This window comes from Rhipicephalus microplus, chromosome 8, assembly GCF_043290135.1.
Source record: "Rhipicephalus microplus isolate Deutch F79 chromosome 8, USDA_Rmic, whole genome shotgun sequence".
Taxonomy (NCBI): Eukaryota; Metazoa; Arthropoda; class Arachnida; order Ixodida; family Ixodidae; genus Rhipicephalus; species Rhipicephalus microplus.
The window spans coordinates 59,862,234-59,934,322 of NC_134707.1; the positions used below are offsets into that span (position 1 = coordinate 59,862,234).

The 72,089-nt window shown below is 47.3% G+C and overlaps 3 protein-coding genes across 3 annotated transcripts; 1 reads left to right on the forward strand and 2 right to left on the reverse strand.

The window, feature by feature from the left end:
• Window positions 1-1,329: 1,329 nt before the first annotated feature.
• LOC142768545 (uncharacterized) lies at window positions 1,330-3,381 on the reverse strand. The gene is made up of 2 exons (XM_075870544.1): window positions 2,453-3,381; window positions 1,330-1,828 (listed from the first exon to the last, which is right to left on the reverse strand). Exon 1 carries the CDS (start codon window positions 3,114-3,116, stop codon window positions 2,679-2,681), a length of 438 nt encoding a protein of 145 aa, XP_075726659.1. The 5' UTR covers window positions 3,117-3,381; the 3' UTR covers window positions 1,330-1,828; window positions 2,453-2,678.
• Window positions 3,382-10,309: 6,928 nt separating this feature from the next.
• Window positions 10,310-30,198, reverse strand: LOC142768546 (uncharacterized). Its single transcript, XM_075870545.1, has 2 exons — window positions 29,251-30,198; window positions 10,310-10,794 (listed from the first exon to the last, which is right to left on the reverse strand). The coding sequence occupies exon 1, from the start codon at window positions 29,916-29,918 to the stop codon at window positions 29,424-29,426; it is 495 nt and encodes a 164-aa protein (XP_075726660.1). The 5' UTR covers window positions 29,919-30,198; the 3' UTR covers window positions 10,310-10,794; window positions 29,251-29,423.
• Window positions 30,199-45,107: 14,909 nt separating this feature from the next.
• LOC142768547 (uncharacterized) lies at window positions 45,108-47,275 on the forward strand. The gene is made up of 2 exons (XM_075870546.1): window positions 45,108-45,985; window positions 46,989-47,275. Exon 1 carries the CDS (start codon window positions 45,324-45,326, stop codon window positions 45,927-45,929), a length of 606 nt encoding a protein of 201 aa, XP_075726661.1. The 5' UTR covers window positions 45,108-45,323; the 3' UTR covers window positions 45,930-45,985; window positions 46,989-47,275.
• The last annotated feature ends 24,814 nt before the right edge of the window (window positions 47,276-72,089 follow it).

The following is a 72,089-nucleotide window of genomic DNA, read 5'->3' on the forward strand; positions in this document are numbered from 1 at the left end:
GACCGAGTCAAGGTAATGCCCTTGCCTCGGCCTTCCCATGACTTGGCGTAATTAGCTTGGTCATAACATGCACTGGCCTAACTAGCCAAGTATAACGTCCAGCCGAATACCTAATTAGCCGGCCGCACGTGTTCGGGTGCTAGCGGACAAAGAATACGCACACAAGCCGAGCAGCGCGTTAGAATGTTCTGGCTGACCGTGATAATTAACACGTGGCCTCGGGTTTAGCTGCAGTCGCGATGTTGTAAGACGCTCGGCCGGCGCTAATCTCGGAGGCCACCGTGCTGATTATGCTAAAACATGCTTAGCGCATTAAAAGCTTCAAAGTAAATATAAACGCCACGTACTTCAAAAAATATCATCACGAAAAGTTTCTGGCACTTTTATTGCATGGGTGCACTTCTTCACTCAGTGCAACGACGAACAAGCAAAAGAAGATGCATCTGGTTTGAAAACAACGCCGAACTTCGTCGACTGTCCTTGACCCGATGACTATTTCCATCGTAACCAATCAAACGCAGCGCGCTGATGGGTGGATTTGAATTTTGCCTACTGTTGGCCCGTTCAAAAGGGGTTGTCGCCAGAGCTCAAAAATCCCTAGTTTTGCGAAACTCGGCCCATCCTGCATAGCACCCCGGAGCACAGCATTATCATGTCGCGGTTTCGGGACGTTAAATCTAAATATTAGTGCATTTTTACCAGCAAAAATTATTTGTCGCGTCCTACTTTCTGGAAGACTCGCCGTTTCGGGCATGCGAGGTTTTGGCTGGTCTGCAAGAATATATGCAACGCCACTGATGAGGTGGCATCCCTGTATGGGACACCGCGCGAATTATCGCCCGAGCTGGGCTGTTGCAATGCATTGCACAAGCTATTGAACTATGCGCATGCCCGGGGGCGTCAAGCACGTATACTGAAGTCTGAAAGTGTGCCACCCTAGCAATAATAATATTTGAAGGAATTTGGCCCGAAGAAGTGCCCTGTTATGGTGGTATAGTGGCTAAGGTACTCGGCTGCTGACCCGCAGGTCACGGGATCGAATCCCGGCTGCGGCGGCTGCATTTTCGATGGAGGCGGAAATGTTGTAGGCCCGTGTGCTCAGATTTGGCTGCACGTTAAAGAACCCCAGGTGGTCGAAATTTCCGGAACCCCTCCACTACAGCGTCTCATAATCATATGGTGGTTTTGGGACGTTAAAAACCCACATATCAATCAAATCAATGGCCCGAAGAAGCACGGTTGCAAACGTACCACAAAACACGAGCGCATACATGCATACAAAGAACTTTATTAAAGCGCCAGAGCATCTAAGTTCTTGTAATCGGCTAAACGATGCCGTGATCTGTTGTCTTTTATTAGATACCGAGAGCAGCGGTCATATTGTGGCCGCTTGCGTCGGGTGATGATGAAAGGTACGTGGACGGCTTTCGGCCTCTCCGTCGAGGCATCGTCACAGTGCTAAGGAGTGAAAAGGATGTCTCGTGACGCAAGAACTACGCAGGGGACTACACATTGTGAAGAGTGAGCTTAGGGCCATGTCCTCCGTCTGGCTGGCACTAACCCTTAAAGGGGAGTCTCGAAAAAGCGGGCTATAGGATATTTGAGACGTATCAGGCTAAAAGTAACGTAAAAAAATTTAGATTAAAAATGAGACGTCGAATAAATGACTGTTCAATACACACAATTCGAATACGTCTTTCGCAGTATTTCGAACAGGCGTGGTACTCATCAGGAGCTTTCTTGGCTTCGACGATCGATGGTCTGGTGGTTTACTGGGTGGAGCGGTTTTAGCAAAAACGCTAGTTCGACGAAGGACAGTGTCTTGGTGCTGCAAAGAAGAGAACGAATGAAACATTTGTTCATTGTGATTAAAATGAATTGGCACAAGCCACCGACATTTACTAGTTAGCACTGTTAACTCTGGAACACTGAGCAAGACGTATTGGGTTTGCAAGCATCGTTATGGGTCACGCAATTAATGGCTCTGCTTCAAGGATTAATTTGTACAAGCACCGTCACCAGAGCTTTTTTCAACAAAGGACAGTTAGATTAGTTTTCTTTTAAGAGTTCGTGTTGACCTACATACGAGTTAATACGTCATCAAAACGAAACCGCATCACAAAACTTTCCGTGCCTAACATAGCTTCAAGTCAGGATTGCTTAACCAATGGCAAATGGATAACTGCTTGAATAAAAATTAACAGTCATGGTACGTAGTTCCCGCTAATGACACGGCGGGCATTTGTCAGTTTCTTTTTTGGTCATGTGCTTAAATGGGTCAGATGCTTAAATTATGTAGCTGTATATACGCGGTTCCTACAGAAGACAGGACGGATACTTGTTCATTTCAGTGTTGGTTGCAATTAAGGATCGTGGGCTTAAATTTACCGATGGCGAAGCAACTGTGCTATATTTAGAAAGGAAAGCTAAACAACTTAGAAAGTTGACGTACGGAATAAGATCGCAGGCCAAAATGAAGACAATCGTTTCCTCGTTCTTCATGGACAACATCCACGGGAGCTGGCAATGGCATCACGGCAACAACCGGGCGACCACAGCATGCGCCGACATCAGGTCTTGGTAAACGCCGCAATGGAAGGATTCCAGATGTGGGCCGAATACCTGTCGGAGGGCGCTTGCGAGCGACGGTGATTATGCCTCGGGCGATTCGTGAACCGCTATGAAAGGCTTTGTCCGCCAGGTGGCCAACAAGTGAGGCTTGTAGTCAAGCTTCCCCCGTCATCGACGACGAGCAGGCAACTGCAGTAGACGTTTTCCGTCGCCTTTGTGAACGCGCCGAAGACATTGTTGCGCCGCATTTTCTTCAGGATGTCGCCGATGACGTCACTGCGGTCCTTTATCTGGCCCACGAGATAGAACGCCCAGGGCCGTATGATGCCCATATTGGCCAGAATGCTGTACAAGTGGGCTGCGAAGTGCGGACGCGCGTACATATCTGTCATGGATTGTATAAGGACACGAACAGAGATGACGGCCTGTGGTACAGTTTTGTCGCCGAGCCTTGGAAGCCTAGGGAGATCCTGCTCTTCCAGGCGTCCCAGGTCGTGTTGCGGCACCCTCGAAAGGTGCAAGCACAGTGCATCCACGTACGTCATTGCTATCCGTAATGTTAACGGTTCCTACGGAAGCTTCGTGTCGAGTTTGGTGTCAGCCTATGGCAGAGATGAAGCCTTCCTCGTTGCTTCGGGGACGGAAAGTTCAGTCGTAACTATTTCGGCACGGCGTTGATGAGGCCTTGAAGGGCGTAATGATGCGGCTTTCGTCCACCTTGAGCTTGCCGAATGTCGAGAGTGAGGTTGGAAAGCGTCCCGATGGCCGACGCGCACGAAGACAGGTCTTCATCAGAGCAACAGACACTGTTTTTCCTGAACGCAGCCGATGCATTGCCACGCACTACTCTGCCACAAGTACTTAAACGCGTACGTGCTGAGTCAGGTGCTACTCACGTTCTTAATAATAGATCTAGCAGGAATGGGTGTCATTCTCATAAAATACATGAAAACAAGCAGTGAAATGTGGTGAAGGCCCGTGATGTAACGCGCACGAGGCGTTTAGAAATCGGCAACGGTTCATACTTTTACTTGGTGTTTTACGTATCTACTTTTTTGTGTGTAGCCAATGCCCACTCCATTCTATTATCAATCAAGTTATTAGCAGTTTGTGCATTCGTGCCCACGCAAGCGGCTAAAAGTTTTTGAGAAGCCTCCCCTTATTTGAAGAACCGCTTCATTTGTGCAGTCTTTTCAGTTGTATACACGCACTGAGCAAGGAAAACTCCACAGAGCTCGTATCTCAATGTCTAGCGAAACGTATGCACGGAAGTGACGTTAAATGTCCAGGTAGAAACAAACCGGCACTGGCGAATAGAACAGTATAGACGCCCCATGGCACGCCCTACGCAATAGTTCGCATCTGCGCAAATTTGTAGTCCCGGCGTTAGCTGAGCGAGTATTGTGAGATTTGCACGCTGTTGCAAGCTCGCGTAATACCAGGCTGTTTCAGCGTGGAGGCCCGAGCGCCTGTGTGCTGAAATCCGTCGAGGAGCGTTTTTGTGCCACATCGCAGAAAGTTTACCGGTGCATAGGTGGGAACTAAACTTTCTTAAAGTCCTTAAGAAGTCATTCCCCAGTTTTCAACTGAGGAAGGACCGGTGCGGGCTGTAATCAAAAACATTTAGCCCCAGCATCATCGTATCCGAACTCACCCAGCAAAGACTTACGCGTTCTGCTGTGCGTTAGGCCTTTCTTCTTTTTTTTTCTCTTAGCCCGTTTCCCCCATCTGCTGGGCGATTAGCCGTTCTTTACTTGTAAATATGAGCATGGCATCGCGTTATTTTAACAGGTAGCTTCATCGCTATGCGGCGCAATGCCGACCTGTATAAGGGTACTTACTGTGCTCTACCCGCCTGGTGGCGCCAGTTAGTGCGCCGCCCACCGTATAGCCGAGGTCCGTCAGTGATCCTGCAAATGACAGCGTGACATTAGGCGTCACTGCACCCAAATAACCCGTTTTCTTGGAAAAATATCAACTTAACACGTGCTGTCGAGGACTTTGATTGTGGTACAACGATGATGCTCGCGCGCGAGACCAGGATTATGGCGACTGCCGCTCTAGCGCCCCTTGCGGATGACGTCACGTGAGTACTTCGTATCATAGTCGACCTACTTTACGTCGAGGATACCGCTGTGTTTTATATGTAATCGCGCACTGTTCCTGAGCACAGACAACTATATTAGCACGCTGTGAGATAATTACGGCAATCGAGTACCAATTCGATAAGAAAAAAAGCTGTCTTAACCGTTACATTTTACTGTTTTTCTTAAATGTTGCATTGCGGTGCAACATATGGGATGCATATATGCAATGCAACATATGCAAGTCATTGCATACGTTCTTTGAAGTCTGCGGTTGAACTCAGACAACGCGTGTACTCTCATCGGGAAACGAAGAAAAGAGCAAGACGAATGAATTTTATATCTAGTGAATATACGATTTCTTATTCTAAAGAAAAGTGTCCCAATACTCATCTGAGTCGCAAAGTTTCGCGAGTGTTTGTGCGTTGTCTTGCAATAACTTTTTTTCTTTACGAATACGTATCACTCCTGTATCGTTTGCTGGATTGTCACCAATGCGATCGACAGCCGCTTGTGTCTCTGGAACGCTCTCGTGAGTTGCACGTGCGCGAATTCGTAGGTGGTACTACGAATAACCCAATAAACAATTGTATCGGGCCAGTTGGTAAGGATCCATCTTGCTAGGAAGCGCAGCCACTATTACACAGAACACACAACACAAGCGCTTGTGTTGTGTGTTCTTTGTAATAGTGGCTGCGCTTCCTAACAAGGTGGATATGAATAACCGAGCGGTTACCCTGAATTGGATGTACGAAGTTTGATTCAATGTATGTTGAATGAAGAGCCAGATTGTGGAACCACAAAGATGTGTATACAAGGCGCTTGATGGAGCCCGCAAATTATTACCACGAAGTCGCTGTCGACTCCTGCGATTGACGGCAATTGACAGCTTAGCCACTTTTGCCTTAATTTCGTGACAAAATATGCTCGTCAGCCATCTTGCAAGAGCCCTACGCTTGTTTCTTGATTTCAGCGTCGCAGTTGCACAAGAAGTAAATGTTTAGGTTTGTGCAAGGACTACGCGATCTTTCGTGAATATAACAAATTCTTATAAATGAGGTTATTGCGATAACAATCTTTTATTACAGAAATATTTATGTACTAGAAAAGGCGGCGAGCAGTGTTGAATTTGACGCAGCAATATGTTCCGCACCAACGGTCGTAAACATTTTCACTGCCCATCAAGTTATTATTCAGTTTGAAAATATGCACAAGCACAAAGCGATGTCTTTAGCACACCATTCCGTTTTCAGACGACTGTGCTCACGTGATGTATTTATTGAATTTGTCCCTGTGAGACACACTACGCTAGGTAATTAAGCACAATTACAAGCCTGGCACGTTGCCTATATGCGTATGACAATTTCGTTGCTGTTACCGGAGTTTTGAGAATTTGCAGAACTGCACGAGCATATAGTAACCGCTGACCGTGCATTCAGCGTATTTATCATCTGGCGCAATAGTCAAATGGTAGGCCCCGCCGCGGTGGTCTAGTGGCTAAGGTACTCGGCTGCTGACCCGCAGGTTGCCGATCGAGTCCCGGCTGCGGCGGCAGCATTTCGATGGAGGCGGAAATGCTGTATGCCCGTGTGCTCAGATTTGGGTGCAAGTTAAAGAACCCCAGGTGGTCAAAATTTACAGAGCCCTCCACTACGGCGTTTCTCATAATCATATGGTGGTTTTGGGACGTTAAACCCCACATATCAATCAATCGATCAATAGTCAAATGGTGAAATAGATTTCTTTCTATTAGTTCTTTTTGAACTAAAGGACGACCGCTCTTCACGGACCAAACGCCGTCTCATGAAGCATTTTGAGTATAGAATTCTGCGTCACGTCGTATTTTTGAATTAGTGATGCGTCTTTCAGTTGGCCGACGGTTTGAAAGCTGTTGATCTCACGTATTTGTATCATTTGTATTGCTGCACCCACTCTTATCTCTCATCTTTCATGTTACCACCTCATGGCAATGTAGCTGCTGCCTTGAGCAGCGAGTGTCCGAGGACTGATAACGATTTAGATAGTTTTATAAAACCTTCCGATGCGGTCACGGGCTCGACGCGTTGGAGTTATTTGTGCAACATACACGACCACTTTTTTTATTTGTTGAATCATACAATACAAAAAATCATCAGATTACTTGGACCTGTAGCCAATGGCTAGTCCTGGGTCTAAAAATAAAATGTGAATACTTCCACAGTGTTTTTTTCGAGTTTTGATGCTGCTACACTTCATAACCGTAGACCATACTTCCTTGCTACCGATATTGTATCAATGCCAGGTGTCGTTTCTATGCTACTCAACCTTAAAACTAAATCTTCCTCAGGTCCAGATGATATGCCTAATGTTTTTCTGAAAAGATATGCAGAAGCGTTAGCACCTTTCATAGCTCGTACGTTTCAAATGTTCCTGTCTTTAGCTACACTGCCTAATGATTGGCTTTTGGCACGTGTTGTACCCGTACTAAAAAAAGGTGACCCCACACTAGTAACAAATTATTGCCCTATATCACTAACCTCCACATGTTGCAAACTACTTGAACATATCATAGCTAAGGAAATTAATAATTATTTAGAGGATAACTGCATACTGTCGTCCTGTCAACATGGCTTTCGCAAAGGTTTCTCTACTATCACACAGTTAACAACAGCTGTTCATGATTTTGCTAGTGTTCTTGATGGGTCAGGCCAGGTTGATGTAATATTTCTAGATTTCAAGAAAGCGTTCGATCTTGTATTACATAGCAAGCTTATTACTAAACTAGAATCGATTAATCTTCCTGCTTATTTAGTTAATTGGGTGGCTGCCTATCTGACCAACCGGAGTCAGGTAGTTTCTATTAATGGCCACTCATCTGAGGAGCTACCAGTCTCATCTGGTATGCCTCAGGGCATTATCCTTGGCCCCTTATTATTCTTGATATCCATTAATGACATAACCAACAAAATTCATTCCCCTATTCAAATTAGATTATTTGCGGATGATTGTGCACTTTATAGTAAAATTAAAAGCCTTGAATATCAATTATCGCTCAACAATAATCTCCAAAGTATACTTTCTTGGAGTGATCGGTCGAGCATGCAGTTAAACTTCAATGAAACAGTGTATATGTCAATAACTAGACAGACATCTAAAAACTTTCTTTTGGGTACAAGCTGGCTTCCGAAATGCTTGCAGAAGTGAAGGAGTATAAAAACATGGAAATCACAATAACTAATAACCTTGATTGGAATACACACATTACCAACATATGCAACTCTTCGTTCAGAAAACTTCGTTTTCTCAGACATTAACTAATGGATACACCCTCTAGTACAAAGTTAACGGCTTATACATCAATAACGCGGCCTAAACTCGAATACGCCAGCATAGTCTGGGATACGTGCACAAAAATAATATCGATAGATTGGAAATGATTCAGCGTAAAGCTGTCAGGTTCATTTATTCTAAATGTCATAATAGTGACTCTCCCTCTAGTTTAATGATGCAGAATAGTATTCAAACACTACACCTGCGCAGAAAAATACAGACACTAAAATTCCTGTTTGCACTGAAAAATAAACTCTTTGCTATAAACCCAAGTCCTTACTTATTGCCGCTTACTGCTGGAACAACACGGCATCGTCATGCTGACTCTCTAACACTTATCTGACACGCACTAATATTTTCAAATATTCCTTCCCAAGAACTATCACCGACTGGAACAACCTACCATTCCCCCCTTACATAATGACGATTTCTTAGAACATGGTACTATTTAAACTTCTGACCATGATGTACCAATTTTTATAGCTTCATTATATGTTATCCTTTTGTTCCTCGATCCTTAGTTTAAAAAGCCAATGTCACTTGCCTTATCTCAAGCCTCTTTGTGTATATATGTCTGACGAGCCTTTATCACATGGTCTTATATATCAGTGTGTGAAAACTTTTTGTTTTATGTTTCTACTATTGTTGCTTCACCTTGACGTACCACTTTTAAAGAAATTATGTAGTTTTTGCCTTATTTTTTGCTGCAGTTTCTTTTGTACACATGCCAGTGTCATTTTTTTTTTTGCTGAGTATGCGATTTCTCTGCCTTGCTTTGTTTGCGTCCTTTTGCCCTTCCTGTTCGGGCCCCTGTTGGGACCTGCAGTATTTTATAAATAAAATAAATAAATAATGTATGCAGTGATGCAGGCTTACTGTTACATAAAAAGAAACTAACATTGCAAAATACAGTGTGTTGTACAGTACTACTACAAGCATTCTTTAGCATGCGATCTTCGTGCCAAACGGCAATAAAATCTATAATCGCGATAGTGCCAAAAGGTGCACCAACGCAGGCGAATCACTAAAGTGTACATAATAACATAAACAAGACAACTCAGAGACATGTCAAGTAGCCAACAATACCAGTATCCGTATTCCCAAATGCAATACGAATACAACATTCGTTGCTAGGCCACAACAAGATTCACTGCCAGCGACAGCGCTGGAATCTTCGATGATGCATGCGTAAAAGTCCTTGCTCTTGGCTGCTTCTCAGATTGTCGACGCCCAACGTTCTATTCGCCGATACTAAGGCCTACAGCGCTTGCAGTGGCGTAGCCAAGGGGGAGGGGGTCAACCCCCTCCCCGAAATTTTTTGTCCAACGCCCCCCTCCCCCAGCAAATTTTTTTGGGCGCTTATAGCGCTGACATGATTTAAAAACTAAGCGCTGCTACTATCACAACATCATTTCTGGGCGCTTCTATACAATGAATAATGTCTGCATACAGAAAAACCTGTCGCGGTGTTTCTCAAGGCTTTGGCACTCTGTGAGAGTTTGGGCAGGAATCTCTGCCGCGAGTGTTTTTAAGTTCGCTCTGCGGCGGAATTAGTGCTTCAGAGATGGTTATACTTGTACCCGCTGGAACAGATCTTTGCCGGAGTCGATCACTACGATAATTTTCAATAGGCAGATGCTCGTTTTAATGGAAAAAGCCAGACACAGTTCGAAGGTCTGGTTTAAAGCATACTACAGGCTGACCAATCGTGTGCTAAGATACACTCGCGCCAGAGAATAACATTTATATTAAACCTTCGCACGTTCCGATAACATCTAAACACACACACACACACACACACACACACACACACACACACACACACACACACACAGGCGTGGAATAGAATATTCGGCTCATCCAGCGAACTTCGCTTGTTATATTCTTACACATCTTTACTATGCCCAAACGGCTAAAGACACTGCTCAGGCCGACCTCTCTACCTTTCTGTAAATAAATTCTGTCTCTTCTTCTTTCTCACTCCGAAGTGTTGTCTAGTGACAAAAATGCAACACAGGCAAATGTGCAGGCTAATCACAGCCTTAGAAACGTCTACTGAAATACTCATCATGTAATTTAGTCTAATAAACAAAAGGATCGAGAGTGTAAGCCTGAAGCAGCGTAATGAGACATGCAGTGTGGGCAGCTGTAGTGAGCGCAAGCTTAATTATGTTCAGCAGTGTGGGAAAACAGCTCAAGAATAAGGAACATTCCCGGCGTATTGAATCTTACGGGAGCTATGCTGGGGCCGGCCGTAAGCGATTTAAATGACAAGAAAAACGCAGCACTCGAAAACCTAACCGTGCTGCTTCACGGTGCACAAAGAGAGGGAACCCCACAACGCATTACCGTATCGATAAAATTCCTTTTATTCGGCTCATTTTTAAAAACATTTCAGCCGCTTCAAAGTTTTTTTGGTGACAGTTTGTACTGATGGCGATCCGTTTAATGGTGGACGCTATGGGCTACAATGTAAGTGGAGAGCACACGTTCCGAAATTTAGGTCGCGTATCGCAAGTCACGTAACACACTTATGAAGCAACAGAGCACACAAAGTATAGCTTTCAGGTGCTTCTGAAGGTTACAGGCAGTCAAAACATACTGTACACGCGGTAAAAACAAAAAAAGTCATCGTAAGGTTTGTTGGTTAGTTTAAAAGTACCGCAAATATTTTTTAGGCAGTTGAGTCAAAGTTCTAAATAAGACATGCAGCAGGTGATGATTCAGCACAGCCCTTAAGCTACTAACAACGTTTTCCGGCCCGAGAGGAGGGAATCGTAGCTCTGGTCGATGCAGTTTCCCATTGGTTTCTCAAGAGACAGTCTTCGGCCTGGAAAGCATAACAAAGCAAGGAATGAATTCTAAAATTAGCAATGTTGCCAGTCGCGTGAAACGAACAGAATAAATCGTAAACTTTGAGGGCCTAGTTGGTGCATATTCACGAGAATTGATTGGCGCAAGAAAAATGTCCTTTGTGTGCTTTTCTCGTATGCTCCGTTTTTTTTTTTCGCCCTAGTCATTCTCGTCAAATAATTTTTTTTCGCGTGCTATCTGTGTTCAACACAAGGAAAGACAACACATAGCGCATTATTCAAAACACCGAAGGCGCCACCATTCCATTTGAAGACGTACACGCTAAGAAAAAGGAATCATTTGACGAGCCCTGTGTATTAGTCCCTTTAAGTAGTAACGGGAGCGTTTTTGGGGGGTCAATATACTTTCGTCGAAGAGTCGTTGGAGCAGCAATTGAGCAAACAACGCTAAAGGGTAACACAATATTTCTTGTTGTGGTGTTCATTGCGGTAACTGTGGTGTTCTTCGGGGAAATCAAATATATATATATATATATATATATATATATATATATATATATATATCGCTGTGTACTTAGCAAGCAACCTTTTAAGGGAAGCAACTGCTGCATTTTCATCGCAACACAGCCTGTTTACTTGAGTGACGCGAATGCAATTATTCACGATTTAGAACTTCAGCTGAGAGATGCGCACATTTCAGATGCACAAATCTGCTTCCGAATGTCTCTTACTGCGTTAAAAAAAGTATTGCACATGAAATGTGGCTTTCACAAACTTCAAAATGACTTGCTTATCGACAAAAGAGATTTTTGTTGCGAACACGCTTGTCATCACCTACACCTTGTGTGGTCTCGAATTGGCAAGTGCCACGCCACACCACGCTCTTGGAGTGAAAGGTCATAGCAGACATGGTCGGTACAAATCAAACAACAAACACACATTTATTTAGCTACTTTTCGAACAACGATATCGTCTGCCGTAATCGTAATTAACACGCTAGAACATCCGCACACAATATTACCATACACTCCATGCCAAACACAATAACACACACAAGGCAGCGTCGCCAACGCTCGACTTACCACAAGGGTCCCCCGGCGCGCAGCCCGCGGTGCCGAGCACCGGGGAACCACGGTAGAGACAACCGTTCGCGGCAACCGGCACGCGCAAAAGAGACTCAACTCTCGCCCGCCACCAAGGCTTGCTTCCGCCAGGGTAGGGTGGCTAGAATTCTAGCCACCCTAGACAGGAGTCACTGCCAGCGATACCCTATGATGACGATGACGATAGTGGTGCTCAACGCGAACACAACGCCATCTATCGCCCGGTTGTTGTAACTCGAAATGCGGTTTTGGGGCGAGACACGTGCGCCACGTGGCGCAAACCACAATACAGGGGGTGTCAGCATCCCCGCAACCTGGACGAATAGATCACACGTTTTCCAGATCTCACCAATGTTTTTGTTAAGGAGAAAGTATTACATGCCTCCTCAAATGCGAGAGCTGACTGTTAGCGGCATTGACACAAATGATATGGACATAATCGTAAGGCGATGACATCACCGATGGCCAGAACTTGTGACGTCACGGGATGACCTCACCACATGACATCGTCAGTTGGTCAAAAAGTGGTCCCACTACAAGGCCACCTTAGGGATAGAAAGCTTTCAATTCCTGTCAAACCTGAGGCATTGGACTCTAGGTATGGTGTTGAAAGGTTTCAGGAGAAACCAATGCAACGAAGCGAAAAGAGAATGGCTCACGCCGTTTCCGCCATCTTAGGCAAGTGCTCAAGAGACGGTACGATTTTTTTAAAAGACGGCAGTCTTTGTTAGGATACTTGAACGCAGAAATTTCGGTCTGCGTCTGTCTACCACTCAATTCAGCCCCAGTTTTGGCACTTCCGTATGACCCAGTCATCTTTATCTGGTGGCAGTGTTCATACTTGTGAACATTGACGATGAAAAAACAAAAGAAATGTAACGCTAGTAGTCTCAATACGCAAGTATTAGGTGGTGTGTTTCTTGACTTGGGAATACAAAAATACCTTATTCTGAAAAACCTAAGTAATTCTACACCTTACACGAATTACGTGTTTCTTACGGTGCGATGAAAAAGTGACGCTCTGCACGAAAACGCACCCTGTGGACTTCATGGTTCAGCCATTTGCGGGAAGCTCAAGGTTCTGTACGATCTCCTGTTTGTCGGCATTACTCCTACGTGTCCATATAGGGAGCCTACATGAACGGCCGTTTTTAGGGTGGAGACATCTTAATAAGTGCCTTCAAGAAACTCAGCCAAAACCAGCGGGCAACGGGGCACGCTGTTGCCAGCTTCCACCAAATTCAGCATAGTTTTCTGTGCGCCGCCATTTTGGAGCCAGCCGCCGCTCCCTCCAGCTACGTGAAGTACGGCGCAACAAAAAGGAGCCGACCGAGTGACAGCGGCGGTTCTCAGGGTCGTGTAAGCGACCCAGTTCTCAAAGTGAGCGCACGAAGAAATTCGAAGCCCACACACAAACACTTTCGACATAATACTGAGGTTACGTTGACACGAACGCAAGCGTGGCAACAGCTCAGACTAGCGAGCGCTTCTCTGTACGAACGCGCGGACGCGTCCCGTTTGTGGGCTTCCTACTCGCAATGCGTGGACGCAGCAACGACAACTTCGGTTATCTACTCATTCGCGAACACCGCAAAACACATATACGTGTGCCGCAGGAAAAAACAGTGAACGAAATACGCAGTACTCACAGAGCAAATACGAGACGCACTGGTGGGCTCCCAGCCGCCTCGCTTCACTTGAGCCAGCCATAGTTGTCGTCGGCCAGGGCTCGCTTGGAAGCGGAACATTCGCACCCACTTTCTGTTGTGGTTAGTGCAGAGCAGTACGCAGCATCCAGGCATTCTAAGGCTTCACCGGCAGCGTTTAACACGCTACCGCAACGTTAGACGCCGTATTATTGAGAACTAAACGCAACCGGGCGTAGACGCAGTGCGGGCACCAAGATGGGGCGACAGCGCGGCGTTGCTGTCTGGCAACATTGTGTTTTGGCGGGCGGTGGTGCGTTGGCGGCATGTAGTGGGTCAAAGGCTGACATCACCCTAAACACGGCCGTTCATGTAGGCTCCCTATGTCCATATCTCACACAGCGCCTCCACACAGAAGACTATCGTTTTCCGATTACATTTGCATCGAAACGCGCAGATACGTGGGTTTATTTTTTCTTACCGTGCAGTAAGTCGGTGTCGGCCGGTACAAAAGGTGTCTGTGGGAAACCAAGCAAATATCATCGTTCTCCAACGTCCTACGAAGCTCGGCTCGACGGAGCCAAGCTCATGGCCACGTTGTGCGCCACATCCTGGTCGAAGTATTCGCCTCGCTCGAAGTCCTTAGGATCACCGCCGAGAGTGTTGCCGAGAACGTTATGCACTTCGCTGGAATACCCCTCTCGTGGTTTGTAGAGTGCGACGCACGGAGACGAAGTCCAGAATGTGAAGCAGTACACGTCGTGGCCCGTAGTCGGGCTTTCGCTCTCCGGAACCAACGAGCACGCGTAAATACGTTCTTCCGTTATAGCCAGCGAGTCGGTGAGGACGTGCTTCGCATCCATCGTCAGCAAGAAGCGGTCCAAAAGGGCCTCCTGGACGTCGGGGGCGTGATAGAGAATCCAGGGACCGATCGCCCTGTTGGACATAAGACAGCTATAAATCGCGCAAATGCACTCCAGGCGCTCCTTCACGTCCGACATGAGAGCGATGCTCGAGCGGATTGTGGCGATGGCTTCGGGAACGGACATTCCGGTGATCTTCGGGATGGGAAGACAAATGTTACCGTCCAGGCAATACAGTTTGCCCGCTTGGACACTGGATAGCGTCGAGCACAACCTGTCCAAGTCTACGGCAGCCATCGGGAATAACAGAAAAGTACGCAGACGAAGGGTTTAACCTCTGAGGAGTCAGTGGTTGCTTGGGGCAATACTATCCTCGTCGGCCGCGGAGATTCACCGCCTAGACTGCCGGTTCGAAGAGCTGTGCCGTCCGTACACTGTTAGAGAATACTATTTACATGTCCAGCCGACAAAACAGCAGCCGTAGAGGTGCCGTGGCCGGCGCTTTCTGTTGCGCGCCAACCCGTCTCCAACCAGAGTTTTGTGAAGGGGCCTAATAAATAGTGCCGTTCACAGGATTGGCGCTTGCTCACGTTGGTGACATTCTACAATTTACAACAGTCCGTACCACAGCGATTTCGTTGTGGCAGCATTAAAATTATAAACGCACTACATACTTGTTCGGAAGTTGTGCGGCGGCGCTGCTCTACAGCCATGGCGCGCAAGAACACAGGCGAGCGCGTGGAGTATTGCGCAAGCCGTGGGTAGCCGCGGCTGGCCGCTGTCGCGACGGGGTATTTCCACCTTTCTGGAGTAGCGACGGCTTCCACCACGGATTCATTCCTTTGCGCGCCTTTTTTTTTTTACAAAGTGCAGCCGTTTAGAGTCTACAGCGTCAGCCTAAGGATTGCACGGTAAGTTTCAGCATGTTCAATCGTCTTTTAATTTTGTGTATCCACGAATCACCGATCCACTGCATGCGCCTTCTTTTTCTTTTTTTTTTTTTTTTGAGGCGAAACTTTTTACGCTGTCGGTCGTATGTACCGTGTCGTCGTCGTCGTAGTAACCACCTCTCGTTTAGTCTTTAGAATGCACGCTGGGTGGCGGTACTTGTATATCATGAATATGTGATGGAAAGAGGCGAAAAGGTGGTACTTGGACTGCGTCCCTGCGTCCGTGTGCTTTCTTTCATTTTGTTTTTACATTATTATTTTTTGCAGTAGTTGTGTCTTCGCCGTGCCACTGTCGTCCGTGGCGCAGGTCGCGTGAACTAAGAGTGCCGATTCTCGAGATGATGATGATAATTGTGCTTTTCAATTAGTGAAATGAAATGGCGGTGATGATGATGCTTTTTGTACCGAAGCGAAACTCACCATCGTTCTAGCTTTGCTGTCAAGCAGTTTTGATCGAGTTACAATGGCTGACGTCCTTTTTTTATGTAGTTATAATACGACAATGTACACCGTTCTTGTTTCAATGGCGCTCGATTATCCGTTATTTTACGGTGGCGTGACGCACTAATACGTGCCACGAGGATACGAGGAGGAGAAGACGACAAAAGCACTCCAAGTGCGGGATGGCTTTCCTGCCATTGTCTGTTCTGCGAAGAATCGGTATCTATTGAACAATATTTTCTATCATGTCGTAATTAGGAAAAGACTACTAGCTATTCTGTTTGCGAAGCTAGGTTCAAGTTTAACCACAGAAACACTGCTAAATTTATGTGCCTCCGTTTTGGGACATTGCCACAGAGATGTATTCGATACGACCAGTGTGCAATTTCATTCAAGCCACTAAACGTACTTCAACATAGTGCCCAATTTTACGGATTCTCGAAAAAAAAAACAAAAAACGTTGAGACGTAGTTTCTAATTTGTGAATAAATATGAGACGCACATCCTAAATTAATTGTGTTTGTCAAACTCAGCTGCCAGGTCGGCTCCAAAAATCAAGTTGTCGTTAATATAATAGTAAATATTTTCTAGTTTTTTTGTTTTTGATTTCTCACTCTTTGGATCTTTTTGATAATGTCTTCCGCTTTGTACATCTTTTTTTTTTGATAAGCAATAGTGCAGTTACCGTCCATATGATACTATAGATTTTCTTGGCCATTCCCCCAGAGTGGGTATGTGACATGGATTCTAGGCTACAGACAAACAAACCAGCAAACAAACAAAGGCTTTGTCTGTTCCTGTTCACGTCTCTCGAAATGGCTTCTGATAAATTATGTAATTTTAATTAGGTCGCCTGGAAGATCTTGGCACCTAGCAGGGACGTTTGTATGCCTGTGTTTCCAGCGGTTCGGGACGAGCGCATGATATACTATTGAAAAGTTCGCTCCAGTTTATTCTATTCTTGCATTATTATTCGTAAAATATCACGTGGAAACTCTTACAAACGGTGTTTATTACGCGTGATAAATTGTGTAGGCGTTGTTGGCTTAGTGTACAGACAATCTCGGGTGCCACGAATATAAGTACGTAGATAACAAAGAATAATTAAACCCAATTATTTACGGCGTGGGCCAAATCAAACTACTGGGGAACCACTCTCGTAACGTTCATGTTTTTTCTCCACTGGACGTGCAACGAGGGACACTCTTCAAAGCATATCCAGTCGAGCATTTACTTCCCGTTGGGAGACTATGCATGAATCTTGTAAAAAAACACAAAAAACGTCAGTCTTGCGTGGAAGGCGCAGGACAGTCACAGCGAAAGCTAGAAGAGCGGCCTTTCAGAGCATTTTCTAAACACTCATTAAATAACGGCTGCAAGCACACTTGCAGCCGTTACTGCTTGCTGAGTATCCACTACGGCATTAATAATAATGATAATTTTTGGGTGGCACTCGCTTGCTGGATTCCGTACCGACCGGTTGTGCCCTCGCGATCTCCGGCGTCAGCGTAGCTCTGGCCGACTGGGCTCGCCCTACGTCATCTCCTGACGCCGACGACCTTGGACGACAGTGTTGCTTTGACCGACTGGACTTGCTCTACGCCATCTACTGACGCCGACAAGAGCTCTCGCAAGTGGTGCCCCGTCCTCGGACTCCTGTGACCGTGTTTCCATCTTTCCTATCTCTCCTATCCCCTCCATTTGCCGTCGCTTTCTTAGGCTTACCACCTCACGCCTCTTCCTCTTTTCTACACCTTTACTCCTACCCTTTTAATCTCTCCTCATCCCCATCCCTTGTGAGCTACTGTTGAGGTGTCGCTCGCTGAAGCAGACAGTTACGGGGCTCACTTTTCTCTTCATTTCTCTCTTAAGAACCACTTAGTAGTAGTGTAGCAGGCCGGCACACGCTATGCTATCGTTTGTCGTTCTTGTGAGAATTGTGGTATCTGTTAAACACTAGCAAGGAATTTTGTGCCAATTGTTGATGCAGTGGCTGACGACGATGAAAAATTATGCCTGAAGTGGGTATGCGCCACAGTTAATAGGCGAACAAGAACAAGCTGTTGTAATGGGTTGGAGCATTGGACGACCCACTCGTTACGCTATTCGCACTGTGCGACGACTGCTTGTTCTTTCGCTGTTTTAGAACGTTTTATAAGTCGTATTAACGCGATCCCTTTCCCGCCATCAAGCCTGTCTAAGGCAAGTTTGCGAACAAGTCCCAAGCACCAGCGTGGTTTGATTCTGCTTCTGGTCACCGACGCATGCGGACGCAGGATGGCAGGCTCGTCAAGAGCTGTTACAGCGGCCGACGCTGGCCGCGGTTTCTCGTGCACATCCCTTCCCAAGGACTACCGTTTAATTCTGCCACGACTGCCCACAGGAGAAGGACTCAGACGCACGTTGGTTCTGCACTGCGACATCGCAGCGCGTCCGTACGGGATTAATGATTTCCGAAAGCCGCTCAAGGAACTAGGCATCATTCAAGAGGTAAGCGGCATAGGAGCGTATCAGATGTCGCACGTCTGGCTTGTTAACATGAAGACAGATGAGGCCAAGAAGACACTTCTGGACGCTGGTCTACTCTCCGTGAAAGACCGGCCCTGCGTCGTCGTCGACCCAGAAAGGCAAGGGGTGCGTCTCAAGTTGCATTGGGTAGCCTTTGACGTCAACGCAGAGACTGTACGGCGTGAATCCCGGAAGTACGGTGAAGTGAAAAAAGTTATCAGCGACAAGTGGAGAGACGAAGACTTCGAAGGAGTTGAGTCAACCACAAGATTCGTTCGGCTACTACTTAAGGAAGGCGTTACTACGGATCGCATACCCCACCAGATGCGTCTCGGGAGCGGCAATGCACTGGTGGTCGTGCCAGGAAGAGCGCCGCTGTGCCTGCATTGCCAAAACACGGGACACATTCGTCGCGACTGCAGAGTGCCAAGGTGCGCTGGTTGTCGCGCTTTTGGGCATGAGCAGGCGGACTGTACTCGTTCCTATGCCAGTGCAGCAAGTCGAGCAACAAATGCCGACCACAGTGAATTGCTCATGGATGAAGAGGAAGCAGAGAGGGCCGCGGCGTCGAAGGCAGGAGTGGAGGCGTCTCATGCAGTGACGACCAGCGAGAGAAAGATGGAGACAACTAAGCAAGACACATATGAAAATACGGTTATGGGCACTCCAACGTAACGGCGTTCGACTCAAATGGAAACCCAGCACAAGGCTGAACCAGTCATCGGGTCCGACGCTACTTCGAACATGGATACAGTTGAAACAACGCCAGTAAAGCGATGCCTGAATGAGGGAGACGTGGCGTCCCAGCAGCGTCTGACCCAGGAAGATCAAGGGCAGTGGCGAGTGGCTGGCTCCAAAAAGTCTCGCGGTGCTGGCCGCCTGCGTTCGTCGTCGCTTTCACGCGGCGGCGACGGGACGACGCCTTGAGCGTCGGCCGGACAGTGGTTTAGGTGTTGGTAAAGTAAGCGTCTTTCGCTCAGCTTTCTCTCATCACGATGGCGACGATTAGATTGGCGACGCTAAATGTACGCGGGCTTTCTGCCAAACGGTGGCAAAAACCAGCTTTACCGCCTGATTATAGAACAAGATCTAGACATCGTCGCTGTACAGGAAACTAAAGTAGAGAGTGAAGAGCACGCTGAGCGAATGGTGCAGCCTTTCACGAAACTGTTTGATGTGTGCGTTTGTCACGCGGTGGGTACATCTGCAGGTTGCCTCTCTTTAATTCGGCAGAGCCTCAATGCGAAAGTGGAGTCTGTAACTACCTGCGAGGCGGGTCGTTTTATTATATGTGATTTATCCCTACCAAGAGAAAAATGGAGAGTAATCTGTGTGTACGCACCCACTGTGATTCAAGAACGAAAGGAGTTCTTTGAAAAACTTGATATTTGAAATGTGAACGTAAACTAATTTTGACCGGGGATTTCAACTGCGTTTGTTCGAGTATAGATAAATCAAGTTCGAGGCCATACAGAGATTCAAGCACTGTCGTTCTACTCGATATGGTGGCGAAAGCTCAGCTAGAGGACGTGGGTGAATGTCTTTGCAGTGGAAAAGGGGTTACGTTTACCCACTTTCAGCGTTCAAGCCATGCTAGACTTGACAGAGTATACGTGTCCTCCGAAATCATTCCTTCGTGCCATGATTACAGAGTTACACCTGTTATGTTCAGTGATCATTGTTTGGTTTCATTCTCAGTGGGTAAACATAAAAGGAATATCAAGCATTTCTCTTGGGACCTCTGGAAATTTAATGTAAAGCTACTAAAGCATGAAGAGTTTAATCGGATTTTTCTAGAGGGCATAGAAGACTTAGCAAATAGAACACTTGAATCCTGGGGACATAAGTGGGAAATATTTAAACAGACCATTAAACTGAAAGCACTTGAGAGAGCTAGTATCCTGAGACATGCTGAAAAAGAACTTGAAGTGCGCTTGCGTGAAAACTTGCAACAGTTAGTAGCGGATGAATGTACTCATGCCGGAACATTTTCAGAGGAGATAAACATAACTAAACAGAAGCTTGAGTTGATAGACCAAGAACGTTATCGTGGAGCATTGATTCGAGCTCGAGCGGAAAACTTGGTAGCGGGAGAAATGCCAACAAAACGAGCTCTTGGAGCTGAGAAGAGACATGCCTGTAAAAATGAAATAAGAGAAATAGAATATAAAGGAACAAGGTGCCATACGAAAGAAGCAATATCCGGTGCTTTTTTTGAATATTACAAAGAGTTATTCACACCAACCAGTGTACACGCAGAACGTTTCAATAGCGATTTCATTTCATTAATGCCAAGACTTGATGATGAAAGAAAGGAAATTTTAGAATTGCCTATAACAGACCGAAAAGTTGAAAAAGCAATCGATAAGTTAAACAATGGTAAGTCTCCAGGACCAGATGGCCTGAGTGCTGCAGTGTACAAGGAATTCAAACACGTAGTTTCACCTATTTTCAGGGAGGTATTTAATGAGGCTTCTAAGTGTAAACAATTTCCACCATCGTTTTTGTCAGCCCACACGGTCTTAATACCTAAAACAGAAGATCCCGCGAAGTTAAGAAGTGTTACTGCATATAGACCAATTAGCCTAACTAATGTTGACTATAAAATATTGATGAAAATATTGGCCAGAAGACTCCAGACAGTTATGACAAAACTGATTGAGCCCCACCAAACTTGTGGTATAAAGGGAAGGAAAATAATGACCAACATAAACATAGCACGATCAATCCTAGAAAGTTGTGACGCTATGCATCTCAATGTTGCCATGCTTCAAATTGGCCTCGAAAAGGCATTTGATCGCGTGCCGCACGACTTGCTCCTTTCATTACTTGAGCACATTAACGTAGGGAGTTTGATTAGCGACGGAGTGCGCATGGCTTACACTGGATGCACGACGAGATTGGTATTAAATAAAACTGTGGGTGAGCGTATACCTGTGCTGTGGTCAGTGAGACAGGGGTGTCCACTATCGCCCCTGCTTTTTGCTATTTTTATTGAACCTTTCTGTTTAAGTGTAATTAATAACCCTGCAATAAGCGGCTTTAAATTGCATGAAGCTGAGGTTAGCCTCCTTGCATACGCAGACGACATTGCAGTTTTTTGTACAAATTATGAGAGTATAATGCATGCTGTAAATACCGTGAAAACGTTTTGCCAGGCGAGTGGTAGTGCCGTGAACTGGGATAAGTGCCTTGGCTTCTGGCATGTGGAATGGGACTTCACGCCAAGAGTATTTCTAAACATTAAATGGCAGGAAACACCAGTGAAGTATTTAGGAGTGCCGCTGGAGTTCTATCATGACAGTGAACCGTATTGGAAAAAAGAAACACAGGCATTGCGCAATGATGTAGAAAAATGGAAAGGTTGGGGCATTTCGATATTCGCACGGGCCACAACGTGCAACTTGTTTCAGGTGAGCAAGCTGTAATACGTAATGCAGGTTTTGCACTGCAGTAGAATAAGTGTACAAGAAATACACAGTGTATTTGCAATTTTCATATGGAGTTTTTATGGGAAAGATCAAGCCGCACAAACCTGTTCAGAAAAGTTAGAAATGGCGGGCTCGGATTAGTTCACTTGTACATAAGACAACTTGTCAATCGTTTCCTTTTTCTGCGTGATGTAGATTACCCCTTTTTGAGAACTGTTATACAACTAAGGTTATCTAGAGTGCTGCCGAGATTTTTCGTATCATCATCAAATATGCAAGGACCAATAGAAGGGTATTTAAAGGAAGTTGTTTCGTCTTTCCGCTTTTTTTCAGTGAGATTTTCGTTAGAGTATCTGGCTGAAGTACCACGTAAAAAATTGTATAAAGACCTTGTCGATGTTTTACTGCCTGTACCACTGTACCGTTAGCTATATCATGCAGGCCCAGGACAGGATATTCTGAAACGTGTTAAAAGAATGCTTGTAGCGCCAGGGGTCAAAACTTTTTTCTTTAAATTACATACTGGTACCTTACCAGTTATAACGTGGTTGCAGGGTAAGGGAATATTCGTGCCATGGAGCACAAATTGCCACTTGTGTAATAAACCGGAAACAATTGAACATGTGTTTATAGATTGCTGGAGCGGGGTCTTTTTCTGGGACATACTGCAAAGAACCTTGAAAAAAGAATTACCGTTAAGTCCACATGGCATCCGTTTTCTTTCGGTTAAAAACGAGGCAGGTGTACCTTATGATCTTATCATGCTTCTGGGCCTGCACAGTATATGGAAAACCCGATGTGCCTTTGAAAACGCGGATGTAGAAGTGCTAGCTGTGCGACAATATTTTTGCAAATATGTGTGCCATTATCTTGAAATGCTGAAAAGCCAAGAGGATGTGCCAGACTGGATTGGGTGCATTGAGCGATTGTTACGAATGCCCAAGTATTGATTAATAGTCAGCCAAGAGCTGACGGTACCTCAATGAATTCTGCGGGTGTATTTTGTGACGCACTTGAATTTGGACCAATATGTAAATATGTAAATTGTGAAGAGTCATGATATGCAAGGCAATAAAGAAAAAAAACCAGCGTGGTTCAGAGGTAGAATATTGGGCTGGCACTCAGCGGACGCGGGTTCGAGCCCCACTGTGTCATTGGTATTAATTATTCTTATTTCGTGCGAATTCGTTAGGACGGCGGCGGCAGACAACTACGGTGCCGAGCGTGACCCGATTTATGATCTTATAACAAATTTCGCTGCTAAGTAAAATGGTAAATAATATTTACGTCGGCTACAACAACGGCTACAAGAGTGCGGCTTACGTCGAGCTACGCGCTACCGTTTCAATTCCTGCCCTTTCTTAGTTAAAAAACAATGACATTAGTTACAATTAGCGAAGAATTGGATAAGACAATTTCCTGCAAATTTTGGAAGGCTAGATCCGCCGGCTACCTACAACATCCCAATTCTAATCGTAATCCTACTCAGAAGTCGAACTTTCTCTTACGTACTTTTCCGTTATTTCTGATGGCTGCGGTAGATTTGGACACGCTCTGCTCAACGCTATATATCCAGCGTCCAAGCGGACTAACTGTGCTGCTTGGACGGTGGCAGTTTTCTTTTCGTCTTGAATATCACCGAAATGTCCGTTCCGGACGCCATCTCCACAATTCGCACGAGTATCGCTGTAATGTGGGACATAAAGGTGCGCCTGGAGTGCGTTTGCGCGATTCATACCTGTATTCAAGTCCGAGAGGGCGATCGGTCCCTGGATTCTGCAATATCACGTCGCCAACGCCGAGTGTGCGGCGCAGGACGTACTTTTGGACCGCTTCTTGCTGAGAGAAGGGTATTCCAGTGAAATACACGAGGTTCTCAGCAACACTCTTGGCGGTGATCCCAACGGCTTCGAGCGAGGCGAATACTTCGATCGGGATGTGGCGCGCCACGTGGCCATGACTTTGGCTTGTACCAACAGGGTCCTGTTAAATCAAAATGAAATGTACAAGACGAAGTGAAAGATTGCGATCTGTCGGGACCGTTGCGGCACCTGGTCGAGCAGATCTGAACCACGCGTTCCTTTCTGCGTGGCCTCCGAGCTGAGTGCGAAGCGCAGTCAACGCAAGCAGCGCACCAGTGTACGCGAAGGCTACTACCAGACACATCAATGACTGCGGTAACCTCTTTGATTCAAAGATTTCGCGTTGAAAGCGACTGCAGCTAAAGCGAGCGAAGTCTTCCTTGTCCCGTCAGTGCGAATGCGTGAGACAAATGGACAAAGCCAAGAAAGTGTTTCTGTAGGATTTGTGCAATTCCTCGCAAACAGCCGAGTTACATTGGCGTTCCGCGGGGATAAGGCTACCAAGGAGAAAAACCAAAAGCACCCGCTTCGGGGTAGAACGTTTTCCTCCTTGGAAATAAGAGAATACCCAAAGACGGCCTTCGGGAACTCGGTCCTAAGAACTACGTCCACCCGAGGCTTGATAAAACTCAGTTGGTCAGTCTCGTCGGACAAGCCTCTGGGAGAACTGAGGCTGATGAAACGGAGAGCTGCATCCAACAAGGAGTCAAGCGTCTGCCCTAGGAACCCGCGAGAGAACGAACTTCAGGAATTCGTCATGTCGTGTGTGCTCCTAAAAAGCGGACATCAATTTGCTCCAGTCTGACGAGGAAGAAGGATTCGCCCTGGTTCCCGAACCACTGTACGAAGAAAAGGTGGCAGTGGCTCTATCAGGGAACTTCAGAGAACTGCGGAAAGTAACTCCGGCAAAAGCAAAACGAGAAGGTGAGAGGCTGTATGAACCAAGCGGGGGGCTCATTAGGTTGGCCCTGTCCGGAAGGACGTGGAAAAGTGCTAGCCTCTCTGTCTTCTTCACGGCCAAGACCCACAAGGAGTTGTGTCTGTTTCGGAGCATGACTCCTGGCAGAAACTTGTCGGACGGCATCTGCAAATGCCTTGACCATTGAAGGTACGTTTCTCGTAAAAAATCCCCAGGACGTTTTAGATTTTCTAGGGGATGAGTGCCCTCTTGTGGCTGTGCGTTTTCGGTAGACGTTAAAGACTTACTTTATTCCCTACCTCAGGACATTTTGTGCGAGGAGGTGAAGTCTGCATCCAATGCTGTGGTGGGAATAATTTTTTGTAGACTTTGTGGAACTAACGTAGACGACTCTGAGCTTTCTTGAACTTCTGAACTTTTATTCGCTGTCGACGTTCATCACGAGAAACGACAAATGGTACACCCGAAGACAGGACGTGTGCATTGGGTCATGTTTAGCTCCAGTACTCAGTGGTATTTTATGAGCTTGTTAAGACAAACGCATACAGCAAGGCTTGCTGAGACAAATACTGTTAAAGTATTCCTCTATGGTAATGATTTCTTAGTCATTTATAGTGCGGAACAGTGTGACACACGGCAGGACGCCGATGAGAGTTGAGCATTCATTCTGATAACATGACTAATTTGCATGCTGACGGCGGAGTTTTCCCGAGAATAACAAACTTAGATTTTTAGACCTAGAGCTTCTGCCAGAACCTGCCAGAACCAGAAAGATGTTTCTGCCAGAACCAGAAAGCCCTGATACATTTTAGTTGAGCGCACTCCAAGCTTGTTGAGCGAGGAATTGCGAAATCACGCGAGATGGCATCAGTGTCAAGGCCCTGTCATCACCAGGTTGAGAGCAGCTTAGTCATCCATATTATCAAACATAAGAAAGCAGGCTTTCCTTATCAATTGCTCTCAGGCAAGAAGAGTCACTTCTGAATGAAATAATGCAGGGAAAGATTGTGAAGCCCACAATTCAGAGACAGCCAAAACGGAAATGTTCTGCCATCACTTTATATGCACAAACTTTCACACTTCTTAAAAAGAATTATTCGGGAAAAAAATGGGGTGAAGGTTGTTTTCACAGAAAAAACCATCCAGGCGTTCTATACAAATTTATGAACAACGAAAGATCTTCAGGTATAGGGTATAATAAGAAGCGCGAAAAAATGTTCGTAGAATGTAATACATGCGTTGTATATCAATTTGCTTTATCATGTGGTCGATACTACATCGGTCAGACGGAGGAGGAGGAGGAAGAAGGGAGGAAATGAAAGGCAGGGAGGTCAACCAGGCGCACGTCCGGTTTGCTACCCTGTACTTGGGAAGGGGTGAGGGGATTAAAGGAGAAGAGAGACAGAAGTGAAGGGCAACGTGTGTGTAGATGTGACCTTGTCCATCGCACGCTTATAAGCGGTCGCGTAGTCTGGTCGTCTTTAGAAATCTTAGCAATGCCCGCGTCGCTTTGCTGGCCAGTGACGCGTAGAGCCATGAGCCAAGGATCTTCTTTTCGGAAAAAGGTCTACTGTCTAGTGTCTCTAACGTTTCGCGTAGCAAGTTGCGTTCGCTCGCAAAACGTTCACATGAACACAGTAGATGTTCTATCGTCTCGTCAGTGTCGCACGATTCACATCGGGAGCTATCCGCCATTCCTATGCGAAAGGAGTACGCCTTTGTAAAAGCTACTCCTAACCACAGGCGGCACAATAAAGTTGCATCCTGGCGGGAGAGGTCCGATAGAACTTGAAGCTTTCTCGATGGGTCCAATTTGTGTAGGCGGCGGTTCCTGACACTTGGGTCACTCAGCCAAGTTTCCGACATGGTGTTAGCGAACGAGTGAAGGCCCCTTGCAGCGTCGGTTCTCGACAATGGAATTGGGGTTGTCTGGGCGTCCGTGTGGGCGGATCGGGCAGCATTATCTGCAAGGTCTTTACCGACAATACCACAATGTCCCGGTAACCATTGGAACACCACGTCATGTCCTTTCGATAAAACTTCGTCAATCACTTCTCTTATTTCATTCACTAGTTGTTGATGCTCCCTCTGTCGTAAAGCTAATTGCAAGCTCTGAATGGATGCCTTGGACTCGCAGAACACAGCCCATTTTTGAGATCGGGCTTCCGCGATATAAAGTATAGCAGCACGTAAGGCGACAAGCTCCGCTGCTGTGGATGTTGTCCTATGCGACAGTTTGAACTTTATAGTGACCTGGTACGTCGGGATGACAACAGCACCTGTGGAGCTGTCAGCCGAGACCGATCCATCGGTGTAAATGTGGGTCCTCTGGCCGTATTTTTTGTTGAGTAGCGACAATGTCATCTGTCACAGGACCACTGTTGAATGACGGCTCTTGTTCGTTATTCCCGGAATAGTGAGGTACACCTGTGGTTGTTGTAGGCACCACGGAAGTGACGCTGGTCTTATTGCTGGAGTAAGGCCAAAAGGAAGGCATTCTTCATGGGCAGAAAAAATCTTTGAAAGCATCGCTTGTGGTCTTTGAAGTGGCAACACTGCAACATGGTGACCAGGAACTCGGCAGAGGTGTCTTACGTGGGCTATCAAGTTGTCAGTGGTGATGTATGTTTGAATTGGATGCTCTCTTGCGATCTTAATTGCCCCGTAGGTTGAGGTGCATCGCGGCAGTCCTAAGCACACGCGTAGTGCTTGTCCTTGCAGACTTTCGAGGGTGCGGATGTTCGTCTTGCACGTACTTGCCAGTAATGGCAAGCTGTAGCGCGAAAATCCCAGAAACAGTGCCCTGTATAGCTGCATCATTGACCTTATCGATGTGCCCTAAGATTTTCCGCAGAGAAACCGCATTATATGGACAATGGAAGTTAGCGTTTTCTTCAGGTAATCGCAGTGGGCACTCCACGAAAGGTCGCTGTCAATAATCACACCCAGGAAGCGATGGTTCTTCTGGTATAGAACGTCAGACGGGTCGCTGCATGTCTCCTTAAGGAGCACGCAGATCTCAAGCGTGCATCAGTGGGCAGCCACCTGGAAAGTAACTGAGCCAATTGTTAGTGCACCCCGATGCTTGATGAATGCGAACTAATGTCAAGATTGACAAGAGGGCACGGGAAATGAAGCGTTTTTGATTCGCAAGGAGGTAACCGAGTGTGTAAGTGCCCCATTCGAACAATGAGCACAAGTATCTTGTCACTTAAAATGTAATTTAAAGATTCGTATAATAAGATGTTCTGGCACATGCGCCATCATTTTTTCGTTTTTGTGGGTCGTCATCTCGCACTCTTGGCTTTATATATACGGCCGCCATCTGTGCGATAAAGTGGTTGCGAGTGTGCGCTTTGTCCCATGTGACTTCTTCGTGAAACGTTCTGCGCACCAAGAAAGTATATTTCCTTCAAAAGAAAATTTGTGGCGTTCCACTGTTTGCAAGGCCCACTGTTTCTGGCATGTGATGTTTCGGCTGTCCTGCTAGAACAGATGCAACTTCGTATACCTTGCGCTGTCACAAGAGCTAGGAAAGTGCGAAGCGTCGTGAAACTTGTTGAGGAATGACGCGCATGCTCGGGGGGGTTGATGGCGTATGTTGAAGGGTAGAAATATCAAACAATGCTTGAATTTGATTGGCCACAAAAGACACAGTTGAGAAGCAAATATACAAAAAGCATGGGTGCATTTGAAAGTTCTTTTATTCGACTGCATTGTCGATACCGGGATGTGTCGGCTTGCATAAGACCCAACATGTTTCATAACATACGAAGTGCGAAGTCCCTTTCTCATCGCCTTCGTGACAGTTATGAAGGAACATGTAGGTGGACAGCATTAAGCCATTCTGTCGAGGCCTCGTCACTCAGCTAAGATCAAGATGATGTTCCACTACGCAGGTGACGACAGATGGTGAACGGATAGGATGATGCTCTCTTCCAGGTGGTGCTCACACACACAAAAGGGGCTCCCGAAGAGGAGCGCAACAAGAAATTCAATGCATGAAGCTAAAAGTGGAAATTTAGGTTAAAATGAAACATTGAGTAAAATAATGTTCAACACAGCTGTCACTACAGCTTTAACAGGTGTGGTACTTATCAAGATTTTTGTGGCTGCAGTCTCCGATGGGGATGCGTGCTTATTTGTAAGTCGTCTATAGTGGTTTCAGCAAACTGCACAGTTCATGAAAAATTTTGGTCCGTCAAACGACATCGTCTTGATGCTGGACAATCAATGAAGAATTGTTTAACAAACGAAATAGTTATTCACGGTGGATAACGCAATAAACCGGCTACGGCAGTTATGAATCCAAGCAAATCGCTACTGGTAATAGACGTTACGGAAATTAGCAGTGTTAAATTCAAGGGCGCAGATAAAGACACGTCGGGCTTGCAAGCATCGCTGTGTGTCCCCACGTTAATGGCCGTGGAACCACGTTACCAGTGATGTTACTAGCAACGACTGTTCAATGAGCATTACGTTCAATTAGGCAGAAGTGTATAAATCAAGAAAACCGCGTGACATATTTTTTTATGCTTGATAGTTATACAGTAAATTCAGGATTGTCCAAGGAACGCTACATCAATAACGGTATAATTAAAAATGAACGTGTTTAGCCACATCTACGCAGTTACTATTCGCGAAAGCAGACCTGTTTGTGACGTTGGCTACAGAGATCACGGGCTTAAATTCTCTTGGCAGAGCAACTACGCCATACATAGAAAGAGAATAGCCCGCAAAAATGACTTACGGTATAAAGTCGGTGGCCGAAAAGGAGGGACAGTTCACCGCGTTGCCCACGGACGGCATGGGAGACAGTCGGCGGCTGCATCACGGGAACAATTGGAGGACGCCAGCATACAGCGACTTCAAGTATCGATAAACGCCGCAACTGTAGCTTCGTGGCGGATTTCCCAACGTCTGTCAGAGGACGGTTTCGAGTAACGGCGAATGTATGTCGGGAGTTTCGTGTATGGCTACGCAGGGCTTTGTGTACCAGTCGACGAACAAGTAAGGCCTGAAGTCCCTGCCTCTCTCTTCTTCGGGTACGAGCAGGCAGGTACAACAGACGTTTTCCGTCGCCTTCGTAAACACGCCGTAGACGCGTCTCTGCCGCATTTTTTTTTTCAGGATGTCGCCGATGATATCAGTGGGGTCCTCCCTACGGTCAGCGCGATAGAGAACCCAGGACCCTATGACGCCCAGGCCGGCCATGCTGGTGAATAAGTGGGCCGCGCAGTCCAGACGGTCGCGCAGAGCGGCTATGGATTCCAGATGGGCGCGAACCACGCTGACTGCTTCTGGTACAGACTTGTCGGCGAGCTTTGGAAGGTCGGTGAAGCCGTCGTTGTCCAAGCATCGCAGTTTGTGTTGCGGCACTCTGGAAAGGTGTGAGCACAGCACTTCCACGTACGCCATGGCTGCCAGTGACCCTGAAGGCGCCTGTGGAAGCTGAATGTTGCGTGGAGTGTCGGCCTATGGCTAGAGGGAACCCTCGATGTACTTGCTGTTGTGACGAAAACGTCGGTCGTATCTCCTACTTGCGGCGAAGATGCGACCTGGAAGGGTGAAGTGAAGCAGCTTGTGTTCACCTCCCGCTAGTCGGATGTCGAGCCTGAGGTTAAAAAGCTTCCCGACCGATGCGGCGTTTGAACATACTTTTTTTTTCAGCAGTGTGGCGACAGGCTTCGCTTCGTTCGAGCGTTGGCGGCGGGTTGCAATGCAATGCCTCGCCGCAAGGACTTTAATGCACGTGCTTACTTGGTCGCTGGTCACGTGTCTGATAATGGATTTAGCTGGAAGGGGCGTCATTCTGATAAAAAAAAATTACAAGCAGCCGTACATCCACGCGCTTAAGGACTGTGATGTAATTTCCGATAGGTGTTTATAAACCAGGATCTTTCATATCTTAATGCGAAGCATTTCTTAGCGAACTTCAGCGAGTTTGACCCTATCTGTCTATCTATTTATTTAGCTGCGTACGACTTTTAGCTCTTCTGGCCGTTTTTATAACGAGATATATACCACAATTGGTATGGCATAACATGACTGTATGATGGGCATAACTGACTATAGTCATAGCATGAAAATCATGACATGTATGTCATGAATGTTGAGGTTTACATGTAATGGTCTTGTTATTCACGCGGTCGTTTCGTTCACATGTAATATAGTAAAACTAGTATGGTACGACGTGACTGCATGGCGAACGTAATTTACAGGCCCTCATGTGGAAATCTTCGCATGCGTGTCATGTAAGAACATGACTGCGTGCAACGCTCATGATGTGCTCGCGGTCTTTTCGCTAGCTTCACATGCACCAAATCTGCTATTACGTGACGTGCATGGACGACAAAGGTAAACGACACGTCCAAACATGATAATCAGGACATGCCTGTTACGTAAAACATGACGACATGCTACGTTCATAGCGCAGTCGCGGCCGTTTCGCTAGCTTCACATATGCCAAATTCGGTGTTACATGGCGTGAATAGACGAGGAAGGTAAATGGAACGTCCATACAAGATAATCATGACATGCGTGTCATGTAAAACATCACTGCATGCTACACTCATAGCGTGCTCGAGGCCACTTCGCCAGCTTCAGATATACCAAGTTTGACATTGCGTGACGTGAATGGACGACGAACAAAAATGCCAGGCGCGAACATGATAATCATGACGCGGAAGTCATATACGACATCATTTACCTCCACCTCGTAACGTTGTGCTGATTTTAAAGTGACATATCAACCTTCCTCATTCGTGCTTCGCATATCATCGATTCCCACTGCACGTGGTTTGTTGTTCCTGAGAGTTCTGGCGCAAACCACCGCGGGGGGGATCTGCCAATTTTTCATACCTTCGTTTTTCATTTCTACTGTTTCGTATATATGCGGTGCCTACTCCCGCTAGTCGGATGTCGCATATATGAGGCGTAACATGTCCCATATATGAGGCGTAACGTATACGAGGCGTTCGATTATCAATCAAATCGGCAGTTTTTGTTTTTCATTCTAGCAAGTTCGAGTGATTGAATGATTTTTAAAAATACCCATCATTTGCATAACCACTTCATGTAGCCCCGCCACGGTGGTCTAGTGGCTAAGGTACTCGGCTGCTGACCCGCAGGTCGCGGGTTCGCATCCCGGCTGCGGTGGCGGCATTTCCGGTGGAGGCGGAAATGTTGTAGGTCCGTGTGCTCAGATTTGGGTGCACGTTAAAGAACCCCAGGTGGTCTAAATTTCCGGAGCCCTCCACTACGGCGTCTCTCATAATCATATGGTGGTTTTGGGACGTTAAACCCCACATATCAATCAATCATTTCACGTATCCCAAAATAAGACTATCGTCTTGAATATTATTTGGAGTGTAACGTCTCAAAATCGTGATATGATTATGAGAGATGCTGTTAGGGGAGGGCTCTGGAAATTTCGACCATAACTTTCTTTAAAATGAGCACTGACATTGCACAGTAAACGGGCCTCTGCAATTTCGGCCCCAACGAAATGCAACCGCCACGATCGGGATCGAATCCACGGTGACCTTTGCTTCCGCAGCTGAGCACCCTAACGACGGAGCCACCGTGGTAGGCAGAAGAGTATTCAAGCATTTTCCTATTTGATGAAACATCGTATGTTTATTATATGGAAATGACACAGGGCTTGTTATTTCCTTCACATCACGATTAGGACAACCATGTTGTCCGTTCTCGGCTGAGACATTAGGCATGTCAAACGAAAGACTCCTGTTTTTTTTTTGCAAGTACACAATGCAAAATATATGAAATCATCGCAGGCAGTGTCACGTACATGTACGGTACAACTTTGCTGAGCATTTCTATTGCAGCTCTTGAAGAATCGGAGGAGGTGCAACCGCAACCAGTTCTAGCTTGCCACTGCATCGGCGCATGCAGTGACAATTCTGGCGGTGTCCTGTTGACACAACTTGTTCCCCGATTGCGGGTTTCTTGTCACCACTTCATCTAACTTCAGTTCTGCCCGATGCTGGAAAAGAGAAAAACAGTAAAAAAAAGTTGCGTTTTGAACAGCCAATTGTATTAAAGCGTGAAACTCAAAGAGATTCATTTTTAGATGTGCATAATGATTGCTGAATAACACTTATAGGAGTTCAAGATCTCTGCAGAAAGTTGGCCGGCTTGCATGAAAATACAGTAATTTCCGTTAATGCCACCACTGTTAGTAAAAAAAAAACTGGATAACCAGGACATCTTTTGTGGTTCTGACCAGAGTATGTATTCTTCGATGGCATCAAACTCCGGTTAATTTGTTATCGTTTGACAAATCCTGCTAATTCGGAAATTTATCAGAACACGTATAGCGTCGTAACTGTCACTGCGCAATGGAGCAAAAACGGCGTTCGAGAACGACCGAAACGGCTGCGTTCCTTCAGAAGTCGTCGTCACCATGCATCTGCAATCTTCCCGCAATCGTGTTGTTGGTGACCAAGGCTTCAGTGGCTGCGGAAAACACCTTTGATTTTATATTTGCCCCGGCGCACGCGGACTGCATGGCCATTATCTGTGATCGAGTAGGCAGTGACCAGTGCAAACTGCGACAAGCAGCAGCTTCGCATCCTTTCGAAAGTTTGTAGCCTCCATCCATCATTGAGCCTCGCCATACATCAGCACCAGATGTGGCGTTCAGCAGTTTTGTTTCGACTGCGCACGAAGACCACGAGCGTTTCTCCAGACTTGAGCAGCCGCTAAGATCGTGTTATTCGCAACCGTGGAAGCGGCTTTCAGTATAGCTTCCTTTCTACTCCAGACGATGCGCGTGCAATCTCGCAAAACTCAACCATGGGGGAAGATGTTAGCTTCAGCAGCCGTGCACATGTCGACTTAAAGCTCGCTTGCTGCATTGGAATGAACTAGTGACACGTAGCCGGCCAGTTTTTGCTTGTGACGTACTTATATAGAGGCGCATGCGCAGAACCCATCTCACTCACGGACTTGTCGCGCTCGCGTCATTCCAGGACCCGAAAATCGAAAACTGGCGTTGGTCCTCAAGACGTCTTGTGTCACCAACTAAACGAGGCAGACGCAGTGTGGGGCCGCGACCCAGTATAACAGACAAACATTACTACGTTATGATGTTCTATAGAGGGTTGACTCGGGAAGCCCTCTCACACGTGAAGAGCCACCGCTGGCAGTTTCCACGTTCCTATGGCATGCCGTAGCTGACCACCACGCCTCGGGACTTCTGAACAGCCCGCAGCTGAGCGGTGAGTTCGGAACTCTTGAGCGCCTCCTCCCACTCCGCTTCCGTGGTAAGACGATCGTTGTGCTGTAACGAAGAACACCGCCAGAGCATGTGCTCTAGTTTGCAGAAGGGTTCTCCGCAATCCGGCAGATCGAGTTCGTAGGAGCCCATGTACCAATACTGAGTCTGGCTTTGCTGGGATAGAAACAAATTTGCAACATGCAAAAGGGGTGAACACTGTGAGCCCAGGAGAGCTTGATGTGAGGCGGGGGATGGACCCTGCTGTTGATCTTGCAGTCCTTAGTCGCCTTGTTCAATGTTTGTAGTAAGAACACTTGTAGAGCTCCGCGTCCTCACATGCGACCACCGTTAACCCACCGCAGCGGGCAAGTTTGTGCGTGCGACGTGGGTCGTCGGGACCACGTCTCGCCTAATTTGAATTTTCGCCTCGTGTGGAGTTCCTCGCGTTTTGCGAAAGCCGCCTGCGTTTGACCTAACCAGATCTCAAACTCCTCTATCCCCCCGAACACAGAAACGGCCTTTTTAATGCATCTATAGGAGACCTGGGGTCATAGGTAAAGCTCGCTGTCATCGTCACGTACGCTTGGCGGTGGTGCTGCGTAATAAAGCAGGGGTTCAGAGCGCGCTTCGACGTAAGACGCGGGTGTCTTGAGCCGCGGTCACAAGGCGCACGCCATGTGACCGTGGCTCAATGTCGGAATGAAGACTTCGACAATAATATCAGCTTTTAAACTTCTCTTGTTTAGTTCGTGCTTCTTGGTGTTTGAGCGGCTCACTTCAAGTGTAGAGCGACAGTTTGTTTGCATTCGTCTTTGCGCGTCTTTTCTGCTTGTGATGCCGCTCGCCATTGTTTGCGTGACATTACAGTTTGTTGTTTTAGCGTTCATTCCTTTTCCCTTGTGACGAAACAATGTACAATAAGCGCTTAACAATGTATCTCGATTCCTATGACAGAAGATTAGCCATGTTCTTTCATCTCCAGAAGTTTCCACTCTCCCCCGAACATCTACTTTATTTAATTATGTTCAAAAGGCGAGAGCCACGGCAAGATTATAAGCGTACAGCCTCATCCGTCCCTGCAATGGTCATACTTTACAGCCAAAATGTTCGCTCCAGTCTAAAACCTTCTTACCTGTTATCATATTTCGTAGGTGGCGTAAGACTGGCAATGTCGGCCCCTAATGACCAGCGTTGCCGTAACAGTTGACGCCGATTCCAGGTCCCCAAAAGTGCGGCTTTCCAGAGCTACCAAACGTGCCTCCAGGAGTGAACGAACGAGGAGCGCAGAACGTCCTCCCGGTGGTTGGTGTACTGCGGCGCTCGGCAGCTTGTTCCGTGCGGTGAAGCAGCGAAGTTCGTGGTATGCAGGCCTTCGACGGTGACCAACCAACAGGTATGCCGGGTTTTCCCGAGTTTCCTCCGTGCACCACACTTCTTGGCTTCTGCACCGCGTATGGTTAATAAGTGTTTCCCCAACTCATGGGTGGCCTGTAGCGTCTGCGCCAGTAGAGCATCCATAATCCGATCGCACCTAGTTCGATCATCTGGCAGCATATATGGGCAATGCAACACAGGCGCCTCTTCAGGACTCCTATACTTTCCAGCTACACGGGAATAGCACTAACGACCCTTATCAAGGTCATAGTTCTTGCTTTGAGAAGTCCAAAGCGAATTGTTCGTCGAGGGAGCCTAGCGTATCCACTGACAAGCTCGAAAGGCGGAAGCGCAGTGAGTTCAAGTCGCTCAACGTCATTCCCGACAGCGAATGAGGGTCTAGCGTTAACCATGACACTCACACACTGCTCTTTTCAGCGGGGATAGGCGCTGCGAGTCTATAGCCTATCGTTAGTCGGACACATCTGACTTAAGCATGACATCAACCAGACAAACCCGCTGTGCGTGGCGTCGAAAGAACGTTTCCTGTAACAAATAGTTCGGAATGATCAGTGTGTATAAACGTAGCAACAGAAAAAAAAGGAGAAATTCCAAGCTGGGTTATCAAGTTAGACAAGGTGATGTGCTCAAGACTGTATCAAAGGCCGCTGTTTGCTATGTCATTTCATGAATCGAGAAAACTGAGGCGTACCCTGCGCATTCTAGTATGTTAGTTCAGTCAATGATACGATAGGGCATCATGAAAAATCTGGCAATCTGGCTGCACTCTCTACAAGGAGGAAAAATACCTGGATGCGAACGCGCTTTCACAGAACATAGAGAAAACTGCCTAGATTCGATACACCTTAACCTTTCGTATTGAAATTTAAGCATTTAATCATGGCGCCGATTCGATAAGAAGCCATATACGTAACTTCCAGGATTACAATGGGATCGCAAGGTGTCGTTTCGAAAAAAATAAACAGCGCTGGCTGGATCGGGACTCAAGAAGAGGACACAACAGAGGTGCTGATGGATACTGTCATATTTTTTTGCTCAAGCAATATGACTAAACTATTACGAAAACACTTTGTTGGATGTTGGCGTCTGTGTCGTATCCTCTTGCGTGTACATGTTCATCGAGAGCCTTTTTTTTTTGTCGACGCTACATTTCCAACAAACCCGAATTTCAGCAGTACTAAATTACGAAGAGATTATACAAAGGAAAATATAGGAAGAAAGCGTTTGAGGAGCAACAGGCCGGAGATTTTACAGGCGTCTTTGACTCCATCATGATCACGCTCTTCACCCTTACTAGTCCCACTGCAGGTCAAAGGCCTCCAGCCTTGTCCTGTGCTTGTTGCGGCCACGCTGTCCTCGCAGTATTGTTTTTAGTGACGCGATGTAAGGAGATGTTGGCGCACAAACACGACGCCGGCTACTCCTTATCTCTTAGAGGTATCTAACATATATACTTCAAATGAATACGTTGGTTCATAATCTCAAACTTTGGTAGCACAGAATCGATGAGGAAAGGAAGGAACAGCGCTCTGCCCTGTATTTCTGGGTTTCTTCCTGTTCTCATCGACGTTGCGACAGTGCACGTGGGGTCCAAGCGTCCGTACGGACGAAGTCCATAGCACATACAATATACACAACTAGCACAACTAGGTAGCACAACTAGGTAGAACACAATAGCACAACTAGGTAGAACATGAGATTTCAAAACGTCTTCGACAATCACACGTATGCGCATATACGGTGTTGTTAACTGATTGAAGAGCAACTGATGCATACAGTCAACAGTCACATAAAAATATGTGTTGCCGTTTTAAATTAAAGAAAAAAAACTTACCTGTACTTATATCGGCCAAGAATGATCCTCAAGTGTCTTCTCAATCTCATCTGCCTGTCTGACTTTCTACTTTCCCTGGAACCCTTGCCTCTTCTTAACCTAACGGGAAGTTAAATACAATATATCTGGTTTCAGCGCAAGATGTTGATATCACTCCTGAAATCGCGAAAAAAAAGAGTACTTTTTTCAGAAACTTGTCATGTGTATATAGTCATCGCCAGCAGAGCTCTCCCTGTGGTACTTATCTTCTCCTGCAATTAAAAAAAAGAAACGGTCATTTCAGGTCTGAAATGTGGTCCCCACAATAACATCATCATCATCACCATCATCATCAGCCTGATTACATTCACTGCAGGACAAAGGCCTCTCCCATGTTCCGCCAGTTAACTCGGTCCTGTGCTTGCTGCTGCCAATTTATACCCGCTAACTTCTTAATCTTATCTGCCCACCTAACCTTCTGTCTCCCCCTAACTCTCTTGCCTTCTCTGGGAATTCAGTTAGTTACCCTTAATGACCAGCGGTTGTCCTGTCTACGCGCTACATGCCCTGCCCAAGTTCATTTCCTCTTCTTGATTTCAACTATTATATCCTTAACACCCGTTTGTTCCCTAATCCACTCTGCTCTCTTCTTGTCTCTTAAGGTTACACCTACCATTTTTCTTTCCATTGCTCGCTGCGTTGTCCTCAATTTAAGCTGAACCCCCTTTGTAAGCAAGTCGCCAGGTTTCTGCTCCGTAGCTAAGTACCGGCAAGATACAGCTGTTATATACCTTCCTCTTGGGGGACAGTGGCAATCTACCTGTCATAATTTGAGAGTGCTTGCCGAATGTGCTCCACCCCATTCTTATTCTTACAGTTACTTTAATCTCGTGGTTCGGCTCTGCGGTTATTACCTGCCCTAAGTAGACATTGTTTTTTACAACTTGAAGTGCACTATTACCTATCTCGACGCGCTGCTCTTTTCCGAGGTTGTTGTACATTACTTTCGTTTTCTGCAGATTAATTTTAAAGCCCGCCTTTCTGCTCTCCTTGTCTAACTCGGTAATCATGAGTTGCAATTCGTCCCCTGAGTTACTCAGCAATGCAATGTCACCACAATAATAGCGCTACCGAAATACCCGCAATAACAGTCTGTCTTTGGATAACCAAACTTGCATATATTCTGTTTTGTGGAGATATATGGTAACTTGTGGTCACAGAACGCCAAGACGTGGTGTCATTTTAATAACTGTTGGAGATTAACGTCCCAAAACTACCATGCGGTTAGTGCAGACGCCGCAGTGGAGGGCTCCGGAAATTTTGGCCACCTGGGGTTCTTTAACATGTACCTTAATCTATGCACACGAACCTCAAGCATTTTCGCCTCTATCGAAAATGTGGCCGCCACGGCTGGAATACGATCCCGCGACCTGCGGGTCAGCAGCAAAATACCTTAGTTATTAGACCACCCCAGTGGGGGGGGGTGTAATGTTGATACAGTGTCGTAATGTAAGGTTTTTCCTTGCGTAGCCGTTACTGGACTTACAGGCCTACGTGCAATGAGGGTAAAACACAGAACTGAGATAAAATCAAGAAAATGATAATAATAATGGTTTATTTTCTATCAATACTAAGTTGATAGAGGGGGTGAGAATAAAAGCGATTATCCGCTTGACTAAGTTCTCACCCCCCTATTCACATAGGGCAGTTGCGGTGGCGGCAACAAAACACCACAGCTGACAAAAGTACACAACGTGTACATAGCATAAACAAAATTATGAATTATAAATCTTTCAAGCTCACTGCAAGTGGTCGCTTACAAAAATAAAAAAAACACAGGGCAATAAACATATATTTAAATGTATGTGAAATGTCGCAATTTGTAAACCACAAATACAGAAAACATATGATTTACGTGCACTGGTAACTGCATTTTCATTCCTTGTGTTTTGTTTATTTTTCTTCGAACTGAAGAAAAATCTTAATTGTCAGGAGTGTTAATAATATATTGGCGAAGTTGGGAAAGTGTGAAACGTAATCATCCGAATGGTATCCCAAAATTAGATGAGTGCGTACTTTTGTATGCGTGAACCGTTTTTGCACGCGTGAACCGTTAACGTTCTGAAACTGCTATACGATTACGAGAGACGCCGTGCTAGAGGACTCCGAAAAACTGGACCGCGTGGGGTGTTGTAAAGTTCACCTCGCCATAAGCTCACGGGTCTCGACCGTTCCGCCTCCATCGATTGCGGCTGCCGAGGTCGAGATTCCATACCGCGACCATCGGGCTATCTATTAGGCACTATAACAACTTGAGGAATGGTAAATTGTCGTAAAGAAGCAGTTATGTATACCTTTGCATATGGCCACATTCCGCGTTGCATTAGTCTTGCTGTTCAGATACCGTCCGTGTGTATGCACTTGTACATGACGTCAAAGTGTCTGTAGCACAGTCTACAGTTTCGATATCGATTTCAGCACTTTCGCTGTCGCTTTCAGGTTGCATGCGATGAATGTTGGCTTGAGCTAGTGTCCGGTCGATGCCAGTGTAGCAGCCGAGAAATATTTCGTCGCACTTGCACTCGAGGATGCTGTCGACAATACGCTGTACCCGCGTCGCACAACTCGTGCCGGGGAAACATATCGCCAGGTACTGCAAGTCCTGCCGCGTGCACATGCCCACGACGATTTGAGCGCCCTCGGGGTCGGACTGTTTTTCGGCGGTGATTGCACACGCGTAGCGCGCTCTCTCTCTGGTCAGGGTCACGTACCCGATGTCCACTCCCGGGAGCGTTAGCGCGGTCGCTATCAGCGTCTGCAGCGTGAAGTCGTGGACGGGCGGCACGCTCAGATCCAGCGCGAAGAGCGCCCACGTGAGCCTCTGGTTGCGTCCAAAGAGCCACCAGTAGGCCGCAGCGAGCTTGGTAAGTCGCACCAGGCGTGACTCGCCTGATTTTAGGGCAGCACAGACTTTGTCGCGGGCCTCTTTGCTATCCTGGACGTCTGCGAGGCGCAGGCCCGGTATCACCTTGTCGTCTTCGAGGCTGCGCACTTGGTCCAGGGACAAGGGCCTCATGAGAAGACACAGTGTGTTGATGTCCTCTTCTCCCATGACCGGCTGAAAATGGGGGTCTCGCTCGAAACTCGCTCGATGTGGGCAGCCGGTCGCTGGGCAATGTGACAGCACGAGTCTCGAACGTGCTGTTTACTGGCGCAGCAGATGTCTACACACTTCCTGTAGCCCACTGTTTATGATCGAGCCTCCGCGCTGTTCTTGGCATGGATAGCTGTAGGAGTTTGCCGAAGAAGTATAGCCTGCCAACGAAGACCCTATCCTGGATCTGAATCGGCGCGAGCGACTAAGAACTGACTTTGTACTTCAGTCTGCCGTAACAGACCCGAATGTGTACTTAAGATGCGACATCTGGGGGGCTGCGCGTTTCTTCACATAGCAATCGACACGGAAAAAGATTGCGTTTGCGCTTGCTCTAGATAACGCAGCGGGAAAATATTACAGAGTGATATCAACTTCACGTGCGTCCTTATATAGCTTCAAAAAGGCTATCTGGTCAGAAAAAGAAATGCTACTGCACAGGCACTTTGTGAAATCTAGTGCGTGCCACTTTCACCCACATTGTGCCGTTTAACGGTAACGTACACATAAGAAGGTGGGGCATGGAATAACGTACCCGGTGATTCATACTGGAGCTTAAGCGCACATACAAGAGGACAAATACGATGGAGACACGGGGACCAGCGCAGTCCCTATCGTATTTGTCTTCGTGTGTACGCGCTAAAGCTTCAGTATGCAACAAAACTGACTAGCCCATCTTTCCGAATCACTCCAGTAATACGCTGCTTACACATTCGTCTCGTTTGGCGTCTCTGGGAGCTTCGCACGCTAACCTCATTTTGGGTTATCATTCGAGCGCTAACTTTTTATGCAGCGTCATTTGTGTTGATAAAGTAAGCGGTTATGGTATACAAGATTATCTTATGTTTGGAATATCATCAAGTCTTTAGGCTCGCTGGCATTGGTGGAATACCGCCCACCGCTTTACACCACCACTCGCTCTGAAGGACCCCTCTGAAGTGCGTTCATGGGGAACAGAGCAGAACCTGTGCTCATGCAACTCCTGCGATCTGCACCAACCACCACGTGTTTGTGTAAAAAGGAGTCTGAGCAAAAGGCCTTGCGGTGTCAGGAATGACCAACGCCACTGTCGGCGCCAGAACGCAGACGCCATTGCTTCTGTTTTCTGCGTGCCTCACAGGTGCTCGAAATGCGCTACTATGTGAATGTGTTATGAAAAAGGGGAAAATTCAAACCTTGCGCTATGAAAATATGTGCACTTGAAAAGTTCCGCTGAACGCCGCCGGAGCCCGACGTGAATGTCTCGTTGATTGGTTCACTTTTGACCTATACCGACGGCGCCTTGTGATGACGTCTTCGTGTCATGCACCGAGCGACGTTTCAAATTTTGAATATCTGACATCATCTCATATTGGATGATTTCTGCATGCGTCGAGTTCACACAGCCGAATGTCCCGTTTCCTGTTTGATGATGCATTTGATGCTTTCGCATTGATGAGGTATGCGTAGGCAGAAGAAAGAAAGTGTAACAGCAAAGTAATTTACGTCAGTTTCATCGACTAGAACTTTTGTTTTCAAGCATGTTAGCGTTATATATCGATGCTGAGTCAGTTTTGGACGAAGTGAGGCGAAATGAGCAGGTTGATTCTTATGTTGAAGATGTGTGCTACGGTCACAGTAATTCAGGTAAAAGGATTTATTGAGAAGTAAGCGGAACAAGCGTTGCCCGTACGTGAAGCTGCTTGAGCGTTTAGTGACTTGCGTTTAATCAATTTGCCAATTGGAACTACATTACAAGAGAGAGTATGCTTTACTCTTATAGGTGAGTCTTTCCTTTTCGCAATGACTCCTTTTAAAGGGACGGGCTAACTTTCATTGAGCTTGCAGTCCTCTCCGACGGGAGTAAAATTTCGGAACTCTCCTTAAAGAGTCATTTACGTGGCAAGTGAACACTTGAGAAAAATAGTCGACACCGTGTCTAAGCGTCTATGACAACCAAAGAAATGACGAAATCGTCGGTGTTTTGATTCGGGTACGCTGCCTTTTCTTGTACTCGGCACAGAGACGAGGTGGCCAAAAAAACTAAACATTAGCTTTCTTTTACTTTCCCAGCTGGAAGACGATGTCACTTGACGAAGTACGTCGATTTAGGTGACTAGAAGTATGACACAACACTGCCAAGGCCACGCTGCTACGGCCCTAAATGTGGCGCCAAAGTGTTTTTCTACACAAGACAAAGTGGTGATTCAACTGGTTATAAAAACTTTTAGTTTCTCTGCTAAATTAGTTTGGGAACCTTGCAGTGCGACTTGATTTTAACGCGTGGACGAGAAGCCCTCACTTCAGTATCCTTTGGGAACGCCAGCAAACTGTGCCACGGGGAGGAAACTCCCTATACCTTCCATGTATTCGCTCTCGGCAGCGCCTCTTTTACCACTGGCGGTAGCCGGGTGTCCTACTATAAATAAGTCATGAACAGAAAATTTCTTTCATTACGTCACCAAAGATCTGGCATCCGAAGATCTTGTTGAGTGGGCGATGTGGATGTGAATGTTTGCTTTTCTTGGCTTCCACAAGTTTTTACAAATAAACAAATTCGATACCAGTGTGAAAAACTTTTCTTTTGCCTATACGTCTTTTTCATTTCTTGTTTTGTGAATTTTAAATAAGGCGAAGCTTGAGCAAGGTGGTTGACTTGAGTTCGTAGCAGTTGCCTCCGCTCCTTCTCACCACTCACTCGATCAATATTGCAAGTCAGATCGCGCTCGCTTGACATTCCAACTACGGGAGAGATGAAGACACGTTGTGGCGGGCATAGAACGGACGCCGCAGTGTGGTGCGCCGCGGAAGTCAACCATGCATTCGACAAAGACGGTTAAATCGGGTAACGCTGCTCTGCCAAGGGGCGGAAACTCCTCATACCTCCCGTGTAACGCGTTCTCGCATTCTGATGCGCAGCGGCATGCAGCGCCGCTTTTACCACTGGCGGCTGCCCGGCATCCAATGACGTCACTGCTGAGGTCATCAAATAGAGGGAGAGGAAGAAAAACCAAGAGGAAGGGGGATCGCGTGGAAACTCTCCTTTGGCACTTCGCGTGAAAGCTGAAGGTGTTCGTGCATTCGTTGAGGTTCGCTGGCAGCTTCGGTAATGCGGCGAATCGTAAAATATTGTTAACATTTTTTTATTATTTCGTTCGTGTGTTTTGAACTAGCGAAAGTTGAGATGGCCGACTTTTCGGTGAGACGAATCTCGATCAACATAACGAAAATCTACTTTTTTATTGCACGTTTTGTACAAATACAGAGAGATGCACGTAGTGTCGAAGTGTCAATCTCTACGAGCAACTCTCATTTGCGATATATAAGGACATAATGAGCAAGAGATGAACCCAGAGTATCCGAACCAATGCGAAAGTTATCAACAACACGAGTAGGACACGTCGTATTTGACTCAATCACGTTCCTTATGACTACTTTTATAACTTTCTTACAGAAGTTCAGTACCAAACAGGGCTAAAGTGCACAAGCACGGGGATTCCTGAAGCGATCAGAATTTTGTTCAGAGAGAACATCCCTGGAAACAGTGTTTCGGCACAGTGACTAGCCGATCATCAGGGTAACAGCGCTGCCTTGACAAAGATAAGTTCAGTTGAGTGAACATTGGCTCCAGCGACATTCCTGTTATAATTTCTGAAAGCATTTAGTCCATCAAATAAGTTTGAGTTACAGTGTGAAAAAGTAAAGACCCACAATGCTACAAACGACGGCAACGCGTATTTCATGAAGAGGAAAGAGCCAATAAATACTTGGGATCACACGATCCACATGCCACGAAAAAAGGAGTCAAAAACTATGTAGCAAAGTCAACACGAATTCAAGCCTTTCATTAAACGCGTTTTGCCGACAGCAACTTGGCTGCCGTCTTGACCATTTAGTCTGTCGACACTGCACCTCTGTCAGTCCTGTCAGGCTTGCAGAGATCCGGGTTTACTCATGTACTCTTGCAAAATAAACACTTGCCCGAATAATGGATGCAAGTACACGTGATCTCTCGTTGCCTCTGGTAAACCCGAAAAACAATAACTTGGAACCAAATAACCTGAAAAAGACATTTTGACGAAGAAGCTGTATTTTATTCGTCAGATGCTGCTGTTGCGTGGCCCACAAATAAAGAGGTGATATTGCATAGCCACCTACAAGCACAGTAGCCCAAAAGGTCAAAACTCGTGTTTCCAGCTCATGTGGAAACGAAAGGGGCGATCGTAGACTGCAGCCATGTATGGTCTTGTTGCTTTCGTTGCCGCTCAATGCAGTGTGCTCCATCGGGCAGCGTGAAGAATTCATATTCAAGAAAAGCTACAGCACGTCGCTTACGAGTCAGAAAATGCAGGGACGATAACGGTTCATTAGAGCTTCTGTGAACGAGGTTTGTTTGATTGAAACGCCAGGTCAGGTGAGCATTATGTGTGCAGAGATTTAGCGAACAGATCATACGCGCGATACCGTCCCGCTAAAATAACGAAAGCGTGTTGACGCGGCAGTGCGTCAAATTAAACGCAACCCAGAAATAATATAGTGCCTGCTTATGATTCGTGGCATAAAAAAATCGTTCAGGCCTTCAACTACTCAGCAACACGTGAGGCACACCGCAAAGTGAATTGCTAAACTATTTTGTCACGCACAAAAAAAAAATCAAATTACTGGCCAAGTATCTCCAATGAAATTTTAATTTTCATTAATTTCATCTCCCCTCCCATAGCCGTGCTTCGAACGTACACTGTACTTTGAAGGATGCAGTACAGCGTCTTACAACAGTTCTCATACATCTCGACTTTATAACGACCGATACACCTCCATTCGCACAGTTCTGCTAGCACCACTACTGCCCCAAGTAAACTAGACAGTGATGTGCCGTTGAACCACTGACGTCATGACGTCAGTAGTGATGTTTCTGTTCAAGTCACGTGACTTTCCAGCCTCTTATCGACCACCGGAAATTCCAATGCGTTCTGTTTACGTAACGTAAAACACGTGACGGCAGAAGTACCATTGCCAATAGCTTGACAAGGCGTTTACCTAGATAGCGCAGGATACTTCGACGCTTTAACACCAGGTAAACCACCAATTCCTGCTTTGGGGTGGCAGCTTCAGCGCGATCACGGATGGCACGGTGGTCCAGGTGGTCCACTTCGGTAGACTCAGCGGTGAACATCAGCGCTCGGCAAGTGTGTCATTGCCACGATCTACTAGCGCACGAGTGCGTAGTTCCGTTTTTTCGCAATGGCAGCTGTAGACTTGGACAGGCTGGACGCCCGACTCTCCCGCCTGCAAGCCGATCAGCTGCATTGCCTGGACGGCGACAGTTCTCTTGGCATCCCGAAGATCACGGGAAGGTCCGTTCCAGGTGCCATCGCCGATATCCGTGCGTGCATCTCTGCTATGGAAGACGCGAATGAGCGGCTCCAGCGTCTGTGCGGCATCTACACGTGCCTCATGCTTAAGAAGGCGATTGGTCCCTGGGTTCTCTATCGCGTCGAGAACGCAGAATATGACCAGCAGGACTCCCTTTTTCACCGCTTCTCGTGGGAGGTGCATTCGAAGCCCGTCCCCGCTGAATCGCTGTCTATAAGCAAAGAACTCACCCAAGGATCTGCGCTGGTTCCGCAAAGCGGAGGCACTGGTCACGACGTCTACTGCTTCGCTTTCTTCACATCATCGCCGTGGGTGGCAGTCTACAGACCGCCAGAGGGCAATTCCGATGGAGTGCGTCAGGTTCTTGGCCGTACTTTTGGCGTTGATCCTGAGGAACTCGAGCGAGGCGAATACTTCAACCAGGATATGGCGTACGGGGCGGCCATGTGGATGGATATTGTCGGAGAACGCTGACCCTGGGTTGATTTTCCCACACTTCACGCTACTCGAAGCCGACATATTATTGCATGGTAAGTTCTTCTGCACTGATTGCATTGACCTTGGCCCAGAGCTTTCTGCAGACAACGTGCCATTGCGTTGCCTCCTGTATCGGAGAATATCGGCGCTGACGGAAACCGACGTCGTTTTTGTACTGCCTCCGTGATTCGTGCGCTTTTGGCGTACCGACAGTGCCATGTGATTACGATGTCATGTGATGCCAGGGTGACGTCACATGTTTTGGATATGTGAAATCATCGCTTGGTGATGATTTATACATCACTCGTGCTCACGCTCCCGTCAATTCCTTTTCGTGTTTGCGCATCTTGCACATTTGCCTTTATGAGATATGTGCACAGATGAAAAAAAATGTGATAGCAACGAATTTTACGTCTGTTTTATCGAATAGGATTATCGTTTTCAAGCATAACACGGCGTAACACGGGACATGGAGCATTTTGGGTGCTGTAACGCGAAACAACACTTCGATATGTTGGTGGAAAACGTGCGGTACGCCCCGAGTCATTTGAGAACGTTTTTTTATTGCGCGTGCATCATTCGCGTAAGAAGAATGCAATGGGAAGTAAACGAAGCAGTTGCTGCCCATGAAGCTGCTGGAGCATTTATGTTTTGGTGCTGAAATAGTTTTGTCAACTACTGCTACAGTTCAAGAGATAGTATGCCTTACTCTTATAGCTGAGTTCTTATAGCTGAATCACCCCTGTGATTCTCTTTATAAATTTGTATTAACTTACCTTGATGTCTCAACAACCTACGAGGGGAGTATAATGATATCGAAACAGTGTTTACGTGACTCTTTAACGAGAGTGATTCTCGTGGCAAGAGAGGGCTAACGAAAAACTTAAAGGACTGTTTTGTAAGCGGGCATAACATCGCAGGTATTTTGATTCGTGTGTGCTACCCCTTGTCGTACTCAGCACAGAGAAAGATCAAGCCTTAACGCGTTTAAATTGATTCACGCATTTAACATTGCTATGACAAAATTTATTTTCTTGCTTTCTTTTACTTTTCCAGCTGGACGACGATGACACAACACGGCCACGGCTACGTAGTTACGACCCTAAACGCGACGCCAAATTGTCCTTTTACAAATGAGAGTGCGGTGATTCATCTTCCTATAAAAACGTTCGCTCTGCTAAAGTGGGTAGGAAACCTTGCAGCGCGTTTTAGTTTTGACGCGTGGACGGAAAGCCCTCCTACAAGTATCCTCTGACAACGCCAGAAAGTTTGCTTTGCTGCCTTGCATATTTCGGCGGAAATGGATTGGGAAGATGACCAGGTAATGTGTGATGGCCAGGAAAACGCGGCTAAATAAAATCAGTTTTATATATGCTTTGGTACAATGCAGGCTTATCTTATAAATACTTTCAATTGTTGTCCTCAAGGGCAGAGCAATGAATGCGACAGCAAGAACGCAAGCAGCTATAAACGCTCTGTGACAAACACAAATAAGGACGCGACAGGTGTATACAAAACGAGTGCGAACTGTCATATTACAACTAGACTCTACTTTGGTTCTTTCAGCTAGCAACTCGTTCCTTTGGCAACCACGGACGCTGCAACGAACGCGCCGAATGTGGGGTGGTCCATTAACCCCCAGGACAGCGTGGCGTTACCTACGTCATGACGTCACTCACATGGGACCGGTGTATACTCTCTCTGCTGGAAGACCACTATTCCTTCGCTTTTGGCATCGCTCGTTTTACTGTGCACCGCGCGTGCTCGTTACGATTCCCACTTATTAAAGCGGTATGGTCAGTGGCTGCGTCTGCGGTGGCACCCAAGAGATCACAATTGAGTGCCCAAGGGTGAGGCAAAGTTCACTAGGCACGTGAGATAAAGAAGTTTGCGGGCGATAACGTAGCCGTTGCAAGCGTACGATTTGCGGAACAAGGGAGAGGTCTTTGCCCCGAAGTGGGCGTAGACACGTATGTGACGAGACTGATGACGATCGCCTAAGGATATCTCTTCGACATGAAAATTACGAAACCGTATGGCACTCGGAAGTGACGATAGGATGTTGTAGCTCGTATGGCTCGGCATATCAATAATGGAAAACTAAACGAAACCCAAGCAGTGCCTCGTGTTTGGCTGTTGATTACTGGAGCAGTTTTTTTTAAGGATAGCAGGAGCACTTTTGTAAGTTGTCATCGAATGATATAACTCTCGTTTATTCATCGCTTCACAATTCGATTGCCCGGAAAGTGTTCCGAATTTGTAAATTACCAGCGTAGTTGCGAGGATTCGTCATGCGCGTACGCTGCCTCCTCTCTCCTTTTGTCCCTGGAAAATCGCTGGAAAGCCGAACAAAGGGATGACACCGGGAAAAGTAGCCACCTCAGCGCGTGTCAAAGCTTTGATCGCTATTTTTTCTTATTTTTTTTCAGCTCAAAGGCAGTGGATAACTCTCAGCGCCACCACGAGCGCGCCAGTGTATTACTGCACAGCTAAATTCCAGCGCTATAAAGCTTGGAGCAGGTGCGTGGAGGCACCTCGTGGTGGCTGCGGTAAGCGTGTGGAACATGGCGTGGCCTCCGCGATCAGAGCCGCAGCGCGTCGTCGCTTGTTGCCGGAGCCACTCTCGAAGGCCATGCGCACGGATGCTCAAATATGACAGAGTTTTTCTGCTAAGGCTTAACCTGGCTTGCGAAACGGCCGAGTGGGCTATGTCTAGCGTCTTCGAAACGAATTTATGAATTCCATTGCCTGTGTACCGTCATAACATCAGAATCATGCTTACAGGTTGTCGAAAGGCAATGTTTAGAGCCGGAAAAACGAAATAACACGAATATATCTATATACCAGCCATACGGCCGACCATAGGAGCTCTGCTTGGGAGCTCTGCTGCTTAAGCTGGAGTTAAGGCCGTTGATGTCGGCAGACAGAGGACTCAGCCCGTGTGCGCCACAAAATGAAGATATGTATCGAGAAGCTCCTAGCGTAGAATATCTATGCACGGTAAAGCATACCAAGAGGTTAGCAGAGGAAAGTGAGGCTGATGAGAAAGAAAGAAGGTGGGCAAGGGTAAACCGTAGCATTACATAGTACAGTATAGCATAAAAAGGGGTGGGAAAGAGGAGCTATGGAGACGAGGTGTGGCGAGGGGGTCAGGAGGTGGTCAAGGAAGATAGATATGCTAGTACAAAACGATATAACTCAATCTGAGCTCGTCGGTTGCTAGCGCTTGCACGCCATTTGCGCTAAAGATTGCACAGACAAGGAACTGTCTTTAAGCTTTCAAGTGCAGACATTTTTGCATCGCTAGGTTTGAATTTTCCCGTTTTCATAACAAAATCATATACCGTTCATAGTTGAGTGTTTCCCGCATCTGTGACGCACGCAGAAAACCGAAGCAATGGCGTCTGCGTTCTGGCGCCCACAGTGGCGTAGGTCACCCCTGACACCGCAAGGCCGCCTGCTCAGACTCCTTTTGACATAAACACGTGGTGGTTGGCACGAATCCCAGGAGTTGCGTACTCATAGATTCTTCTATTTGTTCCTCATGAACGCACTTCAAGGGAGTCATTCAGAGCTATGGGTAGTGAATAGTGGTGGGTGGTATTCTACCAGTGCCAACCGAGCCGAAAGCTCTGGTTAACTTCAAAACATAAGAAAATCCCGTATACTATATACACTTACTGAATTAACACAAATGACGCTGCATAAAAAGTTTGCGCTGGAATGATAATCCAAAATGTGGTTCGCGTATGACACTCCCAGTGACGCCAAACGAGACGAATGTGTAAGCACCGAATCACCGGAGTAATACGGAAAGACGGGCTAGTTGGTTTTGTTGCATACTGAAGCTTTAGCGCACACACACGAGGACAAATACGATAGGGACTGCGCTGGTCCCTGTGTCTCGATCGTATTGGTCCTCCTGTATGTGCGCTTAAGCTCCAGTATGAATCACCGGGTACGTTATTCCATGCCCCACCGTCTTATGTGTACGTTACCGTGAAACGGCACAATGTGGGTGAAAGTGGCACGCACTAGATTTCACAAAATGCCTGCGCAGTAGCATTTCTTTTTTGTGGCCAGATAGCCTTTTTGAAGCCATATAAAGACGCACGTGAAGTTGATATCGCTCTGTAATATTTTCCCGCTGCGTTATCTAGAGCAAGCGCAAACGCAATCTTTTTCCGTGTCGATTCCTATTGTGAACAAATGCGCCGCCCACGAGATGTCGCATCTAAAGTACACACATTTGGGTCTGTTAAGGCAGACTGAACTACAAGGTCAGATCTTAGTCGCTCGCGCCGATTCAGATCCAGGATAGGGTCTTCGTTGGCAGGCTATACTTCTTCGGAAAACTCCTACAGCTATCCGTGCCATGACAGCGCGGAGGCTCGATCATAAACAGTGGGCCACAGGAAGCGAGTAGACATCTGCTGCGCCACTAAACAGCACTTCCGAGACTCGTGCTGTCACACTACACAGCGACCGGCTGCCCACATCACACAACTTTCCGAACAAGGCTATTTTCAGCCGGTCATAGCAGAAGAGGACATCCACACACTGTGCCTTCACATGAGACACTTGTCCTTGGACCAAGTGCGCAGCCTCGAAGACGACAAGGTGATACTGGGCCTGCGCCTTGGAGACGTCCAGGATAGCAAAGAGGCCCGCGACAAAGTCTGTGCTGCCCTAAAATCAGGCGAGTCACGCCTTGTCGACTTTGCAAGCTCGCTGAGGCCTACTGCTGGATCTTTGCGCGCAGCCAGAGGCTCACGTGGGCGCTCTTCGCGCTGAATCAGAGCATGCCACCCATCTACGACTTCACGCTACGGACGCTGATAGCGACTGCGCTAACGTTCCCGGGAGTAGACATCGGGTACGTGACCCTGACCAGAGGGAGAGAGCGCTACGCGTGTGCAATCACTGCCCAAAACCAGTCCGACGCAGAGGGCGCGCAAATCGTCGAGGGCATGTGCGCGTGGCAGGACTTGCCGTACCTGGCGATGTGTTTCCCCGGCACGAGTTGTGTGGCGCGAGTCCAGCCTCTTGTTGACGACATCCTCGAGTGCAAGTGCGACGACATTTTTCTCGACTGCTACACTGGCATCGACCAGACACTAGCTCCAGCCAACATTTATCGCATGAAATCTGCAATTGGTATAGCGGGAGTGTTGAAATCGACAATGAAACTGTAGACAAGCTACAGACACTTGGACGTCAAGTACAAGTCCATACTCACTGACAGTATCTGAACGGCAAGACTAATGCAACGCGGAATGTCGCCATATATGGGTACGCCTGCTTCTTTACGTCAATATACCATTGGTCAAGTTGTTATGGCGCTTAATTGCTAGCCCGAAGATCGCGGGATCGAATCTCGACCTCGGCGTTTGCGTTCGATGGAGGCGGAATGGTCGAGGCCGTAAGGCAAGGGATAGGTGAACTTCACAACACCCCATGTGGTTGAGTTTCTCGAAGTCCTCCTGTACGCCAACTCTCGTAATAATATTCCAGTTTTCGAACGTTAAGCCATAATATGTAATTTTACCTTTACGTCATTCATTTACTAACCTATAGAAAAACAACATAGCGGGCTGTATGTGAGACCAGATTTATTGGAGGTGCTTGGTATTGTTAAGGAAGAAATGATTTTGCTGCCGCTAGGAATAGGTATCGGTAAACGGGTGATCGCACTCTTCCCGTCCAATGCCCAGCGCACGGAAGTTTTGAAGTTAGACGACTCTAGTTTTGTGGTGCGAAATAGGCAGTATCAAAGCGCTAGACAAAAAGAAACTGATTTCTTCAATGAAATTCTTCGAGTATGTTTCTGAAGAGTCTGCACTCCGTAAAGAGCAGGTCTTTGGATTATCCGCAGTTCTTAAGTGTGTGCGCAACAGTTTTTCTGACATTCCGTGATGTTTCATCACGAAGGTCAACGATTGTAGCGGAAAGTTGGTCTAGCAGTCAAAAAAAGTTAATATTACGCTCCTGGTCGCTTTCCTATTTCATTAATGTGAGAAATATGGCACGTGTGTAAAGTCTGCCGGCTTCGCACTGCGTGCCTGTAATTTAATTGGCGAACAGCATATTGCGTACGTGCGTGTGTGTTATATATCACCTCCTGGTGAGTAACCTCCTTGACGGGAAGTATATGCTTCGTGTCCGAACTCAGCTTTGACGATTCGGCTACGCAAGGAAAAAAAACATGGTGAGAGCAGATAGTAAACAAATTCCGACTCAACCATCACTGTTTCAAGGTAGATATGAACTGCTCGTAATAAATTACACTTAGCATGTGTTGACGACGTTCCCCCATTGCGCGATATTAGCACGCAAGGACCACACTAGCACATCCTCCTCAAGAGGGCGACGGGGAGAGAGCGACGTTTTTGATGCACTCGAACCTAGGTTCTTGCTTGCAAGGTTCCTTGTGACGCAATACTGCATAGTTTCACTGTGATGTAAAAGTGTATATGTCTCGACCAATTTTACATTCTTGGCTCGCCATTCGAAGAATCGGGGCGTGCAAGCACGAACAAAATATGTCAATACACAACACGCCCACTATCGACTTGATAGGCGCATATCAGCCGAAAAGAAGGGAGGCACGAAAAATTAGCTTCGCATGATCCTGCAAAAGACAAACTTATCACTCCGGAAACGGGGGGGGGAGAGAATACGTGAAAGATAATTCACGCTTGATTTCTTTTTTATGTAAGTTAATCGAAGGCCAGTTGACGCATGCGCTATTATTATTTCACTGGATACACCAACACGCAAAGTACGACTGAAGAGTTCCAGGGGGAGGTGAGCAAATTAATGAAAGTTGACATCTTAGTGCAAATCTATCGCTGATATGTATAATTTTGTGCGTGACAAAATAAATCGGCGATTTCCTTTGTGGTATGCTTGACGTTTTGCTAAATAATTGTCTGTCTAAAATTTTTATGGCACGAATGAGGCTATGAATAGAGCCTTGTAATTATTTCGGTGCACTGGCGCACCGAAACACTTTCGCTCGTTGTAGCGGGACTGTATCGCGCATATGGCCTGTTCACTACTTATCTGCACGTGTGTTGTTCACCTGGCCTGACGTTTCAATGACACAAAACTCGCTTACATCAGCTGTAAACAGCCATTGCTGTGACTGATTTTTCTGGCTTATGGCCGGCGTTCTATCGCCCTTTCTGAATATAAACTCCACACGCTGCCCGATGAAGCGCAGCTCTGTGATCGGCTGCAAAGGCTTTCGTGGCTGTTGTCTTGACACTTTCGTTTCCGCGTCAGTTTGAAACGCGAGTTTTGTCATTTTGGGCTATTGTGCTCGTAGGCGACATTGCCACCCCACTTGTTTGTCTGTGGGATACACAACTTTTGACTAATAACATAAAGTTTCCTTGTCAAACCTTTCTTTCTCGCCTTCCTGTAAACCAGCATACGGCTATTGGCGAGCGGTAACGACAAAGCAAAAAAGGAACGTGGGCGTATCTTTAAAAAGAAAGTAACAGCACGCATAAAACATGTTGCTGATTTCGTGTCGTGCGTAATGTAAAGGCAGGACGTCGATCGTTTCTGCTATGGGAGGCCAGCGCTGCATAGGTCTGTAACTGGTCTCTTGTGTAGACGCCGTGAAAGAGAGGGCGTTACAATCTTGCCGCTGGTTCCGTATCGTTAATGACTACTTGTTTCGCTCGTCGCGAGATGGCGCGGAAAGAAGCCGTGGTTGCTCTCGCTCCCAGTTGAACGCGCTGGCAGCAGCCACCGGAGCACGCAGGACACGCGCACCCGCGTTCCCTTTCACAAAAATTGTCACTGATACATTCACCTTATACCTATTCGCCTAAAGCAAGCAATACAGGATAGTCTACATGTATTTGCTTTGCATTACGCTAATTACTACAGCGCGTGGGATCTGCCGGACGTTCTTTTTTGTTTTAAGCTAAAATTATAAAGGGAAATTGTTATCCTGAGGTGTTTTCTGGACAGCCCTGCACACCCACCCCTATCCCTTCAGGTTTAGCTTGAGACGCAGCTGTGATGCATGCACTTGTTTCGCTTGCCTTTTCGAAACCGTATGCGAGCATATCAAGCTGTTTGCTACCCTATGACTAAGGAAAAGCAGGCGTTACAAAAAAAAGAACTAGCAGTTGTTCCATTTACGAAAGCAACAGATGAGCGAAGCTCCTTAGAAGTAGGTTACGAAAAAAATGATCCGACAAAAATTAGATGAGGCCGTTAATCATGTTAAGTGCCTGGGTTTTACGGGCCAAAGAGAGAGAGAAGTGTCCTTACGATAGTCAAGTGTGCCCCTTTCCTCAGGTGACGGCCAGGCCTTGAATACCGGCGTCATTTTCAGCCAGCCGGAAGACTAGATCTGGTCTTCCGGGTACGTGCCGAGTAGCATAGCCTCTCACCACACATCTTTGGATGTGATGAACGTTAGGTTCGCGCTGTTTTATTGTGCGATAGCCGCATGACAAGCCCATATGTTATGGCCGAGGTCGGTGTGAGGCGCCCCGAGCGCCTTACATTGTGGTGTGTGGACTGGAATGCAATACTTCTTAAAAATAAATCCACGAATGGCTAGTTTCATCCCCAACTATACCTCATAAAACTTTCGACGATTTACTCATGCTTAGCGCATGAAATTGAAGTCGTTGCCTGTGCGTGTATATATTCTTGATTTTCTGCTTGCATGGTGCATGCGGCCTACTCAGCAGCCAAAAATGGCACTACTCGTCCGTGGCACCAGACGGTGTAACCTAACAGAACGGCGTTTGGGGGTGTTGCGACGCGCGCCTCCGACGACGTTACGAAGGGCGCTACGAATCTCACCGCTGCTACCACTGTTTCGAAAGATGGCGACGCCAACACGGTCCCGAAGGCGCCACTGCTTCGAACTCCGCAGGGAAGGTCACCAGCCGTTTGGTAGCGTAGGTTTCTCAGCTCGCGACTGCTTCTGCGCAGAGCTGATAGACGAGCGGACGAGACGACGGTGAGTTAAACAGTGTTTATGTACAGCATATATACAGAGGCGTTAAAAATTCGGCACTGGGGCCGACAGAGACTCGAAGAGCCGAATTCTCCTCTCTAACACATAGGTCTGCTCTCAAATGGGTCTGCTAACACATAGCTCAACTCTCTATCACATAGCTCTCTTCTCTGACACACAGCTCAACTCTCTATCAGATAGCTCTCTTCTCTGACACACAGCTCAACTGCGACACACATGTCTGCTCTAACATAGGACTGCTCTCAAACAGATCTGCTGCTCGCGACACGCCGCAGGGCTTCTTTTATATGCACCGGGTAGATTCTTTGTCCAACCAGAAGCGCCGCTGGTCATCAGGTCAGACTCCTCCAAGGGGGGTCGCCGCTGGGCCGCGTCATTCTTTCTCATCTAATCTGGAGAGGCTGCGCTGCAGGTGGCTGCACCCAAGGACGAGTGACGTCGCCGCGCATTGCGTCAGACCCCCAGACAGGAAGACGCCGATTGTTTACTCGACGGCTCGCTTGCCGAGGTGACTCACTCCACGTGGGCGACAGAAAGGCGCCGTCGCCTGTTGACGCCGTTGAGTTGTTCGCGTCAGGCGGACTTGCGGGATGGCCTTGACACAGATTGCCTTTTTCAGAGGCACGGACGTTCGCTGTCGACTCGCAGGCATAACAGGGGCAAAGCTCTTTACGCCGGGGGGTCGTTCTCTCCTGTGTAGTAGGAGCGAACGTAGTAGTAGTAGTAGTAGTAGTAGTAGTAGTAGTAGTAGTAGTAGTAGTAGTAGTATGTAGCCACCTCTAGTTTGTTTCGATCTATAGATGGCGTTGTGTGTATCCTTGGGAATAATATAACTAGATGACGGTGGTTTTGAAAGCATATCCACGGAGCGAATGATGAGTGGGGCGAAGCATTCGTCCGCGCGTCCGCCCGTTTCAATGAGACAGACAGACAGACAGACAGACAGACAGACAGACAGACAGACAGACAGACAGAGACAGACACAGACATACAGACAGACAGACAGACGGACGGACGGATGGAGTTGGTGGTTTTATTAGCATATCTATGGAGTGAATGATGAGTGGGGCGAAGCGTCCGTCCATGCGTCCGCCCATTTCAATCAGAGAGACAGACGGACAGACGATTCACGGTTTACCGATAAAACCCTCCAGCGCTTCGCCCCACTCGTCGTCATTCTTCTTGTACTATGGAACATTCAGTCTTCACATACAAATAGTGACGCAGCACCGCGAGAAGTAAGAAATCGTGCCTTTATTCCTGCCGAAGAAGCAACAGCATCGTGTCCTCGTTGAAGCGGCTCGTCGTTACTTCCGGATGACTGTTGGCGGTGCCCTCCGGTGGACACGCTTCCAGACAGACGGCAGTTGGTCGCAAACCGAGCTTTCTCGTTTACAAGCTCGGTCGTCCTCCCTTCATTCCGTCACTCGTTTGAACCAGGATGACGGTGTACGTGACGACTGCTCCGGCAAGCTGCAAATTGAAACGGGTAATTGAGATTTGTGTGCAGGTATGCGCGACCTGTGTTGAATTGTTTTTACTTCGAACAAGACTTTTGAAATGTGTGTAACCACTAAATCACACCCGAAACGGTTAATTGCTGCGGTTAGTTGGTGCTGCCTAACTGGCTTAGATATACTGTACTTGGGGACAACTTTCTGTGGCAATAAAGGGAAGGCTACGGAGCCAAAGTGGGCGTGTGCCACCGCTGCGGAATATAATCTTACGAATGTGTCTGTGTTTTTCGCATGAAAATAGTAAAGAAAAAAATTACTTCATTTTCTACAGGATGCTGTTTAGAAAGAGACGCTACACGAACCCAGGAGATATTAATATTCGTTTTGTTTCATGAAGTGTCATTTCGCGTTTTTGCACGTCTGGAAACGTCGCACGTTTTAGGTGCACCTCACACTGAAAATGGCGTCTTCGTCTTTAGCTGAGTGCTCGTCACCCTTCGGCTCTTCTGACGATTTGCCGAAGGAGCTTGTGTGGAATTTCACCCACAAAGAGCTGTGGGAGCGGACGTAGCAAGTTCTGTGCATTGTTATCATTCGAACACGGCCGGCAATCGGAAAGGGATTCTAGCCGGACTACTTGGCGGAGGAGTACATGTGCAGTAACTCCACCCCCGTAGCTTTCCCTTCTTTGCGACAGAAAGTTGTCCCCGAGTATAGCGTGAAACAAAACCGCCGGCCATATAGAAACGGTGGCGCGAGCTACTCGCAACTGCTTTTGTTAGCAGGGAAAAAATTTTGAATATTGTCTTTCTCGCGCATGCGCACAAATGAAAAGACCAACACGTGTAGCAAAGGCGGCAACGCATAAATTCAAGTTTGAAGTTCAGCAAAGTGATAGATGGTTTGCTTACGCAACGATTTCTGTTCGTTTGAATAAGGTGAGCTTCAAAAGAACCAAGATTGTCACACAATTGAACCGGTCTGTCACTTTCCAGGACTAGGAAGCGTGAAGAGGTGAGAATTCGAGAGTACGGGGCGCCACTTGAGCCGATCGACATTTCGAAAAATCAAGGTTTAAATTTCAATGTTGGAGCATTTGGAGAACGCAGGTCCGCTTGTCAGAACGTCGGCTACAGGGACACCCTGTGCCCACGAATTCTCAGTAAAGCGACGCGTTAACCCTGCGCATTAACTTTGGTTTCAAAGCACTTCGACTTTGCTTGAAACGATCAAAGCTCACTTCAATGCTTCACAGAGCCCTTCTCTAAACTGCTACAACCTGAGCTAGAGTAGTCTGGTGAACTGAGGGGAAAACATCAGGCACTCACCGCATCGATGTCGCTGACGCCGGCCGATTCCACCGCTGCCACCACTGTTGCGACGCGCGCCTCCGACGACGTTACGAAGGGCGCTACGAATCTCACTGCTGCAAGCACTGTTTCGAAAGACGGCGACGCCAACATGGTCCCGAAGGCGCAACTGCTTCGGACTCCGCAGGGAAGGTCACCAGCCGTTTGGTAGCGTAGGTTTCTCAGCTCGCGACTGCTTCTGCGCGGAGCTGATAGACGAGCGGAAGAGACGACGGTGAGTTAAACAGGGTTTATGTACAGCATATATATAGAGGCGTTAAAAATTCGGCACTGGGGCCGACAGAGACTCGAAGAGCCGAATTCTCCTCTCTAACACATAGATCTGCTCTCAAATGGGTCTGCTAACACACAGCTCAACTCTCTATCACATAGCTCTCTTCTCCGACACACAGCTCAACTCTCTATCACATAGCTCCCTTCTCTGACACACAGCTCAACTGCGACACACATGTCTGTTCTCACATAGGACTGCTCTCCAACAGATCTGCTGCTCGCGACGCGCCGCAGGGCTTCTTTTATATGCACCGGGTGGGTTCTTTGTCCAACCAGAAGCGCCGCTGGTCGTCAGGTCAGACTCCTCCAATGGGGGTCGCCGCTGGGCCGCATCATTCTTTCTCATCGAATCTGGAGAGGCTGCGCTGCAGGTGGCTGCACCCAAGGAACAGTGACATCGCCGCGCATTGCGTCAGACCCCCAGACAGGAAGACGCCAGTTGTTTACTCGACAGCTCGCTTGCCGAGGTGGCTCACTGCACGTGGGCGACAGAAAGGCGCCGTCGCCTGTTGATGCCGTTGAGTTGTTCGCGTCAGGCGGACTTGCGGGCTGGCCTTGACACAGATTGCCTTTTTCAGAGGCACGGACGTTCGCTGTCGACTCGCAGGCATAACAGCACCCCCGCCGCCAGACAATGCGCCGAAAAGACGAGCTGCTTCCACGTGGCTCGGATGTCAGGTGCGCTCGTTCGCCAGGTCCCTCCAGATTCGCCTCCAGGGCCAGGGGGACAATGCAGCTCCAGACTCTGTTCAGGGAACACATCCCATTCTTGAGGACGGATGCCAGCTCCACTGGCTTGTCGCCACAACTTGTCGACCAGCTTCGCTCGTCTCTGACGATCCTTGGTTTCAGCATTTGTTGATGGTTCTGAAACTTGTCAAGAACAGATCGACAACAGACAACACACGACACAAGCAAGTGCCCTCGGTCACCCGACAGAACACCAAAGTATAGTACAACATATACCTAGCTACGCATCTATCGGATTTTCTTTCCTTCTACATCAAGAGGCACATGTGGGACACAGGACCCTTAAAATGACAACTCAAATTTTTACACGTACAATCAACGTAACGAATTAGAATACAACATAAAGTTGGCTCGTTGAGATTACTCTGGACGAGAGCGCTCAGCTAAGGTCGTGATGAGGTCAAAATTTTGCCCCGAATCGCCAGCGAGAAACCGAAAGGTTGGGAAGGTACTAGCTAGAACGCACTGCTCAATGCACCTGCATTAGCGCTTAGCTTTCCTTTTTTCTTTAGCGAACGTCAAATTGAGCTGTTCGAGTATCGCGCTCCACCTCAGTAACCAGCCACTTTTAGGCGACGATACCTATGCGGTACCAAGAGCTGCTCATACTTGCGACGTTGCACGGCGGAACAACGACACGGCTTGCTAGGGAGTGGCTCCTCACAAGTTAGCTTGATATCGCGTTCGATCACCGTCATGTTTCCGGGACGGTCCGAACACACGTCTCCAATCTCGGAAACAATAATTCTTGATATCGCGTTCGATTACCGTCGTGTTTCCGGGACGGTCCGAACACACGTCTCCAATCTCGGAAACAATAATTCTTGATATCGCGTTCGATTACCGTCGTGTTTCCGGGACGGTCCGAACACACGTCTAATCTCGGAAACAATCATTCTCGGGTCCTCCCTCTGGACTTCACTTAACATAGGCTCTAGGTTCAAGTGATCTAAGATTACCTCCGATCCCCTTTCGATTACATCACTGAAACTCCAAATTTCTGCTCCATCTTCCTCTGAAGCACTTAAAAGTAAATTTACGACCGCTTGACGTTTAACGTATGGTTTCCTCAAGTTACTGTGATAAATTTTGTTCGGCCGCCTTCCTAATTTCACTTCATAATTCGTATCGGAAAGCTTCGATATTACATTGGCAGGCCCTTCCCAATCAACCTCCAGCTTGTTCCTTTTGGACGGCTGCAGCAGCATTACCTGACTTCCTACTTCAAAAGCACGCTTCTTCGCCGATTTGTCGTAGTACTCCTTCGACAACATTTGTGAAGCTTTCATGTGGCTTTCCTCTGGCGCTTTAATCGAGAGGTCTTCACGCTGCTCTTGAATGAGCGTCTCTCGATCAACCCTCAACAGCTCGCTCCAACTTTCCGCTACAGGCGAGAGCGTTGCAGCCCTCTCACTCTGACTCAATGGCGCCATGTCGTCTCCCCTTGCTACAGAAACCGCGCCGGTCGCTTCGGCGACGGGCCGCTCGCGTGACTGCTCACATAACTCACGCGGAAAATTTCCGCTCTGAGGTTCCGTTGACCCGCCGACAAGGTCACTTGAGAGTTCACCGCCTTGAACAAGATCAAGCTCCTGCGAAAGCTTCCGCGCATGCGATCGCGTGAGGGCCATGTACGCTAAGTTGGGGATTTACCCTGCTCTTTGAGAATCTGCTCTGAGTTGTTGGAGAAAAGATAAGGAAAACGATCGGGAAGCGCGGCAGACACAGCCGCTTCGGTGCGAAGCTTACCGAACGGGCCTTCAATGACAACCGTGGCGATTGGTAAGCAAGCACTCTGCTCCTCGGCGACTTGCCTGATCCACGCGCATTCTCCTGTAAAGTCATCCGGAGACACCAGTGAAGGATGGACAACATCCATGGTTGCCGCTGAGTCACGAAGTGCTCGACACGTTTGCCGATTCACACTAATTTCTTGGATATACGGCTCCAACAACCGCATGTTCTTTTCCGATTCTCGAATTGTTGCAAATGCAAACTTTTGCTTACAGTTTATCGCGATGTGCCCTTCCTTTTTGCAGTTGTAACAGATTAGCGGCTTCCGTGATTCAAACGCCCGTGTGGTATCAGTGCGTTGTTTAGGAACCTCACTCGATTTCTCCGCTTCTGTTTGCCCTTCCCCTACACTGTCCTTCGTAAGAGACGGGTCCTTCTTGAAGTTACGGTGCGGAGCGGGTTTCCGTTGATCAGGTTTCTTTGAAAAGCCCTCTTTCATTTCATTCTTTTCAACGCGCACTGCCCTGCTATGCAACTTTCGGCGAGTATAATACTCCTAGGCTAACTCTGCTGCCTTGTTTAGCTGTACTTCACCAAGTTTGTCCTGCAGCTAAAGTTTGACATCCTCCTCGATGCAGCGGTAGAATTGCTCCAATGCAACGCATTCCACCACTTTATCGCGGTCGTCATAAACACCTTCGCCCTTGAGCCATTCAATTAAATCGGCTTTAAGACGAAACGCGAAGTCAACTTGTGACTCATTCCCCTTTTTAGCATATCGGAACCTTTGCCTGAAAGCCTCGGGTGACAACTTATAACGTCTCAAGAGCACTTCCTTAACCTCGTCATAGCTCTCACACGCTTCCCTCGACAAGCAAGTTATCGCGTCGGACACTTCTCCGGGAAGAAGAGCTAACAGGTTCTGCGCCCAAAGAGACCGCTGAAAAGCGTTTCGCTCGCAGACGTGTTCAAACTTGACGAGATACTTCGCCATGTCCTCGCCTATTACGAACGGTGGCAGTTGGTCCCGAATTCTAAAACCGCTGACCTGAATCGTCGGAGAAACCACGCTAGGCGCCTGCGAACACTGTAGGATTGCCAATTCTATTCGTTTCAACTCGAGGCGCTCCTGTCTCTCGGCCTCCTCGCGCTCGCGACGTTCGCGCCTTTCAGCTTCTTCACGTTCGCGAGTTTCTACTTCTCGCCTTTCAGCCTCCTCGCGGCGTGCTTTAATATCCGCCCAGGCCTCATCGACTTCCTCAGCCGACACTCCTTCATCCTTCATGACCTCAAGGATCGCTTGCTTTCGTTTCGCACGGCCCAAAGTAATGCCAAGTTCCTCACGAATGTCGATGAGTTCCTTCAATTTAAGGTTCTCCATTGTTCACACTAGCCTCTTGCTGTTTGCCCCTGTTAACAATTTACTTGCCGTACCCACTATAAGTCAACTAGCAAGACGCGCAAGCAATTTTTCACACTCCCGTGTTTACCCCCTGCGCATTAACTTTGATTTCAAAGCACTTCGACTTTGCTTGAAACGATCAAAGCTCACTTCAATGCTTCACAGAGCCCTTCTATAAACTTCTACAACCTGAGCTAAAGTAGTCTCGTGAACTGAGGGGAAAACATCAGGAACTCACCGTATAGATGTCGCTGACGCCGGCCGATTCCACCGCTGCCACCACTGTTGCGACGCGCGCCTCCGACGACGTTACGAAAGGCGCTACGAATCTCACCGCTGCAACCACTGTTTCGAAAGACGGTGACGCCAACATGGTCCCGAAGGCGCCACTGCTTTGAACTCCGCAGGGAAGGTCACGAGCCGTTTGGTAGCGTAGGTTTCTCAGCTCGCGACTGCTTCTGCGCAGAGCTGATAGACGAGCGGACGAGACGACGGTGAGTTAAACAGGGTTTATGTACAGCATATATACAGAGGCGTTACAAATTCGGCACTGGGGCCGACAGAGACTCGAAGAGCTGAATTCTCCTCTCTAACACATAGATCTTCTCAGATCTTCTCTCAAATGGGTCTGCTAACACATAGCTCAACTCTCTATCACATAGCTCTCTTCTCTGACACACAGCTCAAATCTCTATCACATAGCTCCCTTCTCTGACACACAGCTCAACTGCGACACACATGTCTGCTCTCACATTGGACTGCTCTCCTACAAATCTGCTGCTCGCGACGCGCCGCAGGGCTTCTTTTATATGCACCGGGTGGATTCTTTGTCCAACCAGAAGCGCCACTGGTCATCAGGTCAGACTCCTCCAAGGGGGGTCGCCGCTTTGCCGCGTCATTCTTTCTCATCGAATCTGGAGAGGCTGCGCTGCAGGTGGCTGCACCCAAGGACGAGTGACGTCGCCGCGAATCGCGTCAGACCCCCAGACAGGAAGACGCCAGTTGTTTACTCGACAGCTCGCTAGCGGAGGTGGCTCACTGCACGTGGGCGACAGGAAGGCGCCGTCGCCTGTTGACGCCGTTGAGTTGTTCGCGTCAGGCGGACTTGCGGGCTGGCCTTGACACGAATTGCCTTTTTCAGAGGCACGGACGTTCGCTGTCGACTCGCAGGCATAACAGGGGCGAAGCTCTTTACGCCGGGGGGGGGGGGGGGGCGGTCGTTCCCTCCTGTGTAGTAGGAGCGAACGTAGTAGTAGTAGTAGTATGTAGCCACCTCTAGTTTATGTTTCGATCTATAGATGGCGTTGTGTGTATCTTTGGGAATAATATAACTAGATGACGGTGGTTTAAAAGCATATCCACGGAGTGAATGATGAGTGGGGCGAAGCGTTCGTCCGTGCGTCCGCCCGTTTCAATGAGACAGACAGACAGACAGACAGACAGACAGACAGACAGACAGACAGACAGACAGACAGACAGACAGACGGACGGACGGACGGACGGACGGACGGACGGACGGACGGACGGACGGACGGACGGACGGACAGACAGACAGACAGACAGACAGACAGACAGACAGACAGACAGACAGACAGACAGACAGACAGACAGACAGACAGACGGACAGACGGACGGACGGACGGACGGACGGACGGACGGACGGACGGACGGACGGACAGACAGACAGACAGACAGACAGACAGACAGACAGACAGACAGACAGACGGATGGAGTTGGTGGTTTTCACAGCATATCTATGGAGTGAATGATGAGTGGGGCGAAGCGTCCGTCCATGCGTCCGCCCACTTCAATAAGAGAGACAGACGGACAGACGATTCACGGTTTACCGATAAAACCCTCCAGCGCTTCGCCCCACTCGTAGTCATTCTTCTTGTACTATGGAACATTCAGTCTTCTCATACAAATAGTGACGCAGCAACGCGAGAAGTAAGAAATCGTGCTTTTATTCCTGCCGAAGAAGCAACAGCATCGTGTCCTCGTTGAAGCGGCTCGTCGTTACTTCCGGGTGACTGTTGGCGGTGCCCTCCGGTGGACACGCTTCCAGACAGACGGCAGTTGGTCGCAAACCGAGCTTTCTCTTTTACAAGCTCGGTCGTCCTCCCTTCATTCCGTCACTCGTTTGAACCAGGATGACGGTGTACGTGACGACTGCTCCGGCAAGCTGCAAATTGAAACGGGTAATTGAGATTTGTGTGCAGGTATGCGCGACCTGTGTTGAATTGTTTTTACTTCGAACAAGACTTTTGAAATGTGTGTAACCACTAAATCACACCCGAAACGGTTAATTGCTGCGGTTAGTTGGTGCTGCCTAACTGGCTTAGATATACTGTACTTGGGGACAACTTTCTGTGGCAATAAAGGGAAGGCTACGGAGCCAAAGTGGGCGTGTGCCACCGCTGCGGAATATAATCTTACGAATGTGTCTGTGTTTTTCGCATGAAAATAGTAAAGAAAAAAATTACTTCATTTTCTACAGGATGCTGTTTAGAAAGAGACGCTGCACGAAACCAGGAGATATTAATATTCGTTTTGTTTCATGAAGTGTCATTTCGCGTTTTTGCACGTCTGGAAACGTCGCACGTTTTAGGTGCACCTCACGCTGAAAATGGCGTCTTCGTCTTTAGGTGAGTGCTCGTCACCCTTCGGCTCTTCTGACGATTTGCCGAAGGAGCTTGTGTGGAATTTCACCCACAAAGAGCTGTGGGAGTGGACGTAGCAAGTTCTGTGCATTGTTATCATTCGAACACGGCCGGCAATCGGAAAGGGATTCTACCCGGACTACTTGGCGGAGGAGTACATGTGCAGTAACTCCGTCCCCGTAGCTTTCCCTTCTTTGCCACAGAAAGTTGTCCCCGAGTATAGCGTGAAACAAAACCGCCGGCCATATAGAAACGGTGGCGCGAGCTACTCGCAACTGCTTATAAGCAGGGAAAGGTTTAGAATATTTTCTTTCTCGCGCACGCGCACAAATGAAAAGACCAACACGTGTATCAAAGGTGGCTGCGTACGAATTCAAGTTTGAAGTCCAGCAAAGCGATAGATGGTTTGCTTGCGCAACGATTTCTGTTCGTTTGAATAAGGTGAGCTTCAAAAGAACCAAGATTGTCACACAATTGAACCGGTCTGTCACTTTACAGGACTACTAAGCGTGAAGAGCTGAGAATTCGAGAGTACGGGGTGTCACCTGAGCCTATCGACATTTCGACAAATCAAGGTTTAAATTTCAATGTTGGTGCTTTGGAGAACACATGTCCGCTTGTCAGAACGTCGGCTACAGGGACAGCCTGTGCCCACGAATTCTCAGTAAAGAGACCTGTTAACCCTAGTAGTAATAATAATAATAATATCTGGGTTTATATGTCTAAAGAGCTACGATATAATTATGAAAGACGTTGTTTGAAGGGCCCCGAAAATATTGACTCTCTGGTGTGCTTTAACGTGCATGCTGACATCAAAACTGTATACGGGCATCTGCCATTTGGCCTACATTGACATGCGGTGGCCGGCATCGAACCCTTGACCTTCGGGTCTGCAGCCGAGCAGTGTAACCACTGTTCTACCGAGGCGGACTACGTCGACGCTCTTTTGCAAAGAGTTAATTAGTGTGTTTATGTTGAATATGAGAGAAATAAATACGTCACAAAAGGAGGCCAACGGGTTGTGTCTCCTTGCTCGCCCAAATTGTACACGTCGGAGTCGGGCAGCGAACTTAGGAGATATTGTAAATGGCGATAAACTCCTTACGGAAACAAGCATCGGCGATTTCAGGGAGAAGAAACCAGCTGCGGACAACGCCATCTCTCCAGGTTTCAATGACTTCCTCAGATAGAGCAGCTGTAAACAAAAAAAAGTATTCACTGTACTGACTGAGCAAACATGGTATACAGTTGAATAGTCGAAGAGGTGTTGCGTTGTATTGACGGGTGAACGGGGCTGTACTCTTTGAACCAGGCAGCCTTGATTTTACGTGCTGGCATTTTATTTTCGAATACTCGCCCTTCGTAATTATACATCTTGTTTCCAAAATACTCATGCAAACTTCTTTCGTGTATGAAGTCAAGTAATGAGTGTTGGTGAGGTTCACGAATCCAGCGTTCAGAGTCGGGTGGTCGGCCTGGCCAAGCCTCCGGCCACTTGCACGGAGGGGACGACGGCGGCTTAATTGTAGACCCGTGAAAGTGAAGAAGTGTGTGGAAATTACATAGTGGGTTGAGGCGTCGTAAAATGGGTACGATGTACCATTTTTTAACTCATAATTAGCTCTAAGTTGTGAAAGACTGAATTTCATTCCTGCCTTGGTCTTAGCCACCAGAGATATAACCCCCTCTTCGTAGTTCCTAGCCGCTTAAAGTCTCTACGGTGTTTTCTGAAGTCAAGGTGCGCCCTGCGGCGGAGACTGTCGGTATCACAAAGTGCAGGTCAGTCTGCAAGTCCCTCTAGCTTTTTTGTCGCATGATAATTGGAAAGTTGCGCAGTTCTACGCCAATGAGAGAAAAAAAAGAGGAATAGTGCTGTGTTGTGTTTTTCTGCAGAGTGCATTAAAACAATTTTTTGGAAACCCTTTTAGTTGACGCGATACGGCTATCGCGTATCATTTTTTTTCTTTTTTTTTGTAAACAGGAATACGGTCATATCTTTCTGCAATCAGTTTGCGCATACCAGTGCTTGATAAGTTGCAATTACGGTTTACTTTTCTTTGTTTGGGGCGTTTTTTTGGTTCTTTCTCATTTTTTTCTTTTTTTTTTTATGCCATGGGTGTTATATTTTGATTTGTTCACTTTATTTTGAACCTGTTAGTACCACTCCTGCTTACAGCCTCAGCTAGAAGCTAGCAGTACTGTATAAATAAATAATAAATAAATATCTTCACTATTTTCACGTTTTTTTTTTTGCCAAAGCCACTAGTATTCAAGACTTAATCGTCGGCGAGCCGTTTTCCTCTTAATGTGAAAATAAAAACTGCACATCAAACTTAGCGTAGATTGACAGCCAGCGAGACGCACGCCTTACCTGGTCAACGTAGTCGCGATGTTCAGCGAAGATCGCAGCTTTTTCCAGGGTGTGTCTTATCGCTCGCACCTTCAAAGAAAGGTGAAATCGACTGAAAGACACTGTGGCGGTAGGTATATCGATGCCGGAGAGCGTCGCACCTCTATAGTTGAACAGTTATTTTTCTCCTTGAACATTTGGTCGCATTAAACGTTGTCGTGTGGTATTGCCTCCATCTACCACGTCCCCCTTAAAGCACTAGCTTTGAAGCACCTTGAAAGCAGCTTTCATGTTGGCTCGAAAATCATTACGAGGGCCTTGTCATCCTTGGCGTGTTACTTTTAAGGGCGTTAGTATTGACGTCAGCCTCGCCACACGATATGACGTGAGTAGTAACCCCCTTATGAGACGCCAAGGAGGAAGAGGGGCCTATGACAGAAATAAGTCCTCCTTATCGAAATCTCGGCCAGCCTGTCTGAGGCACTTCCACAGTTCAATCTGCTTATCCCCCTTTCATGTTGAGCATACTTGGTCATTTTTTAGGGGCGAAGCTCCTAAAGGCGTGGGCCTGTCTATCCCTTGTATGTATGACGTGAAAGTCCTTGCAAACATCCCACTACGTCCCATCACCGGTCCACCACTTCACCCACCATTAAGCAAATACTGTTGATAAGTAGCCAATATGAAATGCAAGGTGGTCGTGTATTTGTATCCAGGTGCGCGTTAAAGAACCATAGATTGTCCAATTGTGTTTATTCCTTGTTTGTACGTGACCACCTATAGTTTCACCTTTGCGAACTGCCCACTACTTCGTCCTTGCAAACATCCCACAATGGCCCATCACCGATCCACCACTTCACCGACCACAAAGCCGTTTTAATGAAGGGAGAACGGAAGCGACGTATAGCTACCACTTGCGAATAATAAAATTTCTTGTATAAATATATACATTGTTTGTCACGCCTCTGATGGTGTAGTGGGCGATAATCGCGGATGGTTCACGGTTTAGTGGTGAAACCCTCCTGCGGGTCGCCTCACTCATCACCATAAGGTTTCAATCAATGAATCAATCAATCAATGGACGCGCTCGCCGTCGCGGCGGGTGGAGAGTGTGCACACCTAAATTACTTTTCTTACAGCGTGGCTGGGACATTTGAAACTGTTGAACACCACAGCCTGATAACAATTTTATAGAAACAAAGAAAAAAAAACAGATCACAACGTGTAGCAACTTCAATACCACAGATGGCTCGGTGAAACCTCAAGTAGACGCAAAGCCATAGATGGTAGGTTTAGGTGAGATATATGGCCACGATACTGCAGGCTACTGAGCATCAGACAGCCGGCTAGCCCACTTCTGCACCTAAGCAAACTTCCGTACCAAAGAAAGTGTAACGATTCCCGAGGCGCTACAAGCCAAACCTATTAATCTGATCACGACAGGGCGTGTACGAGAGGGCCTTAATAAATTACGAGAAGGCGTTTGACTCAGTCGAGACATCAGCAGTGATGCAGGCGCTACGGAATCAGGGCACCGACGAACCCTACATAAACATACTGGAAAAAAAATCTACAGTTGATTTACAGCCACCATAAGGAGAGCGACATAATCCCAATAAAGAAGGGTTTACGGCAGGGAGACACGGTCTCTCTAATGGTATTCACCGCGTCTTTACAGGAGGTTTTCAGGATCCTATATTGGGAAGAGTTAGGTATTAAAGTTTTTATTAACCTGCGGTTTGCCGTTGACATTGTCCCAATGAGTAACTCAGCGAACAATTTACAGCTCATCATTACGGAGTTAGACAAGGAGAGCAGAAAAGTAGGTCTGAAAATTGATATGCACAAAACTAAAGTAGTGTGCAACAGTCTCGGCAGAAAACAGCACTTTGCGATAAGAGGAGAGAAGCTAGAAGTTGTAAAAGAATATTTCTACTTAAAACAGGCAGTAACTGCGGAGCCGAGCCATGAGAGTGAAAGAACTAGAAGAATAAGCATGGGGTGGATCACATTCGGCAAGCATTCTCAAATTATGGATGGTAATCTACCACTAACCCTCAAGAGCAAGGCATATAAAAGCTGCATCTAGCCGGTACTTACCTGCGGAGCAGAAACCTGGTGGCTTACAAAGAGGGTACAACTTAAATTGAGGACGACGCAGCGAGTGATGATAAACAAATGATAGGTGTGATAAACAAATGATAGGATGATAAACAAATGACAAGAAGAGAGCAGAGTGGGTCAGGAAACAAACCGGGGTTAAGGATTTCATAGTTAAAATCAATAAGAAGGAATTTACATGGGCCGGGCACGTAGCACGTAGGCAGGATGACCGATGTCCATTAAGGGTAACTGACTGGATTCCCAGAGAAGGCAAACGCACGAAGGGGAACACAGAAAGTTAGGTGGGCCCGATGAGATTAAAAAGTTTGGAGGTATAATGTGATAGCAGCAAATGCAAGACCGGGTTGATTTGGCGATCATGGGAGAGGCATTTGCCCTGCAGTGGGCGTAGTTGCGCTGATGATGACAATGATGATGACATGCCAAAACCATGATATCTTTGCGAGGCACGCCGTTGTGGAGGGCTCTGGTATTTTCGGCTATGCGTTGTTCTTAAATGTGCTCTCACATATCATAGTACGCGGTGTTATGACATTGATAGAAACCGCCGCGGCTGGAATCGAACCCACGGCTGGAATCGAAAGGCGAGAAAATTCTCAAGTGTTCATAACTCTTCAACGAAGATCAAGTAGACTCCGATGCAAAAGGAGAAGAGTAACACACCACCCGAGGTCACTATTGCGTACTTCCATATGTCGTTTAGACGTCGCTTTATGTCCGAAATGGTGCAGAGGTTGAAGCTTACGTCCTCGACCAATCGCGCTCGCCTTTCCGAGCCAATAACGTCACATTCTTTGCTTCGCAGGATGGACCTGAGAACGCCGTGCTGGTGCTCAATGTACAATCTGATCACTTCGCAGCAGGGCCTGAGGACCAGAAAGGACGCTGCGTCAAACACGTAATAAAGAAAGTTGCCCGCCATGCACGTAAGTTTCAGCATTGCGCTCAGTGCTGGACCACGGCTGAGTCGGTCTACAAATTCCAGCGAGAGGTAACTACAGGTGCATACGTTCGCAACGAATGCTGACAACAGTAGGAAACGTATCAAGCAGCAGGTAGGTGTCATCCTGCGATGATTCCTCGGTGCAACGAACTGAACGCTTTCCTCGTACTTGGAAGATTCGCCGAAGAGGCTGTGCATACTTCTCACTTTGACGGTCGCGAGAGTTGCGCTTAGCGCCACCTTGGCATTGACGACGACGTAGAGCAATACGTGGACGGTCATGGTGAAAGGCACATCGTGCGCGAATACGGCAAGGCAGAGCTGGTAGAAGAAGCCTATCTCGACGATGGCACACACAGAGAGGCAACCGACGGAATAGATTAGGTATAACTTATTCCAGAAGCAGACCCTTCTATCAGATTCTGACGTCTCAGAACTGCGAGAGATCATGAGACCCGACGACTTGCAAATCGTTCCATACCACTTGAAGTGACGTGTCATGAAAGACGCCATAGTGACCACTTCGGTATTGTCAAAACGAGAGTCTCTCTTTTTTTTCCTTTTTGGAGAGTGAGAGTGAGCAAGGGAGGCCTGTGAACCAAAACCACGAGCTATTGCGGTCACACCAGTGTTCTGTAATGAATGAAACTCTAGCAATTAATATTAGACAACGTTGGGACGTAATACGCTCCTCTACGGCGCATCATAATTCTACAGCGTAACATAAACGCAGCGAATCACCAGCAAACTTAGTATTAAATAACGCATAGTGCCGAGCATTCAGGCAAGACGATTGTTTCAGTTACGCATTGTGGCATCGGTATCTTATGAATTCTACTTATCACTTGAATCGCGCAGGTATAAGGAGTTTAGTTGAAGTTAAGCGATGTGTTGTGTGTTCTGTGTAAAAGTGGCTGCGCTTCCCAGCAAGATAATATAAGGAGGTTAGCCATCTTAACTGCATAAATGCCGTGCATTATTTATCCGAACAGGTTCTTTTTAAATACTTGCGTGAATATGGCTATACATTCGCGATTTCTATTGAAGCTTACACTTTGTCCAACACCCATGGTAGTTTTTTTTTATATACGTAAATCTGTGCGTTTTTTATAAAGGGCAGTAGCAGACGAGAAGGCACTCCGACCATTCAGCATTCTAATGAACCATGCATATATATCCCTTTCAAGAACCTTGTACACCAAGTTATCACTTCATAAATGATCTAGACCACTGCTCTCACTTAGGTCACAATATTGCATTTAGAGCTACACTACACAACACATCGTATCACACAACAGTGCAAGAGACCTGACCAATAGTGCCCAGCACTTCCCCTCTCGTGAAGCACCAACTCACACTTTGAAAGGGCTGCTCGTACGTGGTTACCTGGTGGCTGTTGACAGTTCTAGATACATCATCACTGACGCTCTCTCGAAGGCTTTCGCCATCGAACGATCGTGAACTGTTAGGCATAACCCCTGCCGACACTGCTTGCTAACGATATTTGCTTGCGTTGCCGTGGATACCGTACACTCGCGCGGAATTATGAATGCTTCTTACGTCGGCGCAAGCGTTTCACGCTGACGGGCGCCAGCCGTGGTCTCACAAGTACGACCTTGAGTGTTTCGCCGAGAGCGAGGCGCTGGACGAGCGAGAAGTGCATCGATTTGAATAACCACGGTGCGGTGCTCGTAATTTATTCTTCAAAGTCGATATGCAGCGCGTAGGGCGGAGGGTGCGAAGCTTTATGGTGCGCGGTCTGCATATCTTATCACCGCAGCCGCACGCTGTAAAGAGACATGAACAAGACAGCTATACTCCGGGCGAAATTAGGGTTCACGTCCACGAAGATGAGTCGCGACACCGGCGTGGTCGTTGATTACGTCGAACACGCGAGGCACCGTTCAACGGAGGCTTTCCGTTGTATCTTCTATTTTTATTCACCAAAAGAGGAAGCAAGATGCACGCCATGCGCCCGCGTTTATGAGCTGGTGCTAACCTGGCTTTGACCATGCGCGTGCGCATGGCCTCCAAGATGGCGAACGCGCGGTGTTGAGAGTGAGAATTTATCAGAAGGCAGA

Bases quoted from the DNA above. Each gene is read 5' to 3' on its own strand.
- LOC142768545 (XM_075870544.1), bottom strand. From the start codon at position 3,116: ATGACGTACGTGGATGCACTGTGCTTGCACCTTTCGAGGGTGCCGCAA.
- LOC142768546 (XM_075870545.1), bottom strand. From the start codon at position 29,918: ATGGCGTACGTGGAAGTGCTGTGCTCACACCTTTCCAGAGTGCCGCAA.
- LOC142768547 (XM_075870546.1), top strand. From the start codon at position 45,324: ATGGCAGCTGTAGACTTGGACAGGCTGGACGCCCGACTCTCCCGCCTG.